Source organism: Panicum hallii, chromosome 2 (assembly GCF_002211085.1).
Source record: "Panicum hallii strain FIL2 chromosome 2, PHallii_v3.1, whole genome shotgun sequence".
Lineage (NCBI taxonomy): Eukaryota > Viridiplantae > Streptophyta > Magnoliopsida > Poales > Poaceae > Panicum > Panicum hallii.
Window position 1 is genome coordinate 12,867,922 of NC_038043.1, and position 72,089 is coordinate 12,940,010.

Sequence of the window (72,089 nt, forward strand, 5' to 3'; positions counted from 1 at the left end):
CAGAGTTCATGAGATACATGAAATATGCCGGTGCATTGGTAAGACCAAAGGACATAACCAGATATTCATAGAGTCCATATCTGGTGGAGAAGGCGGTTTTCGGAATATCACTTGGTCTAATCTTTATTTGATGATACCCGGAGCGAAGATCAATCTTAGAAAATACCTTGGCTCCGGCTAACTGATCGAACAGAATATCAATGCGGGGAAGAGGATACTTATTCTTAATAGTAACCGCATTGAGGGGACGATAATCAACACATAACCTGAGACTGTTATCCTTTTTCTTAACAAACAAGGCAGGGCATCCCCAAGGTGAAGCACTTGGGCAAATATAACCCTTATCCAGGAGTTCTTGAAGCTGAAGTTTTAATTCGGCCAGTTCATTGGGTGTCATATGATAAGGTCTCTTAGAAATGGGGGCCGTGTCAGGTTGTAACTCTATGACAAACTCAACATCTCTATCCGGTGGCATTCTGGGTAACTCATCTGGAAAAACATCTGGGTATTCACATACAACAGGAATATCCTCTAGCTTAATTCCTGCTGTAGCATACACACAAGAACTGATATATTCCTGTGATGGAAGATGAAGGATGGTATGTCCATATTCTGGAGAATTTATTTCCACCTCTCGAGAAAAGATATCTAAAGATACTCGATGTCTGGTCATCCAATCCATGCCTAGGAGAATATCCATCCCTTCTAGATTTAATGCAATTAAGGCTGTCCTTATTAAAGACCCATCTGGATTGGTACATCTCTACAGATTTGATTTGATGCAATTCTACCTCCTGGGGTTGTTATCATATAGGTTCCATTTGTGGGGTAGAAATCCAATCCTATTTTGGTCCCAAACCTTGTACTGATAAAGCTATGGGTTGCACTAGAATCAGAAAGTATAATAGCAGGGTAATGGTGTAGAGTAAATGTACCCGTCATCACTGGTGCACCTTCTGGAAGTTCCGATAGAGTGGTGAAATTCACCCTTCCTTGACGGACTTGCATAACCTGCCTCTTGCCTTTATTCTTGGAGTTGGAGTTGGAAGCCTGTCCAGGGAATGTCCTCTTGGGTTGGGGCCAGTCTTTAACAAAATGTGCCGGACTACCGCAGTTGAAACATCGATTGATGTTATTCCCTTGATTAAACTGCGGAGGGTACGGCCTTGGACCAACTGGTTGCTGCTGCTGCTGCGGTTGAGGTACTGATGGCCTGTTGAATCGAGGCTGCTGAGGAGGCCTAGCTACCCATCTGCCTGCGGGAGCATTTCTGGGCGGAGCTCGGGAAGCTGGGTTCTGAATCACCTGATACCTCGAAGGTTGTGCATTCGAGGGTCCAGTAGACACTTTCTGCCTCTTCTCAGCACGATGTGCTGAGATACAATCCTCTTGGGTAATGGCCATGTTGACCAATTCGTTGAAATTGTCGGCCCTGACCAGATTTAAGCACTCTTTCAGCTTGGTGTTTAGTCTGCGACGGAATCTATCTCTTTTCTTGGGGTCCGTATCAGCATGATAGCCCGCATACTGGCACAAGTGATTAAAAGTTTGCGCGTATTGGAGTACCGTGCGATTCCCTTGAGTTAGTGCCAAAAATTCATTGAGCTTCCGCTCAATGAGTCCTTCCGGGATATGGTGCGCCCTAAAGGCGGCCTTAAATTCTTCCCAATTGACGACATGTCCATCTGGTTGCATGGCATGGTAATTATCCCACCAAAGGCGGGCATTACCACGGAGCTGTTGGGATGCGAATAGAGTTTTGTTTGCTTCAGAGCATGGAACCGGGAGTAATGCAAACTTGGACTCGATTGTACGGAGCCATGCATCTGCATCCAAGGGTTCTTCAGTCTTATGAAAGAGTGGGGGTTGTGTACTGAAGAAATCCTGATAACTAGTCGAGGGATACTCTTCACGTCCACGTTGAGGAGAATGGAACTGATGTTGCTGGGCCTGCACCAGCATGTTCAGGAGTTCGGTCTGACGGGCCATCACTTCCGCTAGATTCGGTGGTGGCGGAGGTGGTTGTTGTGAACCACTAGCTTGATCCAGTCTGAATCCCTCTGGGGTTCCGCGCGTAGTGCCAACCATCTGAAATATAGAAGTCATCCATAAGCATTTACCCATACTTGCTTCTAATTTCAGAAATCATATAGTACCAATATAGCTTTATTGAACAATGCAAGGTAATAAATCTAAGTCACAAGTGTTAACCATCCAAACAGCAACTCAGATTTACATAACCAACTGAAACTTGTCCCATATTACATCACATGGTTCCAAACCAAACCATACATAGGTTTGCCACATATTCTACAACAAGTGGCTCGCAAGTCATCTAACTACTCACTCCATTACCACACTATCTACATCTAGGATGCCGTCAACTCAAACAAGACTAGAAGTCATCAAGGTTGCCCACAGATGACTGACTACCGGAAGAGGAATGATGAGGACTAAGCACAGGATCTCCATGCTCAGAGTCGATCTCAGAAACTCCTTCGACCTCTTCAGGGTCTTCTTCTTCTTCTTCACTCTCAAACTCATCTACAACAGGCTGAACTGGTTGCTCATGAAGCATGTTGATATGGTCAATGGCTCGGCCAAGGTTAAGGTTGAGCTCATGAACTTGCTCTTGAAGAAAGTCAATGACAGTATCGCGCTGGGTAATGAGAGTATCGCTCTCAACAATTTGTTCCTCTCGATGCTGAATGGTTTCTTCCCGCTGAGTAATAACCTCTTCCCTAGCAGTGACAGTGGCTTGAAGCTCCTCAATCTGTGTATTCTGCCGGCCAACTTGATTACGATACCTTTGGGCTATGTTGGTCAAGCGATAAATACCATGCTGCTGAAGTGTCTGGTAACGATTCTGTGCATTCATAAATCTGACTGAGGTGCGTAAAGTCTCTCCGGCTAGAGTTCCCAGTAAGTGGTCACAGTATGTCAATCTGAAAGTCCATTCTGGGTCACGAGAATCCATGGCAGGAAATAAACCGATAGGATATCCTGCAACTTCCTCAGGATGCTGATCGCAAAAGATGTGAATAGCTTCTATAGCTGCTACTTCAAAAGTATCGGCAAGGCGATGACCAATCACATTTACTTCAATCGGCTGCCACAGAGATAAGGTAGGATGTGGAGGAACAGTCATTTTCACCCTACAACGGGGAACACCTTCTTCTTCATACTCTACTCCATCATAAGGTGGAGGCTCGGTGTAACCAAACACCTGGAGAGATTCCCACAAAAGACGAGGAAAACCCTCCCAATGCAAGGCATTGGTATGAGCGTGTCCTGCGGAATCCCAAAAGAACCTTGGAAGCTCGGCCATCTGAAACAAGGATTCAAATGGTGAGATTACAAGTTTTCAACCATACACCTTGAGAAGGTTGCAGATACAAATGTGGGTTAGATTGATAGATTGACTGGAAAACTGCTATCCTTACAAGGTAAAAGAAACGAGATGACCTACCCTGATAACAACAAAAATCTGAAGATCGAAAGATGGTTTTAGATCTTGAGAATGAAATGATAAGGTAGTAACTTTAACCTCAGAACTATCCAATTACCCCTTTCAAACTATATTGGTTACTAACATACCCTCTTGATATCATTGAAACAACAAGCCATGCCATTCATACAATCAAATCAAGGAATATGCATGCACGTACTATGCGTCCTCACAACTCAAAATAATTGCCAAATATGTTTGGACTTACGTAATTAGTTTCGGTAGCACAATATATCCGTCTCTCCGTATAATAACTAATTGAATATGCTTATTCGTCTTAACCTATTTAACCGGGGTTAGCGTACCTGCAGAAAACCACAATATATATAAACCTTTCATGCCAGCACTCATGAAAGCGTCCTCAAACATTACTGTTTACTATAGAAACAGCATCTGTACAATTACCGCTGTACAGACGATGTTAACATACGTTATCAAAACAACGTATTCACGAGATACCACAAAATGCGGGGGCATTGCTGTTCATACCCTGCTACTGATCATATACTCCCAATATCATCAACCTAAGTTGATATATTGGCAGCATCTCAAGTAGGCCACTGCTTGAAAAACAGCGTTCGGTTCGCATCACCGACGGGAAGGCTTGTGACACTCAGGTATTTAGCTTGGTCACACATTAAAGTCTTGGTATGCTCGTATGTTTAAAATATGGCAAATGTGTATTTTATGTATGCAACATTATGGAAGAAGTGATGTTTATGTAATTAATATTAACTAAAGGTCCTTTTATGCAAATTGGATGGAGATGAGGGAAAAGTTTAAAAGTATAAGGGTTATTTTGCAAAAAGTAGTATCTGTGGTTAAATTGCAAAAATATATGTGAAATTACCATAGGGTGTATGTGCAAAAGTAATTTTACTTAGGGATTTACATAAAATATGAAATTATTACTAATTCTAGGTTATTTCCAAAACTATTGCTCAAATGTAGATGAACCTTAAAGAGAAGTTGTAGAGTTTGAAAAACCATGCACTTTTGCTTTTTGGACCATCTTCATTTGAGCATTGCTTTAAAAGTTGTAAGTCCTTTTCAGTTAAGTCCCTGCTTTTCTCTGAATTTGCAAAACAGACCCTGGTTCAGTTCATCCCCTTCTCCCTCCTGGCGCCTCTGTTTTCCCCCTGCTCTGCCTCCCCTGTTCCTCTGCCGCCGGCGTAATGCGCCGCCCTGGCTCACCGCCGGCCATCTCCTGTGCCCCTTCCCCCGGTCCACGCGTCGCCCCTCTGCTCGGCCACCGCTTCACCCCCCCCCTTGCTGGCGTTTTGCCCACGCGCCACGGCGCCTGCAGCACTGCCGCGCCGCTCTGGCCGAACCGCCGGCGCAGCCTCCCTATCCTGTGCTCAGCTGTGTGCTCTCCCTCATCCATCCCCTAGAGGAGCCGTGCGTGCCCTTCAAGGTCCAGCCGTGCTCCTCCCTCTGTGGAATCTCCCTCTCCTCCTCCCGGTGAACCACAACCCCGAAGCGCCGCCGCCCTTTTGCTGCCGGAAATCCTCACTACCCGCGCAGCCCCACCCCGATTCCACCGGCCCAGAACCTCCCCACCTCCTCCCCTTGCTCCACGTCATGACCCACACCAGCCCCGACCCCTCCTCCCGCCGGAATTGCTCCACCCCGAGCCGCCCCTCCATTTGCGCCGCCGAGCTCGGCTCTACCGTCGGCAGCTCGTCTCGCCGCCTCTCCGACCAAGCCAAGTATGGAAATAGTTCCCCCGTGCTCCAGTGTTGCTCGTGCGCGCTTTAGGTCTCCTTGTTCGCCGGCCGTTCGCCGGGAACGGCGTCGCGCCGCCACGGCCGCCGCCTATTCTCGCCGTCGGTGGGAATTTCTTTATACCCGTGGAGTTCTCCTTGGCCCTTTGTGTTCCCCACCCCCTAGTGGTCGTGCTTGACCGGCCCCTCACCGCCGGCGACCTCGCCGCCGGTGGGAACGCACCGGAGGCCGAGCCTCCAGCCATGTCGGGGCCGGGCAAGGACCCTTTTGCAATTAGGAAGTTTAGTCTGAGGGCCCGGATGTAGTTTTACCGAGACCCCCCCTAAGGTTTCTATTATTTCATGTGTATGTGTTCTCTGCTTTGCAAAATTCATAACAATTCATAGAAAAATCCAAAAATAGCAAAACTAGTTTTGTTAGAAAATAGATTTCAAACTCTATGACTTTTGTTAATAGAGTTGAGTTTGAAACAAAATATTTCTACCTGTGTTTTAAATCCAAGATTAAGGGGTAATGTACACTTAACATTGTCATTTCATGTTTGATTACTTATGAAACTTTGCATAAAATGTTCTATGAATTCTAAATAACTTTGTGCAAGCTACAAACTTAACTTTGATTTAAACTTAACCTCTTTTATTTTGAAACTTTTAAATTTGAAATAAACCCAATATATAACCTTTCTCCAATTAGAATCTTTCATTATCCACTAATATGATATTTTATAATGTTAATGTATAATCAAATCTCTATAATCTTTTATTTGAAAGTTTTGAATTCAAATTTTAGTCCATTTCAAATTTAATGCAAATATTTTAGCTTCTATTACAATAAACTTTACCATATCTATGGTGTTTAAATCTAAAACCTCTTTAGTTTACGTATGATTGTGTGCTATTTGGGTGAGTTATAATATTTGAACTGTGAAATTCTAAAATTAAATTCTACCTTATTTACTTTTTTTTGCATCTCATATAGAGTCAACGACACTCGACGACGGGGACTACGAATTGGTCTTAGGGCAAGACCAAGGCTTTTCAGAAGATCCAGCACAAGTCATCGAAGGACTAACTGAAGCTCCGAACCCGAGTTCGGAAACCTCTAACTCTCCTACCCCCACCCTCACTTCAGAAGGCAAGCCCCGGACATATCCCACTACTTTATTTACACTACAATTTATGTCTATCTATATTATATCTTGCATTAAGTCTAGGAATTGAAGTGCAACCCTAGATGCATGAATCCTAGGAATCCAATGTAATGCTCCTGAGTCCTTATCGGATAGATGCTCCGCTAATAGGACCGGTAGAAGTCGGGTGATTTCCTGTCACTCGCGCGATATAGGAGTTGCATGTTTACATTTCTGCAACCACTATAAGGATGACGGACAGGGTCATGTGCTGTGTCATGACCTGGAAGTTTACCCTGTCTGTTTTGATGAAAAGTTTTAAGGCCGAAATGTTTGGTAGTGGTGGCTAAGTTTTTGAAAGTACTAGCCACATGCCGCGAAATATGGTAAGCGGTAAGCCTAGTACCCGATTGGCCCGGCAAATGGACGCGCTCCCACCACTCGACTTTTATTTTATGTTTACACGCACCGACGTGTGGGAGTACGTTCTGCAAGGCAGACAGGAATACGGGTTTTGTAGTCGCGCTACAGACGTATGTCCTGTACACATTGGGTGTGCATACGGTCCTGCAGTCGCTTGTGGTGGCCCCGATCCATAACCCGGAATATGAGGGAAACGGTTGCTTGGAACACCCTGTCGGTACTCCGAGCGTGTGGGTTAGGTTTACCTTGCAAGGTTAAATTCGATTCGAATCGTCCGCCTCTCACGAGGATTGAGACTGCTTATCCCTTCTGCCACATTGAGTAAGAAGAGGAACTAATGATAGATAATCTTGTTGAATGATAATCACTACCTTGCTTGCTTAGTGTAGGTACTAATCTAGAATAATTACTCAACTAGAAGATGAAGGCTAAAACTTGAAAATAGTACATACTCTTTGTTACTTTTCAGCTGAAAATAAACCCAGAGCCTTACAAAGCCTGCATGGGTCTAGTTACGGGCTAAGTATACCCAGCCCCGGGTAAGCCTTGCTGAGTACTAGAATACTTAGCCTTGCTAATGTCTGTTTCAGGTATAACCTTTGAGAATCCCACGGACAACCTTGTGTGGCCAACGTCCGTTCGTTTTGGCTGGTCCGTGGAGTGGGACCCATCCCCGGCCGGCACAGACCCTCCGGAGTGACACCAGGCCCTGGGCTAAGCTTGATGTTCGCCTTCGCGACGTGTGTAGCCGCGTAAAACTTTTTCTTCTGCTGTGAGTTTAGACAAGCAGTTACACTTGTCAGTTTGAACATGGTTTGTATAGTTTTACTTAGCTTTGAACTCAGTTTGTAATAATGTATATATGGTTGTAAATTAAAAAGTTGATGAGCTATTCTGTGTTGTGAACTCGCCTTCGTGCGAGGTAAACCTGCTTCGATCCTGCTGAACCGTGGTTGTATCGGACGGAGACCCGACAGACCAAAGGATTGTTCCGTTTGAAGTGCGTTGGGCTGATTACAGTTGTACGGCGATCAATAGCGCACTTGAGCCGGAATAATTCGAGCGGTTCTGCCACAGCTGGTATCAGAGCTGTAGGTTTATCTTTACATCTAGAATAGCTCTTAAAAGGTGTTTTCTGGATAAAAGTTTGCCAACAAATGAAATTACAAAGTACGTTGGATCCGTTAAGGTTGGTGATTAGAACGTAAAGCCCTAAGGGTTTATATGGGAAAATATCAGGTGGCTAATAGTATCTATATATGTATAGATAGTTCTGACTTGCAGCACTACTTTCCGTCAAAACTTAAATTCCTGCACAATCCAACCTTACTTCCTGTAACGACATCTACGTACGGAGGTAAGAAGGTAAGGATCCTCAGCCAACTGAGAGAGCTTGGCCTTCCCGTCGGTGATGCGAACCGAACGCTGTTTCTCAAGCAGTGGCCTACTTGAGATGCTGCCAATATACCAACTTAGGTTGATTATATTGGGAGTATATGGTTCGGCGCAGGGTATGGCGATCGCTGTTCATACCCCCGCATTTTGCGGTACCCCCCGTGAATACGTTGTTTCGATAACGTATGTTAACGTTGTCTGTACGGCGGTAATTGTACAGATGCTGTTTCTATAGTGAACAGTAATATTTGGGGACGCTTTCATGTCGTGCTGCCATGAAAGGTTCATGAGATATTTATATATCTGTGTGTTCTTCTGCAGGTACACTAACCACGTTTACGCTATTAGGATGCGTAGGGTTTACCGACTAGTTATATATAGTGAGAGACGTATGGTTATGCCACCGGAATTAACTACGTAAGTCCGAAAATATTCGGCAGTTGTTTTGGTTGTGAGGACAAGTAGCGCGTGCATGCATCTTTTGTCAATAAAAGAATTTCATATATGATGGATATGTTGCTTGTATTTGGAATGTGATGAGTTAAGGACAGCTTTAAGTTGGGTATCTTATATGGGATCTTAGCTTGCCATCTGATTTCCAGCCTTTGCTGTTAACAGAATTGGTTATCTTGATCTGTTTATCTTGTACTTTCCTAACAAGATAACAAGTTTTACCATTTGCATCCTGGTCGCAGATGGCAGCACCTTCCAATGTTTTCTGGGATCCGGAAGGGCATCTCCACACTAATGCCCTTCACTGGGAGGGTTTTCCCCGCTTGCTATGGGAATCTTTGCAGGCTTTCCATTATACAGAACCCCCTCAGTATGACGCTGTTGAACATGTGGAAGACGGAATCCATAGGGCCCATGTCAGGATGATTATACCTCAGCATCCTTTCCGTTCACAATGGCAGCCTATTGAGATCAGCACGATGGGCTACAGAATTGTGGACACTATTGAAGCAGCGGCCCTAGAAGCCATTTATGCTTTTTGCAGTCAACACCCCGAGGAGGTTGTAGGACAACCTATTGGTTTGTTTTCCACCACAGATCCTAGTGAAGCGGAGCGAGACCTCGAAACAATTCCTGAAAGTCATAGACTGGAAGGTCCACCAGAAGAAGTAGTGCAAGGAATGAGGCGTTATACGGGCGTGCAATACCACTATCACATGCTGCTACACCGTGAGATAGGCCATCTGATTACTGCTGCGCGAAGTTTCCACGGGGACGCTGCCAGATACTTCACCCAGGCAGACCAACTTCAAGCAGTGGTAATTGAGAAGAATGGAATAATCGCTACTCAAAACGAGACCATCCATCATCGTGAAGATCAGATCAACGAGAGTGATCACATAATCACTCAGCGGGATACTGTTATTGAATTTCTACAGGCACAAGTTCAAGATCTGATCCTTGCAGTGGATGATGCTCAAGCTCAGATTGAAGAATTGCAGCAGCCCCCGATTCCTCCCGTTGCACCTGCAGCACCTGAGGCTGAAGAAGAAGATCCAGAGGAGATTGAAGGAGTCTCAGAACTTGATTCTGAGCATGGAGACCCTGTCATCAGTCCCCATCATTCCTCTTTTGGTAGCCAGTCATCAGTGGGAAACCTTGATGACTTTTAGCACGTCACTCTCCTTGTTGTAGCTGGAAGTAACCTAGGTGGTGTGTAGTTTACCTAGTTATAAAGCCACTTGTTGTATGTGTGGCATGTACTTTTAGGTAAGAGTTTGTAACAGTTTGAGTGTGTGGATGTAAGATGTAAGGATATTAATATCTATGTAGCAATCCAAATCTTGAGTTTTGGTTATCCTATTCAATATCGGTGCATCTGTTACAAATGGATTGAATGGAATATATGTATTACATTTCCATCTGATAATTGCCTATTATCTGAAATTGGAGCAAGATTATGGCTGATAATGGATGTCTCCTTTATTTCAGATGGTTGGAGCTACTCGTGGAACCCTGGAAGGATTCCGGGCAGGTCAACCTGGTAGTTCTCAACAACCACCACCGCCACCTCCAAACTTGGCCGAGGTTATGGCCCGGCAGACTGAGCTTCTTAATCAACTTGTGCAAGCTCAGATGGGCCATTTTCAGCAGCAACCTCGAGGCCGAGGAGAACCTCTATCGGCCACTTATCAGGACTTTCTCAGCACCCAGCCTCCTTTATTCCATAAGGCCGATGAGCCTTTGGATGCAGATGCCTGGTTGCGGACTATCGAGTCTAAGTTTGCTTTACTGTCAGCTCCATGTTCAGAGGAGAACTAGGTGCTTTTCGCAGCCCAGCAACTCCGAGGCCATGCACGTCTTTGGTGGGATCAGTTTCATGCAATGCAACCCGCCGAACACGTGGTCATTTGGGATGAGTTTCGGACTGCCTTTCGAGCACATCATATACCAGCAGGACTCATTGAGCGGAAGCTCAATGAATTTTTGAATTTGACTCAAGGTACCCGCACTGTCACCCAGTATGCGCAAGTTTTCAATCACTTGTGCCAGTATGCGGGATCACATGCGGACACTGATGCCCGCAAATGTGATCGCTTCCGTCGAGGCCTAAACACCAAGCTCAAAGAATGGTTGAATTTAGTGAAGGCCAACGATTTCAATGAGTTGGTCAACATGGCCATTACTCAGGAAGATTGCATCGCCGCCCATAGAGCGGAAAAGAAACGAAAAGCACCCACAGGGCCTACAACTCCACAGTCGCCACGGTATCGGTTGGTTCCAAGCAACGCTCCTCGAGCTCCGCCTCGAGGCAATTTACCCGGCAGATGGGTAGCCCGACCTCCCCAGCAAGCACAATTCAACCGACCACCGCTGCCCCAAACTCAACAACAACCCCAACAAGGTCTGCGGCCGAGCTTTCTGCCAGCTACTCCAGGAAACAACAATAATCGTTGTTTCAATTGCGGAAGCCCGTCCCACTTCATTAAAGATTGCCCTCAACCTAGGAAATCATTCCAAGGGCAAACATCTAATCCAAACTACGAGGGCAAGGGTAAGAGACAAGTGGTGCAGGTCCGACAAGGGAGGGTGAATCTCACCACACTCTCCGAACTCCCTGAAGGGGCACCAATACTGACGGGTACACTTTCTATCAACCATTACCCTGTTACTGTTCTTTTTGATACTGGTGCCACCCATAGTTTTATCAATACAAAGTTAGGGACTAAGATAGGCTTGGAAATTTGTCCTGTTAATGGGATATATGTGATAACAACTCCTGGTGGTAATATCTCTGCCAATCACATCTGTAGAGGCGTACCAATTCAAATGGGCAACCATCTGATGAGGGCAGATTTATTATTGTTAGACCTAAAAGGAACGGATGTTCTTTTAGGAATGAATTGGATGACCCAGTACCATATATCCATAGATATCCCTTCCCGCATGGTGGAGATAGGTTCATTCGAGAACGAACCTACTCTTCTTTATCTCCCACCATCGAAGTCGTTCAACTCTTACACCTATGCCGTATCTGGGGTCAAGCTAGAAGATATTCCAGTCGTCTGTGAATATCTAGATGTATTTCCGGATGACTTACCCGGAATGCCCCCAGACAGAGATATCGAGTTCATTATAGAACTCCAACCTGGTACAGCCCCTATCTCTAAGAGACCTTACCGAATGCCTCCTAATGAGTTGGCTGAATTAAAAACCCAACTCCAAGATCTCTTAGACAAAGGCTTCATTCGTCCAAGTGCATCACCATGGGGTTGTCCAGCCTTATTTGTGAAAAAGAAAGACAATAGCTTGAGGCTATGTGTCGATTACCGTCCTCTCAATGCGGTGACTATCAAAAATAAGTATCCTCTACCCCGCATTGATATCCTTTTTGATCAATTAGCCGGAGCCAAGGTGTTTTCTAAAATAGATCTTCGTTCCGGCTATCATCAAATTAAGATTCGACCCAGTGATATTCCAAAACAGCCTTCTCCACTCGATATGGTCTATACGAGTATCTTGTCATGTCATTTGGTCTCACTAATGCCCCAGCCTATTTCATGTACCTAATGAATTCTGTCTTCATGCAAGAGCTCGACAAGTTTGTCGTGGTCTTCATTGATGACATCTTGATCTATTCTAAAACTCCAGAAGATCATGCTAAGCATCTTCATGTCATCCTTCAGCGATTAAGAGACCACCACCTGTATGCCAAATTCTCTAAGTGTGAATTTTGGTTAGATACAGTCAAATTTCTGGGCCATACCATTTCTGGTGATGGAATATCCGTCGATCCCAGTAAAGTACAAGAAGTGATGGATTGGAAACCCCCGACCTCCGTCCATCAAATTCGTAGTTTTCTCGGTCTAGCTGGCTATTATCGCCGTTTTATTCCTGACTTTTCCAGAATAGCCAAACCTATGACCGAACTACTAAAGAAAGGTGTGAAATTCTCCTGGGATCAAAAATGCGAAGATGCGTTTCATCTTCTTAGAAATCATCTTACGACGGCTCCAGTCTTAGCTCAATCAGATGTTTCAAAACCTTTTGACATCTACTGTGATGCATCAGGAACTGGACTTGGTTGTGTACTTATGCAAGACAACCGAGTAATTGCATATGCATCACGAGCACTTAGGGTTCATGAACAAAACTACCCTACTCATGATCTTGAGCTTGCAGCCGTAATTCATGCCCTAAAGATCTGGAGACATCATTTGATGGGCACGAAATGCCACATCTATACGGATCATAAAAGCCTCAAGTACATCTTTACCCAGGCAGATCTGAATATGAGGCAAAGACGCTGGCTAGAACTAATCAAAGATTATGATTTAGAGGTACACTATCATCCTGGCAAGGCTAACGTTGTTGCCGACGCCCTGAGTCGCAAGGCACATTGCTCCTGCTTGTCCGTTGAAGCGTTCAACGAGACTCTCTGTTGGGAAATGAGAAAGCTCAATCTAGAGATCATTTCCCAAGGTGACTTAAACCATCTTTCGGTTGAAGCCACACTTAGAGATAGTATTGTTCTAGCGCACCAGCGTAATAAAGGGATCAGAATCATTAAATAGAAGATAAAACAAGGAGAAGGGAAGTATAAATGCTTCCGAGTTGATCCTAAAGGGGTTTTATGGTTCAACGAACGTATTGTTGTACCCAGGGACCATAAGCTCCGCAGGCAAATCATGGACGAAGCCCACTTGTCCAAATTCTCTATACATCCCGGCAGTACGAAGATGTATCAGGATCTGAAACAGAACTTTTGGTGGACTCGTATGAGGCGAGAAATTGCCAAATATGTGTCGGAATGTGATATCTGCCAAAGAGTCAAAGCCAGTCATTTGAAGACTGCTGGTATCCTTCAACCCCTAACTATTCCCTTATGGAAGTGGGAGGATATCAGTATGGACTTTATTGTTGGCTTGCCCAACACTTCTCGGAGGCATGACTCTATTTGGGTAATCGTTGATCGATTAACCAAGACTGCACATTTCCTTCCCGTGCATACCACATATAATGCCAAAAGGTATGCCGAGATTTATCTAGATCAAATTATTCGACTCCATGGAGTACCTAAAACGATCATTTCAGATCGTGGAGAACAATTTGTTGCTAGGTTCTGGGAGCAGCTCCATGATGCTCTTGGGACTAAATTAATTCGAAGCTCCGCCTATCATCCCCAGACGGATGGGCAAACTGAGCGAATAAACCAAATTCTGGAAGATATGCTCAGAGCTTGTGTACTCCAATTCGACAAAAATTGGGATAAGTACTTGTCACTAGCAGAATTCTCTTACAACAATAGCTATCAGACAAGTATTAAAATGGCCCCCTTTGAAGCATTATACGGTCGCCGATGCCGAACTCCTTTAAATTGGTCACAAACCGGCGAGCGTAAAGTTTTTGGGCCCGATTTAGTTGAGGAGGCAGAGGATAAAGTCAAGTTTATCCAAGACAATCTAAAGGCCGCCCAATCTCGACAGAAAAGCTACGCGGATATACGAAGAAGACCGTTACAGTTTCACGTCGGAGACTTCGTATATCTTCGAGTATCTCCTATCCGAGGTGTTCAAAGGTTCGGTGTAAAAGGGAAACTTGCTCCTCGATACATCGGACCCTTTGAGATCCTTGAAATCTGTGGACCTGTAGCTTACCGTCTCCAACTTCCACCTCAATTAGCGGCCATCCATAATATCTTTCATGTATCCCAACTTAGAAAGTGTGTTAAGATCCCCACCGAAATCATCGATTCCCAAGCTATCAAAATCGAACCAAATCTGACCTATCCGGAACATCCCATCAGAATCCTTGACACTAAAGAGAGAAGTACTAGAAGAGAGACCACCAAAATGTATAAGATTCAATGGAACCATCACACAGAGGAAGAGGCAACATGGGAAACCGAATCTTATCTCCAACGCAACTTTCCCGATTTCTCCCAAACCAATCTTCGAGCTTGATCTTCTTATCCTATCCTGCTTCGGAATCTCGGGACGAGATTCTTTTTAGAGGGGAAGGCTGTGACACTCAGGTATTTAGCTTGGTCACACATTAAAGTCTTGGTATGCTCGTATGTTTAAAATATGGCAAATGTGTATTTTATGTATGCAACATTATGGAAGAAGTGATGTTTATGTAATTAATATTAACTAAAGGTCCTTTTATGCAAATTGGATGGAGATGAGGGAAAAGTTTAAAAGTATAAGGGTTATTTTGCAAAAAGTAGTATCTGTGGTTAAATTGCAAAAATATATGTGAAATTACCATAGGGTGTATGTGCAAAAGTAATTTTACTTAGGGATTTACATAAAATATGAAATTATTACTAATTCTAGGTTATTTCCAAAACTATTGCTCAAATGTAGATGAACCTTAAAGAGAAGTTGTAGAGTTTGAAAAACCATGCACTTTTGCTTTTTGGACCATCTTCATTTGAGCATTGGTTTAAAAGTTGTAAGTCCTTTTCAGTTAAGTCCCTGCTTTTCTCTGAATTTGCAAAACAAACCCTGGTTCAGTTCATCCCCTTCTCCCTCCTGGCGCCTCTGTTTTCCCCCTGCTCTGCCTCCCCTGTTCCTCTGCCGCTGGCGTAATGCGCCGCCCTGGCTCACCGCCGGCCATCTCCTGTGCCCCTTCCCCCGGTCCACGCGTCGCCCCTCTGCTCGGCCACCGCTTCACCCCCCCCCCCTTGCTGGCGTTTTGCCCGCGCGCCACGGCGCCTGCAGCACTGCCGCGCCGCTCTGGCCGAACCGCCGGCGCCGCCTCCCTATCCTGTGCTCAGCTGTGTGCTCTCCCTCATCCATCCCCTAGAGGAGCCGTGCGTGCCCTTCAAGGTCCAGCCGTGCTCCTCCCTCTGTGGAATCTCCCTCTCCTCCTCCCGGTGAACCACAACCCCGAAGCGCCGCCGCCCTTTTGCTGCCGGAAATCCTCACTACCCGCGCAGCCCCACCCCGATTCCACCGGCCCAGAACCTCCCCACCTCCTCCCCTTGCTCCACGTCGTGACCCACACCAGCCCCGACCCCTCCTCCCGCCGGAATTGCTCCACCCCGAGCCGCCCCTCCATTTGCGCCGCCGAGCTCGGCTCTACCGTCGGCAGCTCGTCTCGCCGCCTCTCCGACCAAGCCAAGTATGGAAATAGTTCCCCCGTGCTCCAGTGTTGCTCGTGCGCGCTTTAGGTCTCCTTGTTCGCCGGCCGTTCGCCGGGAACGGCGTCGCGCCGCCACGGCCGCCGCCTATTCTCGCCGTCGGTGGGAATTTCTTTATACCCGTGGAGTTCTCCTTGGCCCTTTGTGTTCCCCACCCCCTAGTGGTCGTGCTTGACCGGCCCCTCACCGCCGGCGACCTCGCCGCCGGTGGGAACGCACCGGAGGCCGAGCCTCCAGCCATGTCGGGGCCGGGCAAGGACCCTTTTGCAATTAGGAAGTTTAGTCTGAGGGCCCGGATGTAATTTTACCGAGACCCCCCCCCCCTAAGGTTTCTATTATTTCATGTGTATGTGTTCTCTGCTTTGCAAAATTCATAACAATTCATATAAAAATCCAAAAATAGCAAAACTAGTTTTGTTAGAAAATAGATTTCAAACTCTATGACTTTTGTTAATAGAGTTGAGTTTGAAACAAAATATTTCTACCTGTGTTTTAAATCCAAGATTAAGGGGTAATGTACACTTAACATTGTCATTTCATGTTTGATTACTTATGAAACTTTGCATAAAATGTTCTATGAATTCTAAATAACTTTGTGCAAGCTACAAACTTAACTTTGATTTAAACTTAACCTCTTTTATTTTGAAACTTTTAAATTTGAAATAAACCCAATATATAACCTTTCTCCAATTAGAATCTTTCATTATCCACTAATATGATATTTTATAATGTTAATGTATAATCAAATCTCTATAATCTTTTATTTGAAAGTTTTGAATTCAAATTTTAGTCCATTTCAAATTTAATGCAAATATTTTAGCTTCTATTACAATAAACTTTACCATATCTATGGTGTTTAAATCTAAAACCTCTTTAGTTTACGTATGATTGTGTGCTATTTGGGTGAGTTATAATATTTGAACTGTGAAATTCTAAAATTAAATTCTACCTTATTTACTTTTTTTTGCATCTCATATAGAGTCAACGACACTCGACGACGGGGACTACGAATTGGTCTTAGGGCAAGACCAAGGCTTTTCAGAAGATCCAGCACAAGTCATCGAAGGACTAACTGAAGCTCCGAACCCGAGTTCGGAAACCTCTAACTCTCCTACCCCCACCCTCACTTCAGAAGGCAAGCCCCGGACATATCCCACTACTTTATTTACACTACAATTTATGTCTATCTATATTATATCTTGCATTAAGTCTAGGAATTGAAGTGCAACCCTAGATGCATGAATCCTAGGAATCCAATGTAATGCTCCTGAGTCCTTATCGGATAGATGCTCCGCTAATAGGACCGGTAGAAGTCGGGTGATTTCCTGTCACTCGCGCGATATAGGAGTTGCATGTTTACATTTCTGCAACCACTATAAGGATGACGGACAGGGTCATGTGCTGTGTCATGACCTGGAAGTTTACCCTGTCTGTTTCGATGAAAAGTTTTAAGGCTGAAATGTTTGGTAGTGGTGGCTAAGTTTTTGAAAGTACTAGCCACATGCCGCGAAATATGGTAAGCGGTAAGCCTAGTACCCGATTGGCCCGGCAAATGGACGCGCTCCCACCACTCGACTTTTATTTTATGTTTACACGCACCGACGTGTGGGAGTACGTTCTGCAAGGCAGACAGGAATACGGGTTTTGTAGTCGCGCTACAGACGTATGTCCTGTACACATTGGGTGTACGGTCCTGCAGTCGCTTGTGGTGGCCCCGATCCATAACCCGGAATATGAGGGAAACGGTTGCTTGGAACACCCTGTCGGTACTCCGAGCGTGTGGGTTAGGTTTACCTTGCAAGGTTAAATTCGATTCGAATCGTTCGCCTCTCACGAGGATTGAGACTGCTTATCCCTTCTGCCACATTGAGTAAGAAGAGGAACTAATGATAGATAATCTTGTTGAATGATAATCACTACCTTGCTTGCTTAGTGTAGGTGCTAATCTAGAATAATTACTCAACTAGAAGATGAAGGCTAAAACTTGAAAATAGTACATACTCTTTGTTACTTTTCAGCTGAAAATAAACCCAGAGCCTTACAAAGCCTGCATGGGTCTAGTTACGGGCTAAGTATACCCAGCCCCGGGTAAGCCTTGCTGAGTACTAGAATACTCAGCCTTGCTAATGTCTGTTTCAGGTATAACCTTTGAGAATCCCACGGACAACCTTGTGTGGCCAACGTCCGTTCCTTTTGGCTGGTCCGTGGAGTGGGACCCGTCCCCGGCCGGCACAGACCCTCCGGAGTGACACCAGGCCCTGGGCTAAGCTTGATGTTCGCCTTCGCGACGTGTGTAGCCGCGTAAAACTTTTTCTTCTGCTGTGAGTTTAGACAAGCAGTTACACTTGTCAGTTTGAACATGGTTTGTATAGTTTTACTTAGCTTTGAACTCAGTTTGTAATAATGTATATATGGTTGTAAATTAAAAAGTTGATGAGCTATTCTGTGTTGTGAACTCGCCTTCGTGCGAGGTAAACCTGCTTCGATCCTGCTGAACCGTGGTTGTATCGGGCGGAGACCCGACAGACCAAAGGATTGTTCCGTTTGAAGTGCGTTGGGCTGATTACAGTTGTACGGCGATCAATAGCGCACTTGAGCCGGAATAATTCGAGCGGTTCTGCCACAAGGCTAACTCCCCAGTTAGCTGAGGATCCTTACCTTCTTACCTTACCATCGAAGATGTCGTTACAGAATGTAAAGTTGGGTTGTGCATAAATTTAAGGTTTAACAGAAAGTAGTGCTGGAAGTCAGAGTTATATACATATAGTATAGACACCTATACTTCCCATATTAACATTACCTTAGGGCTTTACTGGGTTTATGTCTGGGGCTTGCCTTCACTGGTGGGGCTGGGGTCAGAAATGTTAATAATTTCTTCCGAACTCGGGTTCGGGGCTTCGATTGATTCTCCGACGATGTTCCCAGCGTCTTCAGAGACTTCTCTTTCGGATTCCGGAAAGATCTGATTATCACCGTCGGCAAGAAATGTCGAGTCTACATGTGATGAAAAAGATGCAATTAAGAAAATGCGTAGATTGTCATTCTACTTCACGACAAAATTACAAGCCAAGAACATAACATCATATAATAGCAAACAACACAATTGCCCCTTACTGGGCAGTCATTTATCGAGTATTAAATAAATTACTGAGTTACATTAAGTAACAGGGTCATCTACCCTAAACATTTAGCTAACTACAAGAAGTAACATGGTTGACTACTAAACTAATTACACTTAACATTTTTATTTAATTAACTAGCTAATCACCTTGAAAAACCCTAAGTTATTATTTAATATAGATCTAATAATCAAGTTTTATTTATTTTAGCTATTTTACACCTAATCATAGGTTGAAATTTTGTAGTTATGCTACACTACTTAGGAACAACATCTTAGAATATTTTCATAATTTTCCATGAATAAAAGCTAGTATAAAGAATTATCTTTAGAAACAAACCAAAAATTCATAACTTGGGGTATGACCTTTTATTAATCCTAATATTTTTACCATGGATTACACATCCAAAAATAAGGTTATGGTAAAAATTTCAAATACAAACATCAACAGAAACACCCTTAATTAAAAATTTAAGCATTTCATCAACATATAACAAAAAGTACTCGAAATCTAAGCAAATGAACAGTAAAGTACTCGAACTTTTTACACAGAGCTATACATAGCACATACAATCTAAGTTCCAAATTTCAGCTATAACACATGCCTACAACATGAGATACAAATAAAACACTTATTTTCTAGTATTTAATCTACAACAAAAATTATACATATATAGCTCAAGTTCATTACACAAAAGTAGTCGAATTTAACTCAAGGATTCCAACAAAACTAGTCTGGTATTTTTCTGAATTTTCTACAATTTTCTACAAATTTTTGAAGTTCACTGCTTTTGAATTGGGGGGGGCTTTGGAAATTTACAGGGACACCCTTAACATTTTTGAAATCCTTGCACTTATACTCTTGGCTCATCGGGGAAGAAGGGCAGAGGGGGTGCCGGCCAAATTCCGGCGAGGGGACGGTGAGGGGTCGGAGGATAAGTGGTCAGCGAGCACCAGGAGGTCAAGGCGCACCTGTCAGAGGTCTTGGAAAAAGAAAGGGATGGCCGGAAGGGGCGTCTCCACGGCGGCCGAGACGGCGGCGGAAGGGTGCTCGTCGGCGATGGGATTCCTGGTGAGGAGGAGAACCAAGCTTGGGCTGGAGAGCTGCAGCAGGGCAAGGGGAAGCTAATGGGGTAGTCGAATTGGACAGAGGAGGGGTGGAGGTAGGGGTTCGACGGCGGACAGGAGCTTACCGGCGGAAGGAGAACGGCAGCGAGGTAGCTCCGGTGGAGGTCCGGCCACGGGGAATGGTTCGGGAGCTTCAGTGGAGCAAGGGGAAACTTCCTAAGGTGTTGTGGTGGTGCGGGGAGGATTGGAGGCGGTTGCCCATGGCGAACAAAAGGGCGCCGGAGATGGAGGAGATGGCGGCGGTGGTGCTCGGGGTTCCGGGCAATCAAAGAGCAGAAATGGGAATGGAATGGGAAGAGAGGGAAGTAGTGCTGCTCTTGAACCAAAAGAGATGAGGCGAGAGGGCGTGCACGGGCAATGCCACGGCGACGGCGAGGTGGCGGTGGTAGAGCTGCGGGTCGGCGTGGCGCGCGCGCGAGAGGGCCAGGGAGGAGGAGCTAGAGCGGCGCTCGGGTTGGGGTCGACGCGTGGGGTGTCTAGGAGCTGGAGGTGGCGCCGGGGAGCGACCGAGGCGCAGCACATGGCCGGGGAAACGGTGCTGACACCAGCGGCAGGGGTGCAGCGGCGGAGCAGAGGAGTTGCCAGAGGAGGAAGAAGAGAGGAGGAGGTCCAAGGGACTTGGCTGGAAATTGCGAAAACCTCAGGGACTTCACTATAAATAGAAAATTTCCCACTCATCCAAAGCCCTAATGAGAAAATAGTTAAAACAGAAGTTGTAGAACTTTTCAAGACCTATAACTTTGCTTTAGGGCTGAAGTTCAGAAACCTAAAGCACACTGAATGATTTTACCATTTTGCACTCAAAATAAACTTTACATAAAACTTGTCCTAGTAAAGTAATTTTTATGAACTCTTGGGCTTATCTGCAAGCATTTAAGGCTGGTTATGATGACATTCACCTTTTTCACTTTGACCCTTAGTAATTTTTGGAAAGTTACTTTATACTCCAACTAAGTTACATAAAAGGACTTGTATTTTCATAAATTTACACAATTACCCTTATTTTCACAACTTTGCTAGATTTCCACACAAATTAATTCACACCAGCCATTATTTCTATTGGTTTGATCTATTTGACACCTAGGGTGTCACAACCTTCCCCCCTAAAAGGAATCTCATCCCGAGATTACAGGAATGAGGTGATAAGAGCATAGATACCTAGGAATTTTTGAGGAAGTTTGGGAAGTTCCTTTGAAGATAGTCTTTAGTTTCCCAGGTAGCTTCTTCTTCTGTATGATGATTCCACTAGATTTTAAACATTTTGACCGTTGCTCTTCTAGTACTTCTTTCCTTGGTATCTAAGATTCTGATTGGAAGTTCTTTATAGGAAAGATCGGGCTCGATGTCGATACTTTGTGTATCAACGATTTCGGTAGGAACATGAATACATTTCTTCAGTTGGGATACATGGAAGACATTATGAATGGCTGCTAGCTGAGGAGGAAGTTGAAGTCGATAGGCTACGGGTCCACAAATTTCGAGGATTTCAAAAGGACCAACGTAGCGAGGAGCAAGTTTGCCTTTAATACCAAATCGTTGAACGCCTCGAGTAGAAGATACACGCAGGTATACAAAATCACCTACTTCAAACTGTATTGGTTTCCTCCTTTTATCTGCGTAGCTCTTTTGTCTTGATTGAGCTGCTTTAAGATTATTCCAAATGATCTTTACCTTTTCTTCTGCTTCATTAACTAGATCCGGTCCAAAGACTTCGCGTTCACCAGTCTGAGACCAATTCAGAGGAGTTCTGCATTGGCGACCATATAAGGCTTCAAAAGGAGCCATTTTGATACTTGACTGATAGCTGTTATTATAGGAGAATTCTGCCAAGGCTAAGCATTTATCCCAATGCTTATCATATTGGATTACACAAGCTCGAAGCATATCTTCTAAAATTTGGTTGATCCTTTCTGTCTGCCCATCTGTTTGCAGATGATATGCGGAGCTTCGGATTAACTTGGTTCCAAGAGTTTATTGAAACTGTTCCCAGAAACGGGCAACAAACTGTGCTCCACGATCAGAGATGATCGTTTTAGGTATCCCATGGAAACGAATGATCTGGTCTAGATATATTTCCGCATACTTCCTAGCAGTGTAAGTGGTATGTACTTGAAGAAAATGAGCGGTCTTGGTTAACCTATCCACAATCACCCAAATAGAATCATGCCTTTGAGAAGTATTGGGTAAACCTATGATAAAGTCCATACTGATATCCTCCCATTTCCAAGATGGAATAGATAAAGGCTGTAGCATACTAGAAGTCTTTAAGTGACTAGCCTTAACTCTTTGGCAAACATCGCACTCAGAGACGTACTTTGCTATTTCTCTTCTCATACGAGTCCACCAGAAATTCTGTTTCAAGTCTTGGTACATTTTCGTACTGCCAGGGTGCATAGCAAATTTAGATAGATGTGCTTCATCCATTATTTGCTTGCGAAGCTGATGGTTTTTGGGTACAACTATACGTCCCTTAAATCGTAGAATTCCTTTAGAATCCTCTTGGAAACATTTATACTTCTCTTCTCTTTGGGCTAATTGTTGTTTGATCATTTGAACTCCCTTATCGTGTTGTTGTGCCGTCACAATACTATCCTGGAGTATAGGCTTAACTACTATATGGTTCAGACTGCCTTGAGGAACAATTTCCAAATTAAGCTTCCTCATTTCCCAGCAAAGGGTGTCGTTGAAAACTTCTACTGATAAACAATGACAATGTGACTTGCGGCTAAGTGCATCTGCAACCACATTGGCTTTGCCTGGATGGTAGTGTACTTCAAGATCATAATCCTTTATAAGTTCCAACCAACGTCTCTGCCTCATATTCAAGTCTGCTTGCGTAAAGATATTGCACTTAGTACCCATAAGATGATGTCTCCAAAGTTTAAGTGCATGTATTACGGCTGCAAGCTCAAGGTCATGAGTAGGATAATTCTACTCATGCGTCCGAAGTGCTCTAGAGGCATATGCAATCACTCGATTATCTTGCATAAGTACACATCCAAGTCCGGTGCCTGATGCATCACAGTAGACATCAAAAGGTTTGGATGTGTCTGGTTGAGCCAAAACTGGAGCAGTGGTAAGATGTGCTCTTAAAGTGTGGAAAGCTTCGTCACAATTCTCATTCCAGGAGAATTTAACCCCTTTCTTCAACAGTTCTGTCATGGGCTTGGCTATCCTGGAAAAATCTGGAATGAAACGACGGTAATAGCCAGCAAGACTGAGAAAACTGCGGATCTGATAGACCGAAGTAGGGGGTTTCCAATCCATCACTTCTTGAACCTTACTCGGATCGACAGATATACCGTCCTTAGAGATGGTATTACCCAAAAATTTGACGGTATCTAACCAGAATTCACATTTAGAGAATTTGGCATACAGACGGTGATCTCATAGATGTTGAAGAATAGCATGAAGATGTTTAACATGATCTTCAAGAGTTTTGGAATAGATCAGAATATCGTCGATAAAAACCACGACGAATTTATCAAGTTCTGGCATGAAGACAGAGTTCATGAGATACATGAAATATGCCGGTGCATTGGTAAGACCAAAGGACATAACCAGATATTCATAGAGTCTATATCTGGTGGAGAAGGCGGTTTTCGGAATATCACTTGGTCTAATCTTTATTTGATGATACCCGAAGCAAAGATCAATCTTAGAAAATACCTTGGCTCCGGCTAACTGATCGAACAAAATATCAATGCAGGGAAGAGGATATTTATTCTTAATAGTAACCGCATTGAGGGGACGATAAGGGGACGATAGGGTGTCACAATCTTGTCATGGGGCGACAAAAACTTCCCCTTATCACTTGGTCTACGGGCAGGAATGTCAAACCCGGGGCCACCGGGCTGGGCACATAACGTAGTTTAAAGAGGTCTAAGAGATTAAGTCCGTCTTATCTCTTATTCATTTTGTTTATCTCTTGTTTATCCCGTTTAAATAGGAGATAGAGCTAACCAACACGGAGGGGATCTACCCGAGATATGTTCTGGTATGATCCCTCAGCGGAGGTTGGTTAGCATCTTTGTAACTCTGGCCTCTCGGATATACAAGGGAGGTCACGGACCCCTCTCAAAAGAGAGGATCATTAGGTCATTCTATACCGAAGGCAATACAAACCATACAGGACGTAAGGTGTCACGCTCCGTGCGGCCCGAACCTGTCTAAGTCTTGTGTTCCTTGCACCTTCGAGTTCCTGATCTCGGCGTCCCCTCACCCAAAATCTACCACCTTGGGTATACCCCTCGGTGGGCAGCCGGTTAAACACCGACAGCTGGCGCGCCAGGTAGGGGAGCGCGTTGAAGATCCACTGGCGAGCTCAATGGCATCATTCAAATTCATCAGGTCAGTTCCCTCCCAGGGTACGACATTCGTCTTTGGTTCATGGGTCTGCATCGCAGATGGTGTGGGCAATTTTCGGCGATTCCTCGTCGACATGAAGCCAAAGACTCCTGTTGCGGATCTCCGCAGCAACCTTGACAAGTTCATCGACGGGCTCGACAACTTGCCGCTTCATGCACCTGCAGCACAGATCGAGACGAAGTCTGCTCCAGTCTCGACTTCTTCTGGTGTTGCGACAACTTCCCCTGGTTTGGACTTGTTCCAATCTAGGGATCCGCATAACCGATCTCAACTCGGCTTGTGCAAATCGGCCACTGATCTTCAGGAGGCCAACATCTCTGGGTCCCTCTCCATATTAGAGAAGGACCTGGACTTGCTGCTTCAGGATGGAAAGCCTGAAGCCACCGCGTGTCGGGGGGCTTCGGGTTGTTCCGGTACCGGTGACCTCGTGGTCACCTCTTTGTCAGAAGGGCGCGTTGTGCACTGGAGGGGCATGATGCTCTCCGATTTTCTCGAGGCAGAGGGTCGACTTGTGGCTCACCTCGAGCCCTTGCCCTTTCAAGAAGGCAGGCCATTGGCCACCGCGGCGGAGGAGTCGACTGAACTAGTCGACGAAAGTTCTCATGAGCTTTCCTCCCGCCAGGTGCTAATGGCCGAAGAAGGCGAGGACAGTGGGGACCTTCCCATCGTCAACTTTGAAGCAATCTCCGAAGATGAGATCACGGCCAACGCCAGTGATGAGAACGACGCCGATCATGAGGCGCGGAGGGCCAGGAACAGGGCCCGCACAATCCGGCAGAGGAGGGCCAACGAGCGAAGGCGATCTATGCATCGCGAGCTCGACCCTGAGTTTGCCGCCGTAAGCGAGCGGGGTTTCAGGACTTCGGTGGCCAACATCGCCAGGGTAACGGCTATCCTCGAGTGCAGCCATGATCCGGAAGTGCATCAGGTGCTCCTTTATGCACAGAGGGCCTGGATCCAGTTGGATCAGCGCAGCCCGGCGTCCACCATCAGGGAGGAGTGCGTGGGTGAGAGCTTGAGTCAGGCTCACAGCCGAACGGCTGGCGGCCGTCCTCGACTCCAGCTCAGTAACGACAATGCTCGCGGGAGCTAGGCCCCTGGCGGGAGGCGGCAGCCACCGCAAGGGGGTCAACCGCGATAGGCCAATCATCGACTTCCTCCAGAGGACTTGCGTCAGCACATCAATAAAGGTCGCGACGCGCGGACCGTGATCTCCTCCAGGCGCAAGGTCCGCGAAGAAGTCGAAACTGAAGGTACTGACTGTAGCGACCGATTCCCTGCTTTTTCTGCTCATTTCAGCAGCTACAAATATCCAGAGGGCTTCAAACCGATCGGCATCACCAAGTACGACGGCAAGCAAGCCCCTCAGCAGTGGCTTTGTTGCTACTCCACGGCCATTGAGGTCGCAGGGGGTTCGAACATTACCAAAGTCGTCTATTTTCCGATGGCTTTGGACCCTGCGCCGCTCACATGGCTGGAAAGCCTTGATAGCAACTCCATCGATTCCTGGGAACACCTCAAGAAAGTTTTCATCGACAACTTCTAGGGAGTGATTGCTCGTGCAGGTACTCGTCACGATCTTGCTCAGTGTAAGCAAGAACGTAATGAGTTTTTGCGGTCCTACACACGTCGTTTCTTCGACGTCCGCGCCACCATCGCCAACATCTCGGAGGACGACATCATCGATTGTTTCTACAACGGCATCACTGACCCGGGCATTTATAGGGATTTCGGGCGGAACAGGCCGAAGACTGTTGCAGGCCTTCGTGATATGATGCACGATTGGTCCGAACAGGAGGAGAAGATGCGGGAGCGGTTCCCGCGGCGTCAAGATAGCAATCTGCGGCGCCCAAACGACAACCGCAATGACAAAAGCCAACGGGACTTTTCGGGTCCACTCCGGAAACGAAAGCCAGATGATGTCATCGAGGCTATCGATCGTCCTTCGTGGGGCAAGAAGTTGATGACGCAGGAGGAGTTCGAGAAACTTCTGCAGAAAAAGTGCCCATGGCATCCGGGCGCCAACCACGCCACCATTGACTGCTACCACATTCGGAGGATGTTCAGCAACCCCGGTGGTGGAAAGAAGAATAAGAAGCCTGCTGATAAAGAACCCGAGGATGATGACCACGATGACCAGGGGCGCAACCCGAAGTTTCAGGACGCCTCGAAGGTCGTCAACGTCATCTTCGGGGGAGACGAGGATTTTTGCTTCAGGCGGGACCAGAAGCTGCTTCTTCGGGAGATTATGTCCATCAAACCGGCGGCACCACGACCACTCCGCTGGTCGGAGGTCCCCATCTCGTTCTTTCGTGACGAACAGTGGATGAGCTTTTCGGAGCCCGGTAAGTTCCCCTTGGTCCTGGACCCTGTGGTGGCAGAGGTTAAGCTCACCAAGGTCCTCATCGACGGCGGGAGCGGGCTCAATCTCATCTTCATCAGCACCTTGAAGAAAATGGGCCTGGACTTCAAGGACATGTTGGTTCCCAGCAAGTCCCCCTTCTATGGCATCGTCCCAGGTAATGCGGCGCACCCGCTTGGTATGGTGGTCCTTCCAGTCACCTTCGGCACGCGGGAGAATTATCGTACTGAGTTCATCAAATTCGAGGTGGCTGCTTTTGAATCTTCTTACCATGCCATACTGGGTCGTCCGGCACTTGCCAAGTTTATGGCAGTGCCGCATTATGTCTATCTGCTTCTTAAGATGCCAGGACTCGGTGGAGTACTCACCCTCCGTGGCGATCTGAAGAAGTCATACGACTGCAATCAGGAGGCGATCCAATATGCTTCGACTACTCGCGTGCCAGATGCTTCGGGAGAAGTACTCGCGGCCGCGTAGCAGCTTTCTCAGTCCGGGCTGGAGATTCCCTCCAAGAAGGCCAGCAAGTCGAGCATTCAGTCAACAGATGACGTGGCCCTCAAGGCGATCCAGCTCGTGGAGGGAGATTCATCTGAGACTGCCGTCATCGGCGCGGGCTTAGGTGACAAATAGGAACTCGCGCTCGTCAGCTTCCTACGAGCTAACCGAGACATATTCGCGTGGAAACCAGCGGATATGCCAGGGGTGCCCAGGGAGTTGATCGAGCATGCTCTGAATGTACACCCGAAGGCTACACCCAAAAGAAAACGCCTGCGAAGGTTTGCCCACGATAAGCGTGAGGCCATCAAATGGGAGATCGCTAAACTTCTCGCGGCTGGGTTCATTAAAGAACTAATCCATCCAGAGTGGGTAGCGAATCCTGTTTTTGTAAAGAAAAAGAATAATGAATGGAGAATGTGTGTCGACTACACCGATCTTAACAAGCACTGCCCAAAGGATCATTTTGGGCTACCGCGCATTGACCAAGTTGTCGATTCGACGGCTGGTTGTGTCCTTCTCTGCTTTCTTGATTGTTATTCAGGTTATCATCAGATCGCGCTCAAGGAAGAGGACCAAATCAAGACAGTGTTTATTACCCCGTACGGGACATATGCTTATAAAACCATGTCCTTCGGGTTGAAAAATGCAGGAGCAACATACCAGCGTGCGATCCAGATGTGCTTCGCAGATCAGCTGCACCAGAATGTTGAGGCCTATGTAGATGACGTGGTCGTCAAGACCAGGGATTCCGACAACTTGATCACTGATTTGGAAGAAACATTTAGCAGTCTGCACAGATTTTGGTGGAAACTCAATCCCACCAAGTGCATTTTTGGAGTACCTTCGGGGAAATTGCTCGGGTTCATCGTCAGTAATCGGGGCATCGAAGCCAACCCTGTGAAGATCACGGCCATCACTGATATGGAGGCTCCGGCCACAATCAAGGATGTGCAGAAGTTGACAGGTTGTATGGCGGCCTTGAACAGGTTCATCTCCCGACTCGGGGAGAGAGGACTACCTTTCTTCAAGCTCCTAAAACGCCAAGACAAGTTCCAATGGATGGAGGAGGCTGAGCGGGCTTTACAAGACCTGAAAACTCACCTTCAGTCCCCTCCGATCCTTACAGCACCGCTACCGGAAGAGGATCTACTACTCTACATTGCGGCAACAACCTATGTTGTCAGCAGTGCTATTGTAGTCGAGCGGGGCGAAGAAGGCCATGCGTTTGGAGTGCAAAGGCCTGACTACTTCGTCAGCGAAGTCCTCTCCGAGTCCAAGGTACGGTATCCAACTGTTCAAAAACTTTTATATGCAATTTTAATCACATCAAGAAAGCTGCGCCATTACTTCGACGAATATAAGATCACTGTGATTACGGACTTCTCGCTGGCGGACATTCTTCATAATCAAGATGCCACGGGACGTATATCCAAGTGGGCAGTGGAATTGGGGGCTTTGTCAATCGACTTCAAGCCGCACACTGCAATCAAGTCACAGGCTCTAGTCGACTTCATGGCTGAATGGAGGGAGAATCAAGTTCCAACCCCAGTGGACAAGCCAGAGCACTGGACCATGTATTTTGACGGGTCCCTCAAGCTCGACGGCGGCGGCGCTGGTGTTCTGCTTATTTCTCCACGAGGTTAACAATTGAAATACGTCCTTCAGATCCTGTGGGCGGTATCCAACAATGAAGCCGAGTATGAAGCCTTGCTTCACGGGCTTCGTTTGGTGATATCACTAGGGATCAAGCGACTACTTGTATATGGCGATTCTCTTCTTGTTGTTCAGCAGGTCAACAAGGAATGGGACTACAACAAGGGGACGATGGATGCTTAGGTACAGGAAGTGTGCAAGTTGGAAAGCAATTTCTCCGGCTTGGAGGTTCACCATGTATTGCGGGAGCACAACGTTGGTGCGGATATCCTGTCCAAACTGGGAGGCAAATGGGTGCATGAGCTACCACACGTCGTCTGGGGGCTTCGGACTCAGCCGTCCAAAGCCACAGGTCAAACACCTTTTTTCCTTGTATATGGATCTGAAGCTATTCTACCAGCCGATATCATGTGGAAGTCTCCAAGGGTCGAAATGTACAATGAAGGCGAGGCGGACGAGGCGCGGCAGTTAGAGCTCAATTCTGTGGAAGAAGCTTGTTGCACCGCTCTTGTCCAGTCAGCTCGGTACCTGCAGGGGATCCGGCGATATCATGATCGCAGCGTCAGGGAGCGGTCATTCAATGTTGGCGAATTGGTCTTGCGTCGTATTCAGGACGAATCTGGCTTACACAAGCTCAACTCAAGGTGGGAGGACCCGTTCGTCGTCAAGCAGGTCACAAGGCCAAGGTCTTATCGACTACAATTTCCTGAGGGTCAGGATGTCCCGAACTCCTGGAACATTCAGAACCTGCGCAAGTTCTACCCTTAAGTCGAGACCCGGTGACCGCTGAATCCCCGGGGGCTCAGAAGATCTCTTTTCCCCGAATCAATTTGGAGGCTATGAGCCACATGACTCCGTTCGTACATTCCTTTTTACTTACACGGCGGCCATGGTCACGCGCAAACACATATATATAAATCCACTTCTCGTCGTGAATGATGCGGGGGCTACGGCCACGATCATCTCCTTTGGACTTCCGTTCCTGACGGAACCCTCGACTCCGGCTAACTCCTCTACATATCGAGTTCCGCCGCGACCTTGGATGGTCGCACACGATAGCAGTCGTATTTTTTCCAACACAGTCGATCCATTCGACTGGCTTACACCTAGTACGCTGGAAAGGCTCGCATAAAGAGCTATCTCGACTACATCCTGAGTGGCTGCACTCAGAACAGTCTTGTTTCTGCCAAAAGAATGGCAAACCCGCGGCAACGCCCGCACCTGCTCCTAGCAAGCTCGATCCGTCCGTCCGGGTCCTACCTAGCTTACGGAGCACACTCACAGCAGGAGCAACTTTCGACTACACTCAGAGTCGCCGCACTCGGGGTAGTCCTTTTTTTCTGCCCTACGCACGGCAACCCCGCGACGATGCTCGCATTCTTTCCTAACAATTTTAGACCCGCTCGATCGAGTTGTGGCTAATCTGTTAGACGAGTATTAGCTACCCTTCGGGTCATTTCACCTAGGGAAGCGCCTACTACTCGAGCCTTGTAAGCCTGGACCCCAATTCAGCTAAGGCATGCAAACAAGTAGAGATATCAAATGCAGTATTTACATAAGGGAATGATCACTTGTTTCTCACATCCTAATCCTGCAGTACATTATGTACAATTCGCTCTGCTACAGGTTGAGCCTCTTGCAGGTACTCGTCGAATTGTTCATCCGTGCAGTCTGCTGCCATTCCCTGCGCAAAAGTTTCCAGCTGCGCGTTTGGCAAGAAGGATTTTACATACGCAAGGGCGTTGCTAACGCATGCGACCGGAGCCTCAGACAAGAATTTGAGCACTTTCTTCGGGGCTTCCCGGAGTCGCTCCAGCAGGGGCCGCGGGTTCGCCTCACCTTCTTCTGGGGGATTCACCATATCCACCAGCTCCTGGGCGGCCCCCCTGAGGTCTTCTAGCTCCTTCTGCTGCTGCTCGTCCTTCTCGCCCAGCGTTTTGATCTGCTGAAGGCAGTCGACGAACTGCCGTTCAGTGTCGCCGATCACCTTCTGCAGCCTTTCAACATCATCTGTACGGCGATACAGCATATTCTTCTCGTCAGTAAGCAGCTCCTCTTTGTATTTTATTATTTTCCTAAGCTCTGCAGCGAGGATATTTCAGCAACCAAGGGAAATTACTAAAGCAAAGTACTCGAGGGAAGCGGGGGCGTACCTTGGTGCGCCTTCTTTTCTAACTTGAGCTGCTCCTGGTACTCTGCTTGTTGCTCCTCGAGCTATTTCTGGAGCTCGGAGTTGGCCTCTTCGAGGTTTTTCAGGTCATTCTTGAGCAGCCGAGCCTCTCGAGTTCTTTCCTGCTTCAGTATATCAAGCTCTCGTTGCAGATAGCAATTTTTCATCTTCTCCTCGGAGATGCGCTTGTCCAGGGCAGCTAACTCTTTCGCATCATTCGCAACTGCGCCGAGCTTCTCCGATTTCTTCTGGGATTTGGTGATTACATGCTGCGCAACAGGCGGAGATCGGGTCAAAACAGCCCATCAATATGCACAACCGGAATATCACTCAAGTCTTACCATGGATTAATCGTATAGTTCCTTGAAGGTGCTCTTGAAGGTCCTCAAATTTTCAGCCGACAGCAAGGTGTCGTCCACCAGGTCGGTGGTGATGATGTTCTTGTACCCCGGCCCAGCCCTCAGTACCTCACGGGGGTTCCTCGAAGACCCTGTGATGTCTTCGGGCGGTGGTTGCCGGACACCTGCAAGTACAAAAGTTGTCAATACACTGTGCCCAGACCCCGGCAGCAGGCCGCGGGCGGATAAACGCTTGCCTGTGCCATCAGTAGGAGCGGCATCAAGGGCTTCGACTTGTTCTCCGCCACCGGTTTCGGCCTCGTCATGTCGGAGCTCGGGAGGCGGCAAGTCGAGGAGCATCGCATCCGCCTCGGTGGCCAGCTCCGGGGGTGCCGGTTCTTCAGGCGCCGATGGCTCGGATGCTGCAGCAGCTGGGGCCGGTTCCGCACTGGAAGGATCAGCCTGGATTGATGGCTATAGGGCGGCAGTAGCCGTGCCTGGGTCCAGCTGAAGTTGCACCGCGCTTGCAGCCCTGATGATATTGGAGTGGTTGTTACATAAGCCGATAAGAGAAGGATATTTACGCGACCAGAGGTAAACTCACAGTGTAGATTTCTTTTTGGCGGCCTTTTTCACCCGCAAGGCCCGTAGCGGAATCCCTGTTGCTGGCGGCAAGGTTTGAGCAGCCGATTGGGCGGTCCCCGCCACGGCAACGGTCACTTCCGCGACGGCGGATGGGCCTATTTCCGCCTCTTCGGGTTCAGTCCCGGGTGGCAGAGCAGGACGACTACAAGTGGGTACTGTCAGTATACAATGCTATCGACACATGGCAACTCGTCAAAACAGCAAATTAGTACCTGGAGGACTCGACTTCTTGCGCCTTGCGTTTGCGCACCAGTCGATGGCCCTTCGGCACCAGTGGCAATGCGCCGGTCAACTCCACGCTTTGCTCGTAGGAGTTGTCACGACGCGCTTCTCCTTCAGCTTCCTCCCATGCTCGAGAGCTCACATCCTCGGTGGACCCGCTGCTGCATTGAGTTGCAGCAACGCGAGCTCTCTTGGCCTCAACGGCGGCACTAGGGAGGAGGTGGTCGAGTCGGGGGATGTCCGGCCGCGGCGGGTAGCTACGGTACAGCTCCGTGTGTCCCTGCAGGAGGTTCTTCAGTTAAGCAATGGAGTAATAGAGGTTGTCTTCAGCAAAAGAAGTTGAATACTTACTGGTTTGGGCAGATTTCATGCGGAAAACAATGTGGGCACGTACGGCACGGCGTTCACGTCTAGCAGCACCCGCTGAAATCGCTGGAGCACGACTTCATCTGGCAAATCCTCTGCGCACATGCGAGAAGGATCAGCGGGGCCTGTGTACTCGAATCCTAGGCGATGGCGCTGCTGGATGGGTTGGACGTGGCGTTTGTAAAATGCGAACATGACGGAGGCGCCGGTCACTCCCTTCTTCTTCTGTGCATCAATGACGTCCAGCAGCTCTTTGACTTGATCCATCTCCCCGCTGGAGGGTTCAAGGTTCCATTCTCCCCTCACTACAGGTGGTCTGTTCGACTTCGTCGGAAGATGGGGAGCATGGTTTTTGATGTAAAACCAATGGTTTTTTCACCCAGGAAGATTTGAGGGGAATTTGTATGAAAGGTATCTTTCGCCGGCCTGCTGTCGCAGTTGGATGCCGGCACCCCCTACTACAGAAAGTTTCTTCGTGGTAGGCTGGGGTTTGATGCGGAAGAGGAAGCGGAATAGATCCCAGTGGGGTTTGATTCTGAGAAAGGCTTCGCAGAAGTGGATGAAAATGGAAATATGGCAAACGGAATTAGGGTTGAGGTGATGGAGCTCAAGCCCGTAATAATAAAGAAGGCCATGAAAGAAGGAACAAGTGGGGAGGGCCAATCCCCGTTCGGCAAAATGGAGGAATGTGACGATTTCGTCGACATTCTCCATGGGGAAAGGTTCACTGTAAGAGGGGCGCCAGTTGACAAGGTTCTTTTCTTGCAGTAACCCCTTGGAAACTAGTTTATTGAGATTGTTGAGGGAGCACTTATTATGTGTCCACTCCGCGGTCGATGGCTCCGCCTCTTTCTTCTTTTCCTCGATCTCTGACTTCTTGGACGCCATCTCCGATGCGCTGGCCACGAGATGCTCGGGGGCTGCGGGGAGAGGGGCGGGGAGGTCGGAGCGGGAGGATTTCTTTGGGGGGTGGCGGCGGCGCTTGGTCCCGATTGGGGATTTCGGCGGTTCTTGGCAAAATGCAGATTGAAAGCACAGTTTTTTCCACCATTATCGCGGGGTTAAATAACCAGCGGGGTGGGGAACAGTTACTGTTCTGAAGCTCAGGAGTCATTTCCGAGAATATTCCAAAGTCGAGGGGTCGTTTGGTGGATTGTTTGGATTGCATATTCGATTAATCATTTTTTTAGGGTTAGTTAGCCCGAAAAAAGGGGTTTCTCGAATTAATAATCTAATACCCATCATCTGTACCATCATTTTGGTAATTTCGCAAGTTGTCATTTTTAGCCTGCATGCCACGGTTGTTGGATCCTTATCTCCAAATTTTGTGGGATTTGGATTCAAGGCTCGGGGGCTGCGGGATATGTGGCGTCGACTTATTTTTCAAATTTTTTGAAGGATAAGCAGGATTACAGACAAATGGGACCCTCAGCGTGATTATCTGATTCAACCTAAGGCTCGGGGGCTACTCCATATGGAGTGCAATTTTTAAATCGCACACCATAACAAAAATTCGAGGCATGAGCACCTCATAGCTTCGATGCAGCCAAGCAAGTACTCGAAGAAGGGCTTCAAGATGAAGTTCCAGAAGAAGTCGAAGACTGCTTCGAAAGTACTCGATAAGCCTGCAGTACTCAGCTACGAAGAGCTCGGGGGCTTGTCAGACCCGGGGCCACCGGGCTGGGCACATAACGTAGTTTAAAGAGGTCTAAGAGATTAAGTCCGTCTTATCTCTTATTCATTTTGTTTATCTCTTGTTTATCCCGTTTAAATAGGAGATAGAGCTAACCAACACGGAGGGGATCTACCCGAGATATGTTCTGGTATGATCCCTCAGCGGAGGTTGGTTAGCATCTTTGTAACTCTGGCCTCTCGGATATATAAGGGAGGTCAGGGACCCCTCTCAAAAGAGAGGATCATTAGGTCATTCTATACCGAAGGCAATACAAACCATACAGGATGTAGTGTGTTACGCTCCGTGCGGCCCGAACCTATCTAAGTCTTGTGTTCCTTGCACCTTCGAGTTCCTGATCTCGGCGTCCCCTCACCCAAAATCTACCACCTTGGGTATACCCCTCGGTGGGCAGCCGGTTAAACACCGACAAGGAAGCCATGTTACCATGGGAAATTACGGCCGGGTCAAGGCGCGTAGAATTCCAGAATGACTTAACAGCTGAAGAATATGCTACTCTGATGAGTGACAATGTAGAGGACCTCACGGAACTCAGACTTTGGTCGCTAGAGAAGATCAAGGAGAATAAGGCTAAAGTAGCCCGTGCATATAATAAGAAGGTCAAACCGAAGGAATTTCAAGTAGGAGACCTGGTCTGGGAAGCAGTATTACCATTGGGAACTAAGGACATGGCATATGGAAAGTGGTCCCCAAATTGGCACGGGCCGTACAGGGTTGACTAGGTCCTACCTCGGAATGCGTACATGCTTGAAGAATTGGATGGCGTCAAGTTTCCAGTGGCAGTCAATGGTCAACATCTTAAGAAATACTTCCCAAGTATGTGGGCCGACAAGCAGTGAAGCCGATGGCACCCATCAGGCAATAAGCCGATATGACCAGTAAGCTTAAGCAAGGTGACACGGGCAAAGCCGATGGCGTCTTTGGCAAGACAAAATGAAAAAGGAGGCCCATGCGTGTGATCGGCCCATACGTTGACAACAGGCGTTTCATAAATCGTTAGAACAGCCAATGTAAAACCATCGACTTTAGAAGTTTTGTAACAATTAAACACCACGGGTTACCAAATAGCCGATGCATGACCATCGACTTCAGGATCACGACATGTAAATACAGAGTTCATCTTGGGCAGGTTTTCTGGAGGAAATCATCGATGGCAGCAATGGTGTCGAGACGGATGCGGTCAACTTCAGCAATCACCGCTTCGTCCTCTTCGTCCACCCCCGGCACCACTTGTTTGCTCAGGCCACTCAGCTCGGCCAAGTCCTCCTTCAGTTCGGCGGTCAAGACCACTGCCTCCTACTTGGAGCCCGTGATAAGATCCTTCTCTTCCTGAATGCGCTGCTTGGTGGCCCGGACTTTAGCCTTGAGATTTTCTAGTTCTCTCTCCAGGAGATGAAGCCGCTGGGTGGAGGTAGATGTGTCAACCTTGGCGTCGAGTGCGTCTTTCTTCTTGTTGACCGACTGGCACATCTCGGCGATGAGAGTCCTTAGGAGCGATTGAGAGCGCCGAGTCTCAATCCTATGGCGAGCCTCTGCCACCTTTGCTCGAAAAGAAGGGAGGTACCCGGCCGGCAAAAGCTTGACCTGAAGGCTCACAGGGAGCTGGGAGTTGATCTCATCAAGAACTTGTTTCACCGCGCTGGAATCCTGGATCAAGGCGTCGATCGGACCCGATAGAAGATTCTTCATATGGAGAAGTCGATTGGCAGTGCTGGTCGAGTCCAGGTGAGGGTCATCGGCTTCCAGTATGGCCGACCCGATTGATGCAGGATCAAACGCAAGGAGCTCCGAAAGGTTCAGTTTCTGGAGGAAAAAAGGATGAGCAAGGCAGTGCGGGAGAAAGACTGAAGTAATTAAAAAGAATAAAGCATACCTATCCTGAGAGAGAGGTGGCGATAGCCGATGAAGAAGCAATCGGTTCCTGAGGGCGCATCCCTTCCGAAGGTTGAACGATGACAGTGGGAGAAGAGTCCGGAGGAGCCACATCTCTAGAAGAAGGGGCAATAGCCGATGAGATGGCGGTCGGCTCTGGTAGATGTGTCTCTCGCGTAGGGAGGTCGGCAGTGGCTAAGGCAGTGGATGATCCTTCCAGAGGGGGGCTGACAATTGATGCGGTCACGACCGGCTCCTGCGAACCTGGCGAAGCAGCCGCGACGTCAACCGATGCAGAGGGACCCTCCAGGACTGTCGCATCAGGATCACGAAGAGTAATCAGAGCTCTAATGGGCACGTCCACATCTTCCGGCACCTCCAAAGCCAAGCCCTGCTGGCGTGGGGGTTCTTCCCCACTAGAGACATCCACAACAACAGGCTGCAGGGGGAAGGAGCGTAATTAAAGAAGACGTCCATGAACAAAAGGTCGATTATATTTAAAAAAAAGAGGGGAAGGTGATCCAAACCTGGTTAGCAACTGGGACTTCTGGGCTAGGAGAAGATGGTGCAGCTTCCTTCCAGATCTTCTTGACGAGGACTTTCCTCGTCTTAGCACGAGCTCGGGGGGCAACAGCTTCAGAGGATCGCTTCCACTTGGGGTCAGCTTGGCAGTGCTCGGCTGGATTTGCATTATGCTCTTCAAAGGAGGAGGTGCATTTTTGCCGAAGAGAACCACAGGGGCAACTGGCAAGAAACAAAAGGGTGACCCATCATCATTCATTGGCTCTGGGCCATTTTCCTGCTGCAGAAACAAAGAATGAAATCAGAAAGGGTTCAATAAAAGTCAAAAAAGAAACGTTAGTCAAGAGGCAATACCTCTCCGGCGGGAATTTCGTATTCAGAGTGGATCTGCTGCAGCATCGGACCCTGAACTCTTCGGAAAACATGAGTTTTCCACATCAACCACCACCCATCAAAATCAACAGCCGAAGAAGTGAAGACAAGATCGACAGGGATAGATAGGGGAAGGTCTGAAAAAAGACTGTAACACCTTTGGGTGGTTACAGCATCAAGGAGATCCACTCTATTTGACATCAGGAAGTGAAGAAGGAAATGAGGTGGTACTTGTCCAAGACCAAGTTGCCAGGATGCTACAAACGGCTGGTAAAACTCATACCCTGGCTTTATGATCCGATTAGAAGTACTCATGCCAACTGGAAGAAGACAGGGCCGAACCATAATGGAGTACAGACGCCCGGTGTCAGCGTCATGAGCGAAATCGGCTAGCCGGAACATGGCTGGGTTCTCAAAGAGTTCAGAATCGATATATGGTAGAAAGTTTGGGCTGTCTAGGCCTCGGTAAAAGATTCTAAACCAACGTAAGGCATCTGGAGGGTTCAATTTCCCGCCGGGAAGACTGTACAAAGCCTGCCCGAAGCTAGTGCATCTAATTTGCCTCCCATTCAGGTCAGGGAAAGAATTGCCGACCAGAGAAGGGAAGTTGGGGATGAAGCTCTGGAAGTAAAGATGAGCCCATAACTAGATGAACCACCACAGACCACCAGTTCTGAGTTTTTTCTGTGAAAGAAGGCTTGAAGTCATCAGGTGAAGGTATCTGTAAATTTCTCCAAGGAATAATTTACCAAGGCCAACAGGGTTACCCTTGGCCAGCTCATAAGCCAGAGGGAGGTAATTTTTGGTTGGAGCAAGTGAAGGGCCACAGAAGAGGAAGTGTTCAAGCCACAAATTTAGAAACGCCATATGCTCTTTCTCCGATACAGGACCCTTGCTTTTCTAGTGTTGGTTCAAGTATGCACTCCAGTTAGTACATTCGGCTTTGGAAGATAGTTTGAAGGGGACTACAGAAAGCTTGTAAGCAGAGGGACAAGTCGATGAGATGTCTAAGCCAGTGATCATCATAACATCCAGGAGCGTTGGTGTCATCGGACCATGCCCAAAAAGAAAACAATTCAAGGCATCGGACCAGAAGTAGCCGATGGTCTTCAGAAGGTTCTCGTCTTTTTCAAGAGGAGAAAGGGATAGAGACAGAGCATCGGCTATCCCGATGGATTCCCATAGAGGCTGGTAGGCGTCCGCCATTCTGTTATACCAAACTATCCAACCCTCAGGAGGATTTGGTCAAGCGCGGAGGCTATCTGACCAAGACTCTAGATCTATGTCCTGGCTCACGAAGGGGATTCGATTGGCTTCGGATGAAATCAGATCTATGGGCTTCTCGTAAGAACAAGGCCCGAGGCAGAAAGAATTGGGGGAAGAAGGGTGCGGTAAGAAGATATCGGAAGCCTGAAAAAACCCCAAGGAAACAAGATAGTCGAAGAAGGAGTCATTTAACTACGCAGTAAATTTTATGGTTACTGCATTAAATTAATGGGGGTCGAAGTTTACCTTCAGACCAAAGACGGCGGCGGCGGTGCTCGAAGATTCCGCCATTGGGAGCCTCGAACCAAGAACTTAGAGAATCGATCTAGGGTTGGCGGCGCAGGATCGAATGCGTGTCTCAAGGTTCAGAGGAGGATTTTGCGGCTAGGGTTTATGAGCAAAAGAAGCTTGGGAGTTAACCTGGATCCCAGAATCTCCAGAGATCTGTTTTGGATTTGAGGTCCGGCAGAGGGTAAAACAAATTGGAAAGTTATTTCGGATCCGGATTGGTGTATTCTAAGGCCGATGCGTTGCCATCGGCTCTTGAGCAGGTTGTTATGTGCAAGAAATTTACTGATGCAAAAGAGGATTTTATTCACAGCAAGGCAGCAAGTACAAAAGAGGAGCTAACTGCTCCTTGAAACAACCTAGTGGTGGTGCTACAGCCTACCACCAGTACACACCAGTGGTCTTGTGGCGCTTGGTCGGCGGGGCAATGCTAGCACCACTATCATCGCTACTGCTGTTGCCGCTGTCGTCACTCCCGCTGCTGTTGCTGGTGAAGCTGTCATCGTCTTCGGCTTCTTCGGTGTCATCGGAAGCTTCGTCTGATGACCTGCCAAAGAGGAAGGTACCTGCCATCGGATCTTCTTCGGAGGAGAAGGAATCGGCTCTTTCTTCCGAGGAGGAGAAGTCTTCCTCCCAAGATTCATCATCTTCGTCTTCCTCCAGCTCGGCTCCGAGGAGGAGTGTGAGATCCTCATCATCAGTTAGGGATTTATCATCCTCTGACTGGGAATAGAAGTCCCATTCCTCTGCATCCCAATGCAGGGGGGCACGGACTTCATAAGCAGCTATCGGATCGTATTCTGGAGTAGGCTCTCGGGAAGATTCGGATTCAAAAGAAATGACGGAGGAGGCAGAAGAAGAAGAAGCCATGGCAAAAGAAAGAAAGGAACTTGATTGTCAATGGCTGTGAGAGAAAGATGATTGGGGAAGATGCCGGGGGTAAGTTTATAAAGGTAAACAGAGAGGTGAAGTGAATCGGCACCGTGACGGTTCCCTAGATGACTGATACAGAGCAGTCACATCCATTGGAAGTTGAAGGGGCGTGACTGTACGGGTCGGAAGCCGAAGGGTCGAGGTGATTTTTAATGGTTGATTTCGGAATTACCATTGCCGAAACCAGGGGGGCATGTGTTATCGCCATATTCTGGATGGGCCAGAAGTGGGCCATGGAGCAAGATGGGCTTAGAAAATAATTATAATAAGCTTGCGAATCGGACCTTGTGCGGATGATTGGGGCCAGAAAGGCCGTGTAAATATAGATATAGGCCGTTAAGAGTCGTATCGTGTTTGGTTAGGGTTAGTTAAGAAGGACGAGGCTATGGACTATAAATATGTACTATGAATAAACAAGAAACAGATTCATTCATCAACAACTCTCGGCGCATCGCCTCCCCTGTTCTAGGGTTCTCATCGGGTAAGTGCCATGCGGCTCCGATCACGCTCTGCGTGATCGGGGTAGCATCACCCTTGCTCGTTTGTTTTATGTGTTGCTCGTTCTGAAGCCTTGTAGATGGCGAGTAGCACTAGTTATCTTAGCGCACATAGAGTAACGTTATCTTCTGTGTATTCTGATCATGCTTTGTTCATTGCTCGCGTGTGCTTAGTAATCGTCATGTTCGATCATAGATGCGATGGTTGCATCTTGCTTTATCTTTATCAGTAGATCCAATCTGTTATGGCTAGTTTCTATTTATTAGAGATTTGGTTCAATATGTGCATGATTAGGCCTTGCAAACGAGTTGAAAGTTCCGGCAGTATGTTTAGTATCGGGTCGTAGCTTGAATAGAGGTTGCTCTAGGAATCGGCTCTTCTGCTGGTCTTAGGATCTCTGTTTAGGTTGTTTGTTCCGATGCTTTTGCATATTCGTTAGGCTCAATTACGTGTAGGATGTTCTGATCGTGCAATGAGGGTTTAGCCATCGTGGATTGGGTTAGATTGATAATTATGAAACAAGATTTATTTTGTTGTTAAGCATATATGTATATTGCCTGTTCCAAAGATCCGATCCGGTATTGCCGCAATCAGCTCTTCATAGCCGATACCGGGGAGTAAGTGATGAGCCGATCACGGCTCGGAGTGACCTTTACATGTGTCTGTGCGTACAGGAATCTGATACATCACACCTTCCTGATCAGGTGCAGGATCAGGTGGCACGCCTAGCGACCTCAAGGCAGGGTGCGTCCCGGATTACTGGGCCGTTGACCGAGGGACCGGGGCCCACCAGCCGTTCCGGAAGCCTCTCGGCTCATCGTGTTGCCTGTCACTGCTCGCCGGCGGGTTTTGACCGACAACAAACCCACACACAAAAAGCTAGGATAAAGTCTTACATATATATATAGATCTAGATATTATCTAAATAAAATAAGTCCATGGTTAAATAATAACCTAGGATTAGTATAAACAATTAGCAAAACAAATAGATAAAGTTATTAATAATTAGTTTAAATATTTGAAACCAACCCAACCTGTTACCTCATGCCATTAGTTAAATAATTTAGGGTAATCACCCCTGTTACTTAATGTAACTAGGTAAAATAATTAATACCCGATAAATGACTGCCCAGTAGAGAAATAAATAGTAAGTGTACAAAGTAAAATATATTTTTGATGGATTGCAACTTTATCGTGAAATAAAATAAAAGAATATGCATTTCTTAACTTATAACTTTACATATCATGTAGACTCGACTACTCTCGCCGACGGTGTCTACGAGCTCATCCCGGAACAAGGAGTGGAATCAACTGAAGGCCCCGGGAACGCCGTCGGAGATCTAACTGAAGTTCCGAACCAAAGTTCGGAAAACTTTGACACTACTGCCCCCAACCCCACGCAAGAAGGCAAGCCCTGGTGCATAACCCAGTATTTCAAATCACTACATTATGCAATCTTATACTAATATACTATATCTTGCATTAAGTCTAGGAGATGAAATGGAACCCTAGATGCATGAATCCTAGGAACCTATGTATTGCACCTAAGTCCATACCGAATAGATGCTCTGCTAATAGGACCGGTAGAAGTCGGGTGATTTCCTGTCACTCGCGCGATATAGGAGTTGCAATGTTTACATCCCTACAATCACTATAAGGATGACGGACGGGATTTATGTGAGGTATCATGGTTGAGATAATACCCCGTCTGTGTTGTTGAATTTGATAAGGTCGCAGTGTGTGGTAGCGGTGGTTAAGCGTTTGAAAGTACTAGCCACATGCCGCGAAATATGGTAAGCGGTAAGCCTAGTAACCAATCGGCCCGAGTAGTGGACATACCTCCCACCACTCGTATTTTGGTTTTTCCTGTTACTCAATTTGACGTGTAGGAATACGTGTTGCTGGGCAACCAGGAGTATGGCCATGTAGTCGCTCTACAGGCACACGTCCTGCACATTGGATGTGTGTATGGTCCTGCAGTCACTTGTGGTGGATCTGATCCACGAGTCGGAATGAAAGGCAAACGGTTGCTTTGGAACCATCGTTGGATGTTCCAAGCGTGTGAGTTAGGTTTACCCTTGCAAGGCTGAAATTCGATTCAGAATCATTAGTTTCTCGTGGAGATTCAGACTGCTTGATCCCTTTACCACATAGAGTAACAAGAGCAATTATACGGTTATCAAAGATGATGTTTGGCCAAAGATTCTACCATGCTTGAATAGCTATAGGTCCTTATCTAGAATAGATAATCACATAGAACTTGAAAGCTAAAAGTTGAAATTAAGGACCTACTCTTTGTTGCTTTTCAGCTGAAAACTCTACGCAAAAACCTCAAAAGCCTTCATAAGTCTAGTTACATGGCTAAGCATACCATGAACGGGTAAGCCTTACTGAGTATTAGAATACTCAGTCTTGCCTTATAACTTTTGGTTCAGGTAATCCCCCTGATGATTCTGCTCAACCTATGCCATGGCCCTACCCTCTGCCTAAAGGTTGGTCCATGGAGTGGGACCCGTCCCTGGCCAACGCAGCCCCTCCGAGTGATATCATGCTAGGGCTAGCACGATATCTGAACTGACGACGTGTACAGTGCTCGTGCTTTAAACTCCGCTCCATGACTTGAAACTTAAACCGTTTGTAATAACTTCCCTCAATTGGGAATTTATGTCACTTTTGAACACTCATGTAATATAACTGCCTGTGATGTAAAATGTGATGGCATTTGTATCTCTGGACTCGCCTTCGTGTGAGGTACCTTGTTTGATCCTGCATTCGGTGGTTTATCGGGACGTTACCCGACAGGCCAAAGGATTATACCATTTGAAGCACGTTGGAGCCCTCAAGAGTGGACTCGCGTACTTGAGCCAGTGTAATTCAGGTTGGTTCTGCCACAGCTGGTATCAGAGCTAACAAGAGTACACTGGAGATAAGGAATGCCTTAAAAATACTTTTAGTATAAAATTTGACTAACCAAATATTTTGCAAAACTACGTTGGGTTCGTTAAGGCTTGTGCTTAGTACGTAAAGCCCTAGGGTGATATTTAAGGGAATTAGAAGTGGCTATAGTATATGTATTTATATAACTCTAACTCCTAGCATTACTTTTCTATCAAAACTTAAATTTATGCATAACCCAACTTTATATTTTGTAACGACATCTTCGATGATGAGGTAAGAAGGTAAGGATCCTCAGCTAACTGGGGAGTTAGCCTTCCCGTCGGTGATGCGAACCAAACGCTGTTTCTCAAGCAGTGGCATACTTGAGGTGCTGCCAATATATCAACTTTGGTTGATTATATTGGGAGTATATGGTTCAGCGCAGGGTATGGCGATCGCTGTTCATACCCCCGCATTTTGCGGTACCCCCGTGAATATGTTGTTTCGATAACGTATGCTAATGTTGTCTGTACAGCGGTAATTGTACAGATGCTGTTTCTATAGTGAACAGTAGTGATTGGGGACACTTTCATGACATGCTGGCATGAAAGGTTCGTTGGACATATATTGTGGTTTTCTGCAGGTGCACTAACCGCGATTACAAAATTAGGACGGAGAGGACTTATCGGCTAGTTATTAGTGAGAGACGTATATATTAAGCCACTGAAACTAACCACGTAAGTCCGGAAATATTTGGCAATTGTTTTGGTTGTGAGATCGAATAGTACGTGCATGCATAATATGTTAACCAACAAAATGAGTGTTTAAATATGTTGTTTTTCTAAGGGTAGGTAACATGTTGGTTATTCCTAGTATGGTTTCCATAGAATCTTTTAGATGAGTACCTTAAGTATTTTTCTAATTTCCAGTCTTTGCTGTTATCAGAATCGATCATCTCGTTCCATTTACCTTGTGAGTTCTCAGCAGGGTAAACATATCTTACCATTTGCATTCCTGTCGTAGATGGCCGCTCCTTCGAACGTCTTTTGGGATCATGAAGGGCACCTTCACACTAATGCCTTGCATTGGGAAGGTTTTCCTCGTCTTCTGTGGGAATCCTTAAGTCTGTTCCATTACACCGAGCCTCCTCAATATGACGGAGTGGAGTATCGAGAGGAAGGCGTTCCTCGATGCCGGGTTAGGATGACGATTCCTCAACATCCTTTCCGCTCTCAGTGGCAGCCTATAGAAGTTGATGTGGTGGGGTATCATCTTGTTGATACCATCGAGACTGCTGCTCTAGAGGCTATCAATATCTTCTGCAACCAGCATCCAATGGAGGTTGCTACGTATCCTATTGGTCTATTCCCTGCTATAGACTCCGGTGACCCGGAATGGAACTTCCGGATAGGCCATCTTGGTCACTTGTTGGGAGATTTGGCTGAAGAAACGGTCCATAATGTCACCAGGTTCATGAATGTTCAGCACTATTATCAGATTTTGCTGCTCCGTGGCATGGGTCACTTGACTAATGTGGCTCAAAGTCACTATCGGAATGCTGACCGTCAAGTCACTCAGATAGTGGAACTTCAAGCCTTGGTGACTCAGAAGGATGAGATCATCACAGCACGAGATGAGACCATCCTTCATCAAGAAGATTAGATCAACGAGAGTGATGCTATCATCACTCAGCGAAATACAATCATTGAGTTCCTCTAGGAACAAATTCATGATCTGATCCTTGAGGCGGACGATGCCCAGGCTCACATTGAAGAACTACAACAGGCACTGGTACCTCCCGTTGCACCCCTAGTACCTAGAGGTGGAGAAGAAGATCCGGAAGAAATTGAGGGAGTCTCAGATCTTGACTCTGAGCATGGAGATCCGGAGCCCAATCCTCAGCCAGATTACTCTTCTGTAGGCAATTTCGACGATTTTTAGTTGTCAAATCGTCGACTTGCTAGATGTAATTTATGTAAAGTGTAATGTCTTAGGTAGTAGTAGCTTACTTAGACCTTGTGGCATTTGTTGTATTATAGATGGCCTTTGTATGGATCCTTTTAATGTACGATGTTAAGGACAGCCAGAATCTGCGATGTAATATAAGCCTTGTGTTTCATCATCTTGTTCCAATATCTTTAATTTCTGAAATGAGATGATTGAATGGAGTATATGTATTGCTTATCTGACTGGTGTACCTTCTGAAATTAGGAGTAAGGCTATGTGGTTAATAATGGAATCTCCTTTGTTTCAAACGGTTGGAGCCACACGCGGAACCCCGGAAGGCTTCCGGGTAGATCAGGGCAGCGGTTCTCAACAACCGCCACCGCCACCTCCAAACCTAGCCGAGGTTATGGCCCGGCAGACTGAACTTCTTAATCTGCTGGTACAAGCATAGCAGAACCAACAGTGCCAGCAACCACGAGGAGGTCGTGATGAACCTCAAGTGGCAACTTACCAGGATTTCTTCAGTACCCAGCCCCCGCTGTTCAGCAAAGTGGAGGAGCCTCTCGACGCTGATGCTTGGCTTCGCACCATTGAATCCAAGTTCGCTCTTCTTACGATTCCATGTGCGGACTCTAGCAAGGCTCACTTTGCTGCCCAACAACTACGTGGAGCTGCTCGTATTTGGTGGGATAACTACTGTGCCATGCAAGCCGATGGCCACGTTATCTTCTAGGAAGAATTCCGAAATACTTTCTGAGCACATCATATACCTGAAGGATTAATGGAGCAGAAATTGAATGAGTTCTTGGCACTTACCCAAGGCACCCGCACCGTACTACAATATGCATAGGCTTTTAATCACCTATGTTAGTACGCGGGCTATCACGCGGTTAGTGACACCAAGAAGCAGGACTGCTTCCGTCGGGGCTTGAGCACTAAGCTCAAAGAACATTTGAACCTTATAAAGGCAAATACCTTCAGTGAGCTGGTTAACATGGCCCTGATTCAGGAGGATTGCATCACGGCACACCGTGCCGAAAAGAAGCATAGGATTTCCACTGGACCCGCGGGCGTTCAACCCTCGCGGTATCGATTTGTTCAAAATGCACCGCCTAGAGTGCCACAGCGGAATGCTCCGTTTGGCAGACTGGTTTTCAGGCCACCTCAACAACAAGGAGGGTATAGACCTCCCGTACCTCCGCAACAACCACAACAACCTGGCCCACGGCCAAATATTAAAAAGGTCCAACAGAGAAGCAGCAATTATCGCTGTTTCAATTGTGGAAGTGCGGATCATTTCATCAGAGATTGTCCGCGGCCCAAGAAACCTAATCAAGGGCAGGGTTCCAGTCAGGGTAACCAGAACAAGGGCAAGAGGCCGGTGATACAAGTCCGGCAAGGGCGAGTTAACTTCACCACTCTTGCGGAACTTCCGGATGGAGCTCCTGTCATGTCGGGTACATTCTCTATCCACCACAAACCAGTTGTTACATTATTTGATTCAGGAGCAACACATAGTTTTATTAGTAATAACTGTGGTATCCGAATAGGACTTGATCTTTGTCCTACCCAGGGATCATATATGATTTCCACCCCTGGAGGGAAGATTACCTCTAACCAAATGGTTAAAAGTGTGCCAATTCAGTTAGGTAGCCAAGTAATTAAAACTGATTTGGTTTTGCTAAACTTAGAGGGTATTGATTATACTTGGGACAAATTGGATGACTGAACATAGAGTACTGCTAGACATCTCTTCCCGAGTTATTGAGATTAACTCACCATATCAAGAAGTCATTACCCTCTATCTGCCTCAGCAGGAGTATCTGCACTCTTGCATGTATGCCATCACATATATCAAAGTAAAAGATATACCTGTAGTCTGTGAGTATCCCGATGTCTTTCCAGATGACTTGCCTGGAATGCCACCAGATAGGGACATCGAGTTCATCATTGAACTTCAACCTGGCACCGCTCCTATTTCAAAGAGGCCGTATCGCATGCCTCCAAATGAATTGGCTGAACTGAAAATCCAACTCCAAGATCTTCTTGACAAGGGTTTTATACGCCCAAGCGCTTCACCTTGGGGTTGTCCGGCTCTCTTTGTAAAGAAGAAGAACAATAGCCTAAGGTTATGTGCCGATTATCATCCACTCAATGCGGTCACTATCAAAAATAAGTACCCTCTTCCCCGCATTGATATCTTGTTCGATCAACTAGCTGGGGCTAAGGTCTTTTCTAAGATTGACTTACGCTCTGGTTATCACCAGATTAAAATCAAGCCCTGCGACATTCCAAAAACGGCTTTCTCGACCAGATGTGGATTATATGAATATCTGGTTATGTCATTTGGGCTTACTAACGCACCGGCATATTTCATATATCTCATGAATTCAGTCTTTATGCCGTAACTTGACAAATTCGTTGTGGTCTTCATCGATGATATTCTGATATATTCCAAGACTAAAGAAGACCATGCTAATCATATACGTGTCGTTCTTCAATGACTACGTGATCATCGCCTTTACGCCAAATTCTCGAAATGTGAATTCTGGCTAAATAGTGTGAAATTCCTAGGACATACTATCTCTAGTGAGGGCATATCAGTTGATCCAACCAAATTTCAGGAGGTTATGGAATGGAAGCCTCCGACTTCAGTCCATCAAATCCGAAGTTTGCTTGGATTGGCGGGATATTATCGCCGATTCATTCCAGACTTCTCCAAGATAGCCAAACCCATGACTGAGCTACTTAAGAAAGAAGTTAAATTCTGATGGGATGATAAGTGTTACGAAGCGTTCCACACCTTGAGAAAACTTCTAACAACCGCTCCAGTGCTAGCTCAGCCAGATAATACCTAGCCTTTTGATGTCTATTGCGATGCCTCTGGAACTGGCCTTGGTTGTGTTCTGATGCAAAACAACCAGGTCAATGCTTATGCATCCCGAGCACTCCGAAATCACGAACAAAACTACCCAACCCACGATCTTGAATTGGTAGCAGTTATTCATGCTCTCAAGATCTGGAGACATCATCTTATGGGCGCCAAGTATAATATTTACACTGACCATAAGAGCCTCAAATATATCTTTACTCAAGCTGACCTAAATATGAGGCAAAGGCATTGGTTAGAATTGATCAAAGACTACGAACTTGAGGTACACTACCATCCTGGCAAAGCCAATGTGGTTGCGGATGCACTTAGCCGCAAGGCACATTGTCATTGCTTATCCATAACAACTTTCAGTGATACTCTCTACAATCAGATGAGAAAGCTCAATCTAGAGATTATCCCTCAAGTAGTTTAAATCTATTATCTATCGAGTCTACTCTTCAAGATAGAATCATCATGTCGCAATTACATGATGAAGGCATCAAAATTATCAAATCAAAACTATCTCAAGGAGAAGCCAAATATAAGTGTTTCCACACAGATCATCAAGGAGTTCTATGGTTCAACAATCGTATTGTTGTACCTAAAGATTATCAACTTCGTAAACAAATCCTTGATGAAGCCCATCTATCCAAATTCTCTATTCATCCTGGTAGTACCAAAATGTATCAAGATCTTCGACAGAATTTTTGATGGACCAAAATGAAAAGAGAAATTGCTAAATATGTATCCGAGTGTGATACGTGCCAGAGAGTCAAAGCCAGCCATCCAAAAGCATCTGGTACACTCCAACCATTACCCATTCCATCATGGAAGTGGGAAGATATTAGTATGGATTTTATTGTCAGTCTTCCTAACACGTCCCAAAAACATGACTCCATATGGGTAATTATTGATAGACTTACTAAAACTGCCCATTTTCTTCCTGTGCATACCACTTACTCTGCTAAGAAGTATGCCGAAGTCTATCTTGATCAAATTATTCGGTTGCATGGTGTCCCTAAGACCATCATTTCTGATCGAGGGGCCCAATTCATTGCACGCTTCTGGGAACAATTGCAGAACGCTCTTGGAACCAAACTAATTCGAAGCTCTGCATATCATCCTCAGACTGATGGGCAAACTGAGCGAGTCAACCAAATTCTTGAAGACATGCTCCGAGCTTGTATTATTCACTATGGTACAAGCTAGGACAAATGTCTTTCCTTGGCCGAATTCTCTTACAATAACAGCTACCAATCTAGTCTTTAGATGACTCCTTTTGAAGCGTTATACGGTCGAAAATGTCGAACTCCTTTGAGTTGGTCTGAGACCTGCCAACGCAAAATCTTTGGACCAGATCTAGTCGTCGAAGCCGAAGATAAGGTCAAGGTTATTCAAGCCAATCTTAAAACAGCCCAGTCTAGACAAAAGAGTTATGCAGATCAAAGAAAGAAACCTCTGCAATTCCAAGTAGGAGATTTTGTCTATCTCCGAGTATCTCCTACCAAGGGTGTTCAGCGTTTCGGCATAAAAGGGAAGTTAGCACCTCGGTATGTCGGACCCTTTGAAATCCTTAAAGTCTGTGGCCCAGTGGCTTACAGAATTCGCCTTCCATCTCAATTGGCTGCCATTCACGATATTTTCCATATCTCTCAACTCAAGAAGTGTATCATAGTACCTGCGGAGATTGTTGAAGCACCCACCATTGAGATTGAACCTGATCTATCTTACACCGAACAACCTATTGAAATCTTGGATACCAAAGAGCGAGTCACTACAAGGAAAAAGATTAAGATGTATAAGATCTTATGGGATCATCACACCGAAGAAGAAGCAACTTGGGAAACAGAATCCTATCTTCAACGAAACTTCCCAAACTTCCTTCAAGCTAATCCCCAAGTCTAATTATCCAACTCCATTCTACATCGGAATCTCGGGATGAGATTCTTTTTAGGAGGGAAGGCTGTAACATTCAGGTAATTAGAAACATAGGCACTAGGTTTTAGTGTGAAATATGTATGCTTGCTATGGTATATGTGAGTAGTACAAAAGACTAGGGGTATAATTGTAATTTCTATAAAATATAGGTCCTTGAGTGTTAATTGGGTGAAATGGGAGGTAGCATTAAAACCCAGGATAAATATAATACTAGGTGTCAAATTTATATTACCATAGGAAAGAAAGTGTAAAAGATAGGTTAAATCCTAAGGAAAATAAGCCTTTAAGTAAAAACAGGGACCTATGTGTGATTAAAACAAAAATCATAGGGCCTTTTATGTAAAATAGTTGAAGTGTAAAAGTAACTTTCAAATTTACTTAAGGACCAAAATGTAAGAATACAAGTCATCATGACAACCCATGACAACTTGCAAACATATCCAAAATTACATCAAATCCACTTTGGTAAGGATAAAAGAATTCAAATTCTACCTTTACTCAAAAATTTAATATGTTAAGCAGTAAACATTGGCTTTTTGAACTTGAACCTTAAAGCAATATTGTAGAGTTTGAAAAACTCTACAACTTTCATTTTGGGCATTTCCTCATTAGACTTCTACATCAGTGGGAAATTTTAGTTTACCGAGAGGTCCCTGAAGTTTTTGAGATTTCCAAATAGGCCCCCCGGACCCCCTCCCTCTCTTCTTCTTCCTCGCGCACGTGTTCCTCTGCTCTGTTCCCCTGCCTCCCCTGCTCTGCTTCCCATGGCTGCTGGTGCAGCTCCCCCGGACGCCGCTGTGCAGGCCGTCGTCGCCCACCCCTTGCTTCCCCTCCCTCCACGCGTCGTCCTTTCCCTACTCCGGTCTTGTTTCTCCCCCTTGCTGTCTTGTTTTGAGCGCGCCAGAGCCTCCCGAGCCTCCGCCGGCCACCACCTCGCCACCACCATGTTCCGCATGCATGCCCGCCTTATTTCCCTCCCTCTCCTGCTCAGCAGAACTAGTAGACGCTACCCGATCCATTTCCATCTCCTTTTCGTTGCCGTGTGCACCCTGAGCCCGGGCACCACCGCGCCCTCCCTTCATCCCTTCTGGTGAACCACGGGCCGCCGTGGACAGCCACTCCCGGGCACCCATTGCCCTCACTGACCCCCTCACGAGTTTCACCGACCTCCGCTCGTGCTCACCGACCCCCAATCGCCCTCCAATTCCGGCCGGAACACCACTGCCGACGAGCGCCGCTCGCCGCCGCCTCCTGCTCGCCGTGGGGCACCCCTCTCCGGCCTTCCTCAACCCCAATTGACCCCGCACCAAGCTTCCTCACACCGCCGGGAAGCTCCCCGACCACTTCCTCACCGCCCACGACCACCGGAGCACAGCCCCCGCCATTCCCCTCCGCTGCCGGCCGCCTGCGCCTGTCGCGCCGCCACTACAGGCTGCCCGCACCTGCTCCCAAGTAGTCATAGGTGCGCAAGGACCTCGTGGTGCTTCCCTACCCCTCCATCCTCGCCGCCGGCGATCGCCGTTGCCAGGACTGGCCGGTCAAACCTCATGCCCCCTCTCTGACCGAGGCTGAGGACCACGGGTTAGAAGATGCAAAAGCCTAGGGGGCTGTTTGCAAAGCATGTGACTCAGAGAAATAGTGACAGTTAGGACCTTTTTGTTATTTATGCTGTCAAATTGAAAATTCTATATCAATTCAAGGAAAAGTCATAAAAATGCAAAATAAAATTTGTTGGAATCCTCATTTTAAGATCTACAACTTTCCTTATAGATTGACTTTTAGTTTCTGAGTGGTTTGTACTTTAATTTAAATGCTAAGTTTAATTAGTTGTAGGCTAAGAAAATACATAGTAAATAGTAGAAAAATGGTAAAAATGTGAAACCAATTGTGTTAATCTTGTTTTTTACATGTAGTATTTAGGAAAAATATTTAACCTACTTTTTATCCAATACTCTTGTAATGTTTGGGTTTAAACTTAAATAAAGCTTAAAAGACTTAATGCATTTAATATATGTAGTTCTAAATGCTCAAAAATCATGAAATTATTTTGAGGTATTGTTCTTGATTAGTGTAACCCACACACAAAAAGCTAGGGTAAAGTCTTACATATATATATATAGATCTAGATATTATCTAAATAAAATAAGTCCATGGTTAAATAATAACCTAGGATTAGTATAAACAATTAGCAAAATAAATAGATAAAGTTATTAATAATTAGTTTAAATATTTGAAACCAACCCAACCTGTTACCTCATGCCATTAGTTAAATAATTTAGGGTATTCACCCCTGTTACTTAATGTAACTAGGTAAAATAATTAATACCCGATAAATGACTGCCCAGTAGAGAAATAAATAGTAAGTGTACAAAGTAAAATATATTTTCATTGGATTGCAACTTTATCATGAAATAAAATAAAAGAATATGCATTTCTTAACTTATAACTTTACATATCATGTAGACTCGACTACTCTCGCCGACGGTGTCTACGAGCTCATCCCGGAACAAGGAGTGGAATCAACTGAAGGCCCCGGGAACGCCGTCGGAGATCTAACTGAAGTTCCGAACCAAAGTTCGGAAAACTTTGACACTACTGCCCCCAACCCCACGCAAGAAGGCAAGCCCTGGTGCATAACCCAGTATTTCAAATCACTACATTATGCAATCTTATACTAATATACTATATCTTGCATTAAGTCTAGGAGATGAAATGGAACCCTAGATGCATGAATCCTAGGAACCTATGTATTGCACATAAGTCCATACCGAATAGATGCTCTGCTAATAGGATCGGTAGAAGTCGGGTGATTTCCTGTCACTCGCGCGATATAGGAGTTGCAATGTTTACATCCCTACAATCAATATAAGGATGACGGACGGGATTTATGTGAGGTATCATGGTTGAGATAATACCCCGTCTGTGTTGTTGAATTTGATAAGGTCGCAGTGTGTGGTAGCGGTGGTTAAGCGTTTGAAAGTACTAGCCACATGCCGCGAAATATGGAGAGCGGTAAGCCTAGTAACCAATTGGCCCGAGTAGTGGACATACCTCCCACCACTCGTATTTTGGTTTTTCCTGTTACTCGATTCGACATGTAGGAATACGTGTTGCTGGGCAACCAGGAGTATGGCCATGTAGTCGCTCTACAGGCATACGTCCTGCACATTGGATGTGCGTATGGTCCTGCAGTCACTTGTGGTGGATCTGATCCACGAGTCGGAATGAAAGGCAAACGGTTGCTTTGGAACCATCGTTGGATGTTCCAGGCGTGTGAGTTAGGTTTACCTTTGCAAGGCTGAAATTTGATTCAGGAATCATCCGTTTCTCGCGGAGATTGAGACTGCTTGATCCCTTTACCACATAGAGTAACAAGAGCAATTATACGGTTATCAAAGATGATGTTTGGCCAAAGATTCCACCATGCTTGAATAGCTATAGGTGCTTATCTAGAATAGATAATCACATAGAACTTGAAAGCTAAAAGTTGAAATTAAGTACCTACTCTTTGTTGCTTTTCAGCTGAAAACTCTACCCAAAAACCTGAAAAGCCTTCATAAATCTAGTTACATGGCTAAGCATACCATGAACTGGTAAACCTTACTGAGTATTAGAATACTCAGTCTTGCCTTATAACTTTTTGTTCAGGTAATCCCCCTGACGATTCTGCTCAACCAATGCCTTGGCCCTACCCTCTGCCTGATGGTTGGTCCGTGGAGTGGGACCCGTCCCCGGCCAACGCAGACCCCTCCGAGTGATATCATGCCAGGGCTAGCATGATATCTGAACTGACGACGTGTACAGTGCCCGTGATTTAAACTCCGCTGCATGACTTGAAACTTAAACTGTTTGTAATAACTTCCCTCAGTTGGGAATTTATGTCACTTTTGAACACTCATGTAATATAACTGCCTGTGATGTAAAATGTGATGGCATTTGTATCTTTGGACTCGCCTTCGTGCGAGGTACCTTGTTTGATCCTACATTCGGTGGTTTATCGGGACGTTACCCGACAGGCCAAAGGATTATACCGTTTGAAGCACGTTGGAGCCCTCAAGAGTGGACTCGCGTACTTGAGCCGGTGTAATTCAAGTTGGTTCTGCCACAAGTTCTGAGTCTACAAATTTTACATAAAGCTATACATGAGACACACATCCTATGTTTCAAATTTCAACAACAGCATAGCTATGGATCAAGAGATATAATTAGCACACCCATTTCCTAGTATTTATTCTAATTCAAAATATTCACTTATTCAGCTCAAGGTTATAACACAAAAGTTGTAGAGTTTACTTCAAAGATTCAAACAAAAGTGGTTCGACCTTTTTATGAATTTCCTACGAATTCTTACAAATTTCTAAAGATCACTGATTTTGAATTGAAGGGAGGGACTGGAATCTTGCAGCCTGGCCCTCAGGAAGATTTAAATCAATGCAATCAAGTCCTTAGCTTATCGGGGAAGAGAGCCGAGACTTGCCGGCCAAATTCCGGCAACGGTGGTCACCGGCGGCGAGGGGGAACCGGCCAGGAAGGACCAGGGGGCTAGGGCGGACCTTGCTGGGGGTGATGTGAAGGTCGGGGTTGACCGGAGGGGGTGGAATGGCGGTGACCTGAGGCGGCGGCGATGGAGCTCAACTACAGCGGTGGTGTTCCGGTGTGGTGGCTCACCGGTGGTGGATCGGAGGTGGGGCAATAGCTCCAGGGGGTCAAGGCGGTTCACTTGAGCTACTTGGCAGAAGCTAGGACGGCCAGAAGAGCGGGTCCCCATGGCGACCCGGGACGGCGGCGAGGGGGAGCTCGTCGGCGAGGTGGATGTGGTGCTTAAGGGCGGCGATGGAGGGGCTGGCGAGCTTCACGGGATCACGGCGAAGCTATGGGAGGGGCTGTCGTGGATCGGGAGGGGCTGGAGTGGTCTGCCCCACGGTGAGCAGAGCTCACCGAAGACGAAGAATAGGCGGCGATGGTGGCAGCCGGGTGGTGCTCGGGCAGAGGCGGGGCAACGTGCAGCGCGAGGAAGAAGGCCAAAGGAGAAGAGCTAGGGCGGCGGTCGGCCTGGGGGCGACGCGTGGGAGCTGCTAGAGCGGGAGGTGGCACCGGCAGAGCTACAGCGGTGGTGAGCGGTGGTGGCCTGCGACGGCAAGGTGGCGGTTCGGTCGGGCGGCAGAGCGGCGTGGCGTGCTCGGGGAAGGCCAGCAAGAAGAGGTTAAGGCGGTGGGCGAGCTCGGGGCTGACGCGTGGAGGCCAGGAGAGGCAGGAGGGCCTCGAGCGGCGCGGCACGACGGCCAGCGGCGGCGCTGCTGCGCGGTAGAGGGGGAGCAGAGGAAGAAGAAAGGGGGGGCACCAGGGGCTGATGTGAAAACTTCAAAAACTCCAGGGACCTTGATGTAAAACCAGATTTTCTCATTGTTTTATATCTCAAATAAGAAAATGATCAAAACAAGAATCGTAGAACTTTTGAAAACCTACAACTTTTACTTAGGGTTCAAATTCAAAAACTCAAAGGATAGAGCTTTATTTTAAAACCTTGGACTAAATTGAAACTTTTTAAAGTTTTTGTCCTTATTAATGTAAATTTCATGTATTTTTGGACTTAATTGCAAGTTTTATGTAATGCAATGATACTAACACTCTTACACTTTGACCCCTAGTAAGAATAGGAAGTTACCTTTGTAATTCAAATATTTTGCATGAAAGGACTCATATTTTTTGAAAAATTACACATAAGCCCTTATTTCCATATATTCACTCAATTTTCACACAACTCAATACATACATTACACATTCTTTCCTAGTGTGTTACAATTTTGACACCTAGGATGTCACAACACTATCCAAGCTAGGATCCACCCGCACACAGGTTCCAGCAGGAGTTTTCGTCCAGGAGCTGAAACAGCAATCCGTCAAGTCCTCACCTCAGGTATCCACTAATGCTGGCCTTGAACAGCCTGATCGGGAGGTTATGATGTTTGGAGAGGACTGGAGAGAGGCTTATATCAACTTCATTCGGGATCAAAGACTACCAGCAGGGATGGACACAAGAAGCGCAGAGGCAGCTCGTGTCATGCGCAGAAGTAAGGGTTTCGTCCTAGTTGACAATAAACTCTACCAGCGTGGCGCACGATCAGGTGTGCTCATGAAGTGCGTCACGAGAGAAGACAGCTACGACATTCTGCGGGAGATACATGAGGGCGTTTGCAGCAACCAAACAGCTTCAAGAACGCTGGTGAGGAAAGCATACAGAGCTGGTTTCTGGTGGCCCACCGCAGTGTCCGATGCTGAGGACCTCGTGTGGAGATGCTAAAACTGCCAATTTTTTGGCAAGCAATCTCACATTGCTCACAGTCTTATCACCATACCGCCATCCTGGCCGTTCGCTTGCTGGAGCCTTGATATGATTGGGCCCTTCACAATGGCGCCAGGTGGTTTCACCCATGTATTGGTGGCCATCGACAAGTTTACTAAGTGGATCGAATACAAGCCGATAGCCAAGCTCACACCAGATCAAGTCCTTGATTTCATCTCTAATATCTTGCATCGCTTCGGCTTCCTGAATACCATCATCACGGACCTGGGATCAAACTTCACGGCCAACCAGTTCTGGGAGTTCTGTGAAAATGCGTGCATCGAGGTCAAATATGTCTCTGTTGCACACCTAAGGGCCAATGGTCAAGTCGAGAGGGCAAATGGCATGATAATTGATGGCCTCAAGAAAAGACTCTATGATGAAAATAACAAGAAAGGAGGAAAGTGGATACACGAGTTACCACATGTCGTTTGGGGGCTCAGGACTCAGCCGTCCAAAGCCACAGGACACACACCGTTCTTCCTTGTCTACGGCTCTGAAGCTATCTTACCGGCTGACATCATGTGGAAATCCCCAAGGGTTGAAATGTACAATGAAGGCGAGGCAGACGAAGTAAGGCAGTTAGAGCTTGACTCTGTCGAAGAGGCTCACTGTACCGCTCCTGTTTAGTCAGCACAATACCTGCAGGGGATCCGGCGATATCACGATCGCAACGTGAGAGAACGGTCGTTCAGTATAGGCGATTTGATCCTACGCCGCATCAAGGATGAGTCCGGCTTACACAAGCTCAACTCGAGATGGGAAGGACCGTTCGTCGTCAAACAGATTACAAGACCGGGGTCTTATCGACTAGAATACCCCGAGGGCCAAGACGTCCCAAATTCTTGGAATGTTCAGAACCTGCGCAAGTTTTACCCATAAAGATGATGTGCAGGGACATCTGTTCTCTGAGCGCCTAGATGTTTTTCTTCCGAATTCAATTTGGAGGCTATGTGCCACAGAATTCGGAATGTAAACTTTCTGTTAAGATACGGAGGCTATAGCCATGTTTATATTTTATATGAATCAACTTCTTGCCATGAGTTTTGACTGTCATTAAATACGGAGGCTACAGCCACATTAATGTTTTATATGAATCAACTTCTTGCCATGAGCTTTGATGGTCGTTTGCGACGACGATCGCATTTTTCCCAATAGGTTAGATCCGTTCAATCGGATTATATCTAACTTGTTGGATGGGCTCACATGAGGAGCCATTTCAACTACGCCTAGAGTCATTGCACTCGAGGTAGTTTCGACTTCTTGCTAGAGGCACGGCAGTCACGCGATGATGCTCGCATTCTTTCCTAACTGGTTAGACCCACTTGATCGGGTTATATCTAACTTGTTGGACGGGTTCCTATGCGGAGCTACTTCGACTACTTCAGGGTCGTTGCGCCCGGGGTAGTGTCTACTACTTAGCCTTTGAACATGGATGGCAATCCAGAAGTCATAAGGCACATACAAGTGGAGACATCAATGACAGATATATACAAGGAGAAGAGTACTTATTTTTACAATATCTCAATCTTGTATTACACTTTCTACTATCTTTTCCGCTACAGGTCGGGCTTCTTGGAGGTACTCGTTGAATTGTTCTTCAGTGCACTCTGCAGCCACACCCTGCGCGAATGCCTCTAGTCGAGCCTTCGGCCAAAAGGATTTTACAAAGCTAAGTGCATGGCTTACTCGTTGAATTGTTCTTCAGTGCACTCTGCAGCCACACCCTGCGCGAATGCCTCTAGTCGAGCCTCCGGCCAAAAGGATTTTACAAAGCTAAGTGCATGGCTGACACACGCGATGGGGGCTTCGGTGAGGAAACTGAGGACTTTCTGTGGCACTCCGAGGAGTCGCTCCAGCAAGGACCGCCCATCTGCTTCACCGCCTTCTTATGGGTGCACCATGTCAATAAGCTTTTGGGCGGCTTCCTTGAGGTCCTCCAGCTCCTTCTGTTGCTGCTCCTTTTCTTTGCCCAGAGTCTTGATCTGCTAAAAGCAGTCGATGAACTATTGTTCAGTATCGGCGATCACCTTCTGCAGCCTCTCGACGTCATCTGCACGGTGATACAGTAAGCAACTCTTCTTTATATGTTAGATTTTCCCAAGCTCTGCGGTGAAGATAGTTTTCATAATTCAAGATATATTGTTATGAGAAAGTACTCGAGGGAAGAAAGGGCTTGCCTTGGTGCGCCTTTTTCTGCTCTTTGAGCTATTCTTGGAGCTCGGAGTTGGCCTTCTCAAGGTTGCGGAGATCGTTCTTGTCACACCCGATTTATAAGAACATAAATCGAGCAATCATATATGCGCCAGGATCAAGTCACGCATATATACAACAGAATCATCAAGATATCACAACACGTATCTCGGATAAATGCATATAAATTATAAATGAATATCTTCATTACAACTGAATCAAGAATCAGTTCAAGGAATGCAGAAGCGTAAAATAAATACATGAAGGGTAGGGCACCACAGGAACGTCAACTGGGAGACAACGCCTAGAAATCGTCGAGTCTGCTGATGTAGTTCTCCACGTCGCCTTGTATTGAGCAGCAGTCGAAGATATCCCCAAAAGAACAGAAGAGTAGAGAAGGCAAGTGTGAGTACACAACTTGTACTCAACAAGTATAACACGGATTATGAGGCTCTAAGGTTAGCTGACTCAACTGCATTAGCTTTTAATCTTTGCAAATTTTATTAAAGCTAATTACTACAAGTGGATGAATTACCGTAACCCAAGTTGCATAATAATTAATCAAGATTTAACATGAGACTACTGAAAGCCAAGCCAAACCACCAAGGTACAACCCCACTAATCAGACGGAGGATCTGGGCCGCTCATGACTGTGAGCACAGCTGATATATCAGTTTTACACTCTCGAGAGGTTGCACAACTTTACCCACAAGTCGTGAGCTACGCTAGTTGTTCATCACACTTCCTTAGGTGAGATGGCTAGCAAGCACACTACGAGACCGTTACAAAGGATCACGTTGGTAAGGTGTAACCGCTAAGGATTCTGGATCAGCGACGATGGGGCCCACCTCCAGGGGTACAAGCACACAGCACAGACCAAGCCGGAGGAGCAGGGACCATTGAAGCCTACCACCCCTCTTGCCCATGCAGGTAAGTTACTCCCGAACCAAAATGACCTAATTAATAAGTCAAGACCATCCCATTCCAGTCTTGTGGTTGCGTGGTTGTCCCAGGTTGTCGCTCTATGAACCGGTCCTTATGGAGAGTGGCCAACCAAGCACTAAGCACCATGCTGGCCCCCTAAACCAAGTTTCTATAAAAACATCTTTTAACGAGACGTGAGCCGCTTAAGCACACAGCACAGAGGGCCACTCTCAGAATTAAGTTGCATATAATCATTAATCAAATTAATTAAAAAGGACCGAGGGGTATGAGAGCGCAGCACCTAGCACAACTAACCAAAATGCAACCCAAGGTATTTATATAAAAGATAAGGTGGCTAGGAAGTCCTTATAGGCATACAATATTAAAATGCAGTATGAAATTGTATTTAAAAGTGATAGGATGTTCATGTTATACTTGCCTTCCTCAAAGTTCTCCTGTTGCTGCTCAAATTACTCTGCAGAAAGGGGCTCCTGGTACTCGTCCAAAGGCTCAGCGTCTACTCACGATCGCAACGCCAAAAACATGGTCCAGCACATACACATACACATACATACAAACAAAGACAAAAGATAAGAAACATTACAACATTACACAAAACAGCACACTAAACTATGATAGAACTATTCTACGCATTACAACGATCGCGTGAGCGCAAAAACCGCCTAAAACGGAGCTAAGATGTGAAATCTAGGGCAAAAACGAGGTCCAGGGGCCTTTCCGTAAGAAAACAGGAAGTTCTAAGGGGTTCCGCGCAAAAACTAGGGGCCTAAACACAATTAAAGGCTAGATCTGAGTTCTAACCCGCAAAAACTCAGGGCATGGACAGCGGGTTCGATTTTGAAAAACTACAGGGGGCTGAACAGAAGAAATAGGACTAAAACATAAATACTCTTGAACTAAAAAGGACTGCGGGTTGATTTCACAAAAGGGCAGGGGCTCTTTAGCAAGAAACCAAGCTGAAGCGGTACGTTCTGTTTAGGAGCGTTGGATCGGGATCGAGTTGCTCAGATCCACGGCTCGGTCAATGCGTGCTCGGGACGGCGGGGTGTCACCGGAGTGCAGTCTCCGTGGCGGCGCCTCGCCGGCGCGTGACGTTCCCACCCCAGGGTTGACCTAGGGCGCACGACAACTAGTGGAAACGGGAGAGGGGATCGAGCTGTTGCTCACCTAGGCTTGGGTGAACCAGCTAGGCTGCGCAGGACAGCCAGAGACCACGACGAGCGGCGGCGCACGGACGGCGTCGGGGAAGAGGCTCGTAGAAGGGCGGCTCACGGCTTCCGGCTCCTCGGTCCTGCTCGGGGAGGTCCTACGAAGCGGGCGGAGGGGTCAATACGGCCTGAGATGCACCGGTGGCCGGCAATTGCTCGGAGGCGGCTCACCGGCTGCGATGGCTCGGGGCCCAAATCCGGCGAGCGCAAGGGCGTGATGACGCCAGCAAGGGCTCGGGGGCCGACCCTGTACTGGGGCGGAGCTCCTGCGGGGGTCTCAGGCGGCGGGGCTGCAGTGGATCAATCGTTCCACGGTGGAGCCGAAGCTCGATGTGGCAGAGCGGATCGTGGCGACGGCTTGAAGGTTCGCGGGCGGGCACATCGGTGGTTTAGGTTCCAGTGGTGTGCGCGGAGCTAATTAAGGGCCGAGCGGAAGCTGGCGTGCGTGCCCGGGCTGGCGCGGAAAGCACGGTGATGACCTCGGCGTGCGGAGGAAACAGATCATGCACAACTACCCCGCGCGATACTGGCTCGGGCGGCGAAGCTTCTGGAACGGAGGGGGAGGCTCGGTCGCGGCCGGGGTGCGGGCTCGGGTGCGGTGCAAGGGCTCGGGGGGGGGGGGGTGGTGCGGCAGAGCGAGGCCATGGGCAGCGGCCGAGCGGCCGGGCCGGCGGGGAAGAAAAACAGAGGAGGGGTCGGGCACGGGAAGAAGAAGGAAAAGGGGAAGGAGGCGCTGACGCGCGGGGCCACGCTGCCAGAGAGAGAAAAGGAGGGAGAGCGGGCGCGTGAGCGGGGAGAGGAGTGGCGCCGACATGCAGGCCCAAGGTGGCAGTGAGGGAGAGGGGAGAGCGTGCTCGGGCTGGGCTGCGTGGAGGGGCTGAGGGAGCTGGGCCTCGGTGCGGCCCATGCGGGGAAAGGAGGGAAAGGAGAGGGGAGAGCTGGGCCGGGCGTGGATGGGCCGCGTGGAGAGGAGAGGGAAGAGGGGAGTGGGCTGTAGCTCTCTTTTCCTTTCCCTTTTCTTTTCTTTTTCCTTTCCACCCTCAAACTATTCAAACAATTCTATTTGAGTTCAAATAAATTTGAATTCAAACCCTATATACTCAACACAAATAAAACAATGCTCCAGCATGAATGCACAAACAAGTTGATCCTATAATAAATTTTATTTTCTCGTGTTATAAAATTACTTTAAATGTAAGATAAATTAGGGAAAACCCTAGAAATTTTATTTGAGCCAAAATAAATTCATTAAAATTTGGGAAAATTACATTAGGGTGTTACAAACCAACCCCCCTTACAGGAATCTCGTCCCGAGATTCTGATAGGCTAGCTAGCCAAGAGATCGGGATATGTCTTCCTTAGCTCATCTTCTCGCTCCCAGGTAGCCTCATCCTCCGTGTGGTGACTCCACTGAACACGGCACATCTTGATCTTCTTGTTCCTGGTAACTCTCTCGGACGTCTCCAGAATCTTCACTGGATGTTCGGTGTAGGTCAGATCTTCCTGCACATCTAACCCTTCTAGCGGTGCTTGTTCTTCTGGCACTCTCAAGCACTTCTTCAGCTGAGACACGTGGAACACATCATGCACTCCCGAGAGACTGGAAGGTAACTCCAAGTGGTATATTACCTCACCTTTCCGTTCCAACACCTTGAACAGACCAATGTATCGAGAGGCTAGCTTCCCTCTCACGTTAAACCTGTGGATTCCTCTCATCGGCGAGACCTTCAGGTACACATGATCACCTACAGCAAAGGTCAGATCTCGATGACGAACATCCGCGTAGCTCTTCTGACGAGTCTGTGTGACCCTCAGGTTCTCGCGCACCTGCTGTACCAGCTGTTCTGCCTCTTCAACAATATCCGGACCAAACACCTGCCTCTCGCCAATCTGATCCCAATACAGCGGAGTTCTGCACTTTCGACCATACAGGGCCTCGAAAGGAGATTTCTTCAGACTGGTCTGATAGCTGTTGTTGTATGAAAACTCTGCATACAGCAGGCATTTATCCCAGCTGGTACCATACTGAATAGCGCAGGCTCGAAGCATATCCTCCAACACTTGGTTGGTTCTCTCTGTCTGCCCATCTGTCTGAGGATGATAAGCAGTGCTGAAACACAGCTTCGTATCCAACGAATCATGCAACTGCTCCCAGAACCGTGAAGTGAACTGAGATCCTTGGTCAGATATGATCTTCTTCGGAACACCATGCAGACAAACGATCCTGGAGATGTATAACTCTGCGAGTCTAGCACCGGAGTAAGTAGTGTTCACCGGAATGAAGTGGGCCACCTTTGTCAACCGATCCACCACTACCCATATGGAGTTGTACCCTTTCTGAGTACGAGGCAATCCCACAATGAAGTCCATAGTGATCTCTTCCCATTTCCACTCCGGAATCTTCAATGGGTGCAATAGACCTGCTGGCCTCTGATGCTCTGCCTTGACACGCCAGCAAGTGTCATAGATAGCCACGTACTCCGCAACGGAACGCTTCATTCCGTACCACCAGAATCGTTCCTTGAGGTCATAATACATCTTCATGCTACCTGGATGAATGGAATACGCTGTATCATGAGCCTCACTCAAGATCAGCTTCCTGAGATCCGCTACATCTGGCACACATATCCGACCCTTGTACCACAAGGTACCCTGATCATCCTCTCTGAAATGAGGTACCTTGCCAATCTTGAGCAATTCACGGATTTCTTGCAGCTTCTTATCATCTTTCTGATGCTGCCTGATCTCCGCCTCTAGAGTGGGTTCTGCCTCGAATGATGCACTCGAGGTGTGATGCAAGAAACCCAGACTCAACTGCTCAAATTCCTCGCATAACTCCTGAGGCATCTGAAAAGCCACGGCCATGTTAACATAGCTCTTCCTGCTCAGAGCATCTGCTACGACATTGGCCTTGCCCGGATGATAGTGAATCTCCAGGTCATAATCTTTGACCAACTCTAGCCATCTTCTCTGCCGCATGTTCAGCTCATTCTAAGTGAAAATATACTTGAGGCTCTTGTGATCGGTGTAAATATCACACCTTTGCCCAAACAAGTAATGCCTCCATATTTTCAGAGCATGCACAACTGCGGCTAACTCCAGATCATGAGTGGGATAATTCAGCTCGTGCCGGCGCAACTGCCGCGAGGCATAAGCTATCACTCCGCCTTCCTGCATCAGAACGCAACCAAGACCATCTCTCGAAGCATCACAATATACTGTGAACCTCTTGCTCTGGTCTGGCAGAGTAAGGACTGGCGTCGTAGTCAACCTCTTCTTCAGCTCCTCGAAGGCCTTCTGACGCTCATCAGTCCAAGAGAAATCCACACCCTTCTCTAGCAAGGAAGTCAAAGGCTTCGCAATCTTGGAGAATTTCTCAATGAACCTCCGATAATATCCTTCTAAGCCCAGAAAAGAGCGGACTTCCTTCACTGTCTGCGGTACCACCCAGTCAAGCACATCCTTCACCTTTCCGGGGTCCACAGCAATACCTCCCTTGGAGATGACATGACCGGGGAATGGGACTTCATCAATCCAGAATTCGCACTTGCTGAGCTTGGTATACAGCTTGTGCTCTCTGAGTCTCTGCAACACAAGCCTCAGATGCTTCTCATGCTCTGCTTCTGATCTAGAATATATCAGGATATCATCAATGAATATCACCACAAAGGTGTCCAGATAATCCATGAAAACCTTGTTCATCAGATGCATGAAGAAAGCCGGAGCATTGGTCAAGCCGAAGGACATGACCGTATACTCGTATAGCCCATACTTGCAGGTGAATGCCATCTTCAGAATATCCTCGGAATGAATCTTCAGCTGGTAATAACCTGAACGCAGATCAATCTTCGAGAATACACAAGCACCCTGAAGCTGATAAAAAAGATCCTCGATGCGAGGCAATGGATGCTTGTTCTTGATGGTGACTACATTCAGATCCCGATAATCAACGCACATTCTCTTCGCTCCATCCTTCTTCTCTATGAGCAAGACAGGAAAAGCCCAAGGAGAGAAGCTACGACGGATGTAGCCCTTGTCTAGCAACTCGTCGACAGTCTTCTTAACTTCCTCATGCTCGACGGTGCCATACGATAGGGCCGCTTAGCAATAGGAGCTGTGCCAGGTAAGAGCTCAATAGAAAACTCAATGTCACGATCAGGCGGCATACCTGGCAAATCATCCGGAAAGACATCCGGGAATTCAGACACCACGCGAATACCATCCGTGGGTCTAGCCTCCATCTGACAAAGAATTCCAGAAGGCTCCGAAGCACTGACTGTGACTTCATGTCCATCTGGTGCTGACAAGTGGACAGTCCTCTGAGCACAATCAATCTTGACACCCCATCTAACAAGGGTCTCCATTCCCAAGATCACATTGATACCCTTGGTGTCTAGCACCATCAGATTAGCACTGAACTCTACCCCCCTTATGACAACACTAACTCTGGGACAGAAGATATGAGACCTCAACTGCCCTCCTGGTGAAGATACTAACATGCCCCTCTTTAATGTGCTAGTATGAATGTCATTATGCTCCACGAAAGATCGAGTAATGAAGGAATGCGTAGCACCAGTATCAAAAAGCACTGTAGCAGGGTGAGTATTGACCATGAACGTACCAATAACCACGTTGGGAGCCTCAGTCGCTGACTCGGCCGTCACGTGGTTCACCCTGCCCTGAGCTGGCGCCTTGGGCTGAGCTGGGCGCCCCTGCTGTCCAGACTACGCCTTCCGAGGACAGACGTTGGCGTAGTGCCCCGGCTCGCCGCAGTGAAAGCACGCTCGTGGGAGTGTTGGAGCCTGCTGCCCGGCAGGAGGAGTAGGCACTCCCTGCCGCGGAGCTGGTGGAGCCGGTGGAGCAGAGCGTGCCGGAGGAGCTGGAAGCCTCTGACCCTGTCCCGCCTGCTGCTGCTGCTAAGGACGAGGCGGGTACTGCTGCTGGCGCTGCTAGACTGCTGGATCTGCCTCTGGTGCTGCTGCTGCTGCGGATACTGGTATCGAGGCCGGGTGCTGCTGCCAGACGCAGCAGGAGCCATCTTCCTCTTCTTGTCCTCAATCTCCCGACGCTTGCGCTCGGTGTTGAGGGCAGCGTCAACCAGCTGGTTGAAGTTGTCGAAGCGGTGGTTCATGAGCGCGTACTCTAGGTGGTCATCGAGTCCCTCCCTGAAGCGCTCCTGCTTATCACCATCATTGGCGACCTCAGTGAGGCAGAACCAACCTGAATTATACCGGCTCAAGTACGTGAGTCCACCCCAGAGGGCTCCAACGTGCTTCAAACGGTATAATCCCTTGGCCTGTCGGGTAACGTCCCGATAAACCACCGATACACAGGATCAAATAAGGTTACCTCACACGAAGGTGAGTCCAGAGATACAATCACCATCACATTTTACATTACAGAGAATTACATTACAAGAGTTTCCAAAAGAAGTATGAAGTTTCAAATCTAGAGAAAAGATTACCAACCATTAAAGCTATGGTTTTTGGCAGCGGAAAACATACGCGACAATTACAACACGTCGTCAAGACGGATGTCATGCTAAGCCCGGGCACGACATCACTCGAGATCATCAGTATTGGCCGAGGACGGATCCCTTTCCACGGACCAATCTTCTGGACGAGCATAGGGCCAAGACAGGGAAGAGTAGTATCTTCAAAGGCTTTATCTGAAAAACATAAAACTAGCAAGGCTGAGTATACTAATACTCAGCAAGGCTTACCCGGGATTGGGTATACTTTAACCCATAACTAGACTCATGAAAGCTCGTAATGGTTCCGGGTTTAATTTTAGCTGAAAAGCAACTAAGAATATAACTTATTTTCAAGTTTTAGCTTTCAGATTCTAGCTTGATTAGCCATTCTAGGTTAGCACCTATACTAAGCAAGCATGATTGATATTATCATTCACCAAGATTGTCTCATTAACAGTTACACTTTTTACTCAATGTGGCAGAAGTGATAAGCAATCTCAAGCTTCGTGAGAGGCGGACGATTCGAATCGAATTTAACCTTGCAAGGTAAACCTAACACACACGCTTGGGAATACCGGCAGGGCGTTCCGAAGCAACCGTTTACCTTTCATTCCGACTCGTGGGCAGGCCACCACAAGCGACTTGCAGGACCGTACGCACATCACTCGTGCAGGACATACGTCTGTAGCGCGACTACAAAACCCGTATTCCTGTCTGCCATGCAGAACGTACTCCCACAGGTCGGTGCGTGTGAACATAACATAAAGATCGAGTGGTGGAAATATACCCACTTGCCGGGCCGATCGGTTACTAGGCTTACCGCTTTACACAATTTCACGGCATGTGGCTAGTACTGTTCAAACGCTTAGCCACCACTACCATACATTTCGGCCTTAAAACTTTTATCAAAACAGACAGGGTAAACTTCCAGGTCATGATACAGCACATGACCCTGTCCGTCATCCTTATAGTGGTTGCATAAATGTAAACATGCAATTCCTATGTCGCGCGAGTGACAGGAAATCACTCGACTTCTACCGGTCCTATTAGCGGAGCATCTATCCGATAAGGACTCGGGAGCATTACATTGGATTCCTAGGATTCATGCACCTAGGGTTTCACTTCAATTCCTAGACTTAATGCAAGATATAATATAGATAGACATAGATTGCAGTGTAAATAAAATAGTGGGATATGTCCGGGGCTTGCCTTTACTGGTGGGTCTGAAGTCAGTAATGTTAATATCTTCCGAACTTTGGTTCGGGGCTTCAGTCAGTTCCTTGATGACGTTCACTTGATCTTTAGGAACATCCTCCGTAGACTCCGGGGAGATCTCGTAGGTACCGTTGCCGAACGTAGTCGTATCTACATGCAATGCAACATTTCATTCAAAGTGTGCACATAACACTACTTTACTTCCCAATACAATTGCAATCTAGCATTCATATAACACACTATTCACCTAACACCCAAAAAGATCTGAAACTAAACTTAGATAGAGCTTTAAGAGGACATCTAATTATGATCGGTTACTTGCTGAAGATTGCAACAGAGCCGATTGGAAACAATGAGGGTTTAGCCGATGGAATGGTGCGTCGATTTCCTAGGTGATCGATAAAAGCATCGATTACCCTGGCAGAAGGATGATTCCTAAAACAGTTGTCTTAACTGAGATGTGCTTAAGTGTTACTCTAGGTAACTAAGTGTGGTTATATCGACTTGATTACGTCAACACAACAATTGAGTGACGTATAGCCGATTGGAGTGTGGTTAAGGGTATATGGCCGATAGATATATAGTCGATCTCTCAATCGATAAATCGACTGATAGACGTGTGTGGATATAGATGGGAAAACTAAGGATTGAGCGGCCATAACTGATATGGAGAGCAACTAAAATCGGCCTGGGTCGGTCGATGGCAAGAACCTTAAGATCGTGGGTATCTTTCCGATACGACTCTGCGCAGTCGATGTAGGACAGAACAAAAGGATTGTATCGGCAGTAGCCGATACTAGAAAGGTAACAATCGTATCAGCTAATCAGCCGGTGGTAGAAGTATCGACTGACAGCTGTTACGCAGAAACATCATAGACTTAAAGAAAACAGATGCTAAGTGGCTGGGTAGATAACCTAATACTGAAACATAGCTGTCGAGATGTTTTGGCTAAGCAGCAGACACACAAGAACTAACGGGGATCCTTATACAACAAGGAACCTAAAGAAACAGCAATCGAGACGGGGACAAAGTCTTGATGGTAAGGATACGAGCACTCATATGAAAGGTTTAACAAAACATCACATATTTCTATTTAAGATCTATATTCTATGACTTACTTTTCAGTTATAACACAAACATACCATATAAAGCACAACAAAACATTCATTCTCTAACATTTGACCTAAACCACACATCAAAGATTTTCACTCAAGATCACAACATAAAACTTATAGGTTTTGACTTAGGGTTTCAAACGAAATTGATTTTACATTTTTATGAACTTCCTATGAAAATCTATAAAATGTAGAAGTTTATCGATTTGAAACATAGCAAGCTTTGGAAATTTTACAAAGAACATCCTAGAACTTTTAAAACATAGCAATCAAGTCCCTAGTCCGGGAAAACAAATAACAGAAGGATAACGACGACATTCCGGCAAAGGAATCGCCGGCATTAAGAAGATTCAGAGAATTAGGGCAAACCTTGGGGTAGCCTTGGTTATGAAGAAGAACAAGCGGAAAGTGAATTTCCGCAGTGAACAGGATTGACGATGGGAAGAGCTCGATGAAAGGGTTTACGAGCTTTCTTGAGGTGTTGTGGACTTGCTCGGCGATCGACGAGGAATAGAAGCTGCTGGAAGTCATGGATCCCGGGGACGAGACGATGGAGCCGAATTGGTTCGTTATACCATCTCTTCCGCGAACCTCAGGGTTTACTTGTCCACGGACTGAACTTCCTCTGTTCACATACTCTTAGCTCTTGCTCTGTTCGCGCGTGGCCTGTCATCTTGCACGTGCTCACGCTTACGGAATCGAGCCGAGCCGGTCGCCGGTAGAACACTCTCGCTCGCATCCATGAACGTGCTAGTCCAAATCCGTCCGGACCTTCGCTTTCGCCTCGCCGCGCCACACTCGCCCTCTCTGCCTCCGCGAGGGCCATGGTCTGCTCGCACCTGACCACCTCCATACCCTCCACGAAAAGTTCACAGTGCCGCCTGATCTCGTCCACTGCTTTCTCCTCAACGGCCTTCGACGTCTTCTACGTGCGGCTCTACTGCCCCCTGGGCGGGTCCGCCCCGAATCGTCGCACCGCCGCACCTCCCGTACTGCGTGCGACCTTCCTGCACGCTGTTGCAACATCCGCCCGACGGCGTCCTGCACTCTTGACGCCTCGCTCAACAGTAGGACCCTTGCGTTCTCCAGCACCACGCGTATCGACATTTCGTCGAACACCTGAGCTGCGTCCTCGAGACGGCCATCGCGTTCCTGCATCTCGCACAATAGTTCTTCACCATAATTCCTCCGGCGCGTGCCGTTGCTCGGCACGTCGCACTTCAGCACCGTTTGCTCGTGCCCATGGGCTCGTTTTGCTCTGGCCGCCCAACATCCGCGCACACCGCCAGCTTCTGCGCATTACCGCGCGCACGCTCGCGCCACCCGCTCGACGTCGCTCACGTTCTTGTCGCTCCAGCACTTGAACCGGCTCTTCAGCACGTGAGCTCCTGCACCGCCAAAACCATGCCGCTCTAGCTCCCGTACTCGCTCGATGCCGTTTCGCTTGCATCGCGCCGCATCAGCTCATGCCGGAGCCGTTCGTGACAACTCGGCTGCGGTCGTCGCTCGCGTGCTCTACTCCCGCGCACCCATTCCTCTTGTGCCGCCCAGCTCCTGCTCTTTCTCTCTCGCGCCACAACTGTTGCACTTGCCCGGCACTACTTCCGCACCAACCGAACCACCTCCGCGCTCCTGGGCCGCCTGTTCCCGCGCGCTGAGCCGTGCTGCGCGCCCTGCCTGCAACCGCCTGGGCGCCGCGCTCCACCCTCAAGCTGCTGCACACCGAGCCAGCAATCACCTCCCGCGCCTCACGCGCCTTCACTCCACTCGCTGCCTGCTCGCTCGCCTGGATCACCGCCAGCCCGCACCGCTCGCCTAGCCGGGCCGCACGCCGTCCAGCCCCGCGCTCAGCTCCTGCGGCAGCCGCTCGCCCCCCTGCGACGCTCACCGCGCCAGCTCGCCAGCGCCTCCTGCCGTGGGTCGCCGCCCCGCCTGGGCCTGCATCTGGCCGCCGCCGCGGCTCACCGGCCGAGCCGCCCCCGCGCGCGCTTGGGCCGCGCGTCCGCGCACCCCGCCTGGCCTGGGGCCGCGCTCGCCGCTTGGCCCTCTGTGCCTGCCGCTGCTCCTCCACGCGCCAGCCCCCGCACTCCTGAGCTCGCCTGGGCCCGCAGCTCGCGTCGCACAGGGCCCCCGCGCTGGCGCCGCCCCGCCTCGGGCGCTCGCCCAGCGTGTCCGCCTGCCGTTGCCCGCCCAGGCGCCTGGCGCTGCTGGGCCTGCTGCTGCCTGGGGCTTGCCCGAGCGCCCATGGTTAGGGAAGAGGGATCAACAGGAAAAAGAACAGAGGAAGAAAAAGAGTGTATTAGTGCTGCTGCCGCCGGTGGAAAAGAGGATAAGGCAGAGACGCCAGGGAAGAAAAGAAATAGAGGAGAAAGATGAATAGCTTTCCCCAAGGACCTTTGCGTAATTTCCGAAAACTGCAGGGGCCTGGTTGTAAAACAAAATTTCCCATTGATTTAAAACCCGAATGAAGAAATGCCCAAAACGAAAGTTGGAGAGTTTTTCAAACTCTACAACATTGCTTTAGAGCTCAAGTTCGAAAACTCAAAATTTGCATCTTTACACGTAAAGTTTTGAATAAAAGTCGGATTTGAATTGCTTTTGTCCTAGAAATGTAATTCGTCAAATTTCATGACTTAAATGCAAGTATTTATGACACGTCATAATGACGGGATAGACTCGTCATAACGGTTGGATAGACATGTCACGATGACTTGCACTTTTACACTTTAGCCCTGAGTAAAATTTGAAAGTTACTTTTGTAAATCAAATATTTACACAAAAGGACTTATACTTTTATAAAATTACACAAACACCCTTGTTTTTACCATTTTACCCAAAATTTTTACACACTTCAACATATATATTTCAATTGAAACTTTTGGATAAATATATATTTTTACAAGACATAAAGTAAGAAGAATATATTTCTCTTATTTTGAAATTACCCTAATCCAAATACATTTTGCAAAAACAACCCTAGGTTTTTCTATAATTACAAAAATACCCTTTTTACTTGCACTTTAAATTTTCAAAAGCTTCACACAAACACACACAAGCTTTATACTCAACAAACACATATTTCACACTAACAAAATATATGTCTAACATTACCAGTACACGAACTGTCACAGCCCTCCCTCCTAAAAAGAATCTCGTCCCGAGATTCGGACGAAAGGCTCTAAGGGGAAGAGAAGTGAATCACACACCAAAAGTGGCAAAAGCAATCACACCAGAAAAGATTAAGGTTGATGATGAGAGCATGACGAGATGAGTATAACGAGAGTATGGATAGATTGTACATGGATGATTTTGACGAGAGAAGAGAGAGAAAAGTGATCTAGTTTTCCTAGAGCTAAGATCAATACATGACGACGACAAACGTTGGCGACATTCATCACAAAGCTTATGAATAGCAAGTGAGGATAGTACAAAAGATTGACAAGTGATGTTTGAAATATTCTTGCTCAGAGTTTATTACCTGAATGATTTTAGATGTTGTTGATTGCAAAACATGCCTATTTAGACCGATGCAATCAAAGAATAATGACAAAATGCTCCAACCATGCTCGTGATGCACTGTTGAGATGTATGTTTGCATTGATGGTGCAACATGAGGATGAGGGATCCCATGCACGACCGAGATGATGCATATGATACAATGCAATACCATGATGCTGACCGAATGATGCATACACCATGATGCAAGGATGATGATACTTGCAATGTATGCACGTATGAAATGCATGAAGTATGATGCATACCCTCATGAGTTAATGATGCACATGACTCATGCCCTACAACCGTTCGCTCGTAACTACACCTGGGTAGGTCTATATCCTTAAGCGAGGATCAAAAGTTAGGACACTAGTA